General features: G+C 36.1%; 1 protein-coding gene across 2 annotated transcripts; it reads left to right on the forward strand.

The window, feature by feature from the left end:
• Positions 1 to 698: 698 nt before the first annotated feature.
• TBC1D19 (TBC1 domain family member 19) lies at positions 699 to 56499 on the forward strand. Of its 2 annotated transcripts, none has more exons than XM_075150539.1 (21): positions 699 to 860; positions 10951 to 11023; positions 11792 to 11837; positions 13648 to 13723; positions 21393 to 21467; positions 22448 to 22511; positions 23416 to 23462; positions 25500 to 25610; positions 26489 to 26561; positions 27292 to 27330; positions 29801 to 29913; positions 41091 to 41165; positions 41644 to 41706; positions 45633 to 45717; positions 48050 to 48094; positions 49295 to 49327; positions 51752 to 51861; positions 53084 to 53175; positions 53928 to 54043; positions 55032 to 55102; positions 56113 to 56499. In XM_075150539.1, the coding sequence occupies exons 1-21, from the start codon at positions 762 to 764 to the stop codon at positions 56185 to 56187; spliced, it is 1581 nt and encodes a 526-aa protein (XP_075006640.1). In that variant the 5' UTR covers positions 699 to 761; the 3' UTR covers positions 56188 to 56499. The 2 variants fall into 2 exon arrangements, with proteins under 2 accessions (XP_075006640.1, XP_075006641.1); XM_075150540.1 differs by lacking the exon at positions 699 to 860 and adding an exon at positions 10730 to 10851.
• The last annotated feature ends 289 nt before the right edge of the window (positions 56500 to 56788 follow it).

The following is a 56788-nucleotide window of genomic DNA, read 5'->3' on the forward strand; positions in this document are numbered from 1 at the left end:
TCGTTATTGAGACAGACCTGGAATGCTCATAGCCGGTTACAGCCCACCTGGCCTGGCAGGTGGCATCGAGCGAGTGACAGCAGCTACAACCGCCTTCCAAGGCCGCTGTCACGAACCCGCCCTGCGGGGCGAGCGGCTGGGCACGCCGCAGGGCTGCAGCAGGCCGCGGGGACGAGGGCACTGGTCTCTGCAAGCTCCGCAGAAGTGAAGGGCAGGGCGAGCAGGCCGGGCATATTTGGCAGCCTCCAGCGGCAGCGTGGCCAGGTGCTGGCACTCAGGCTGCGTGGGCAAAGCCCACCCGTAGGCTTTCCTCACGCTTACTCCCCACTCCCTTTCTAGCAAATAAACGTTTATTTAGGAAACAGAAGCAGCGCGTGAGATTTTCACCAGAGCTCTAGGCAACCGTTATCCAGCCCACGGCTGGAGGAAGCCTGCCACGTGCCCGGGGAGAGGCGGCAGCTGAAGGCACCACCGGGGCGGTCTCCCCGGCTCTGGGGACAGCGCGGGGCCTCCTGGGCTGAGCTCCGAGGAGGCCGCGGCGGCCTGCGCCACACCGGGCAGCGGAGGGCACGCTGTCCCGCTCAAGTCACGATCGGCGGTGGGGAACTTTTCTGTGAGGCGCAGCTTTCCACCCGGACGCCGCCTCTGAGGACCGTCCCCGCTCCCGCAGTTGCCTGGTAACGCTGGTTAACGAGGCGGGGTGCCGCGGCGAAAGCGGTCCGGTGCAGCAGCCCTCCCGCGGCCAGGGGCGCCGCGCCGCGATGCTGGACCCGGACAGCGGGCTCTCCCTCACCATAGCGCGGATCGTGCAGCGGCTGAAGGGCTCCAGCCTCCACTCCCAGCTGGAGCGACAGGCCCGGGTGAGCCCCCACCTGGCGCTGTGCCCACAGGCCCGCCTCCCTTTCCCGCTCCCCCTCCCCGGCGCTTTGTTCCCGGCCGTCGCCCCCGGCCCGGCCCGGCCCAGCCTGTGCGGCCTCCGCCGGGGCAGGGGGCCCGGGGCCTCCCCTCCCTCTCTCCTCGACGGAGCCGGAGAGCGGGCTGGTTGGTTTCTAGAGCTATATTTATAGTTTCGCCCGGGGGGACTGAACGATTTCGCAGTGAATATGAAGACTACCCTCTTGAAATCTCACTGCTTCAAGTAGTTCCTAAAATGAATCGCTTTGTCTTTTAATCTCTAATTTGGAAAGGATTAAATATCCCTCCCTCCCCCCTCCCGGCTTCCTCCTCCAGAATGCCCCGGAGAAAATGGGGATTTGGTGAAAGGAAGTGAAAATAAATGGAAAACGCACATGAAAGTACATTTTTGTAGCTGGGAAAAGAGTTGGTTTTTTTTATAGTGCGTAACTTACCTGCACTCGAAACCAGATTTTCATATTTCAGCTGACTTCATTTAGGATGTTTCAGATTAAAATTGTGTCAATGTTCATGACCATAATAACGTAGTAGTGGTGCTATAACAATTATTGTGCATTACTGAAATATTTTGGGTTGGGTTTTATAAAATCTTGGGCTTTTTTTTTTTTTTTTGCAAACAGTGCTTAACATTGTACAGATTTTTTTAGGATAGAATGTCCATTATCTGTCTTAGTTTTGTTAGGTTTTTAAACAAAACATGATTTTCTTCTCTGAATGTCTCTAAAGCTTTCCATAGCAAGTGACATCACTGCGTGCCTTTTCTGGTGTTTTGTTTTGGTTTATTTTTAAATTTGCTGATTTTGTCTCTAAATGCTTTTTTAAATGTCTGATTTGCTCCTGTTGACTGACTGCTCTCTAAATATGTGAGTAAGGAAATGTGCATGACTTGAGGGGGCTGGAATTATAAGAGAGTATAGACATTGGGTTTTCATAAGTGTTGGGGAATTCAGCATCACAAGTAGATAGCCTGAGATGGAATGTGGGGAGTCAAATTCAAGACCTGGTCCTCAGTAGAGGCAGTGATGGGATTTCAGAACAACTGTGTTGCTGATTATAATAAAACCTGTCTGTACTCACCTCTGCATTCATTCTTTTGTCTCTGTCTCCCGTGAGGCCTGATTTCACAGTCATTTGATGCTTTGCATGTTTGTTTTGAAATGCGAGGAAGCTTGGTGTTGTCAGGACTTGGTGGGGTGTTTAAATGCTGCTGGTGGATGGCTGTTTTGTACAGCCATTTTGTACAAGTGGACACTCAGAGAACCTTAGCAATGCCTTCCATGGTGGCGTTTGGTGTCTGAAAGGGTAGTTAATAGCTCTATAGCATATCAATTTACTCAATACAAGCAGAAACTCTGCATAATTAAAGCATAAAGGTAACCTATAAAGTAAATAAAACACAGTGTAATGACTGCAGCCAAATCTGACATGATTGCTTTGCAGAACTCTGTTTTACAGATTTCTTGGAGAAGAAAAAAAAGGTGTACATATAGGTCAGAAGATTACTCTAGTCATATGAAGCGCTAAGGGAAAAGAAAATAAACAGGGCAACAAATGCTCAGGTTGATTCTTAGAATAGGTGTTCCAAGAGTTTGTAATAGAAGATAAATCAGAGCTATAGTTCAGTGTAGTAATCTGAAAGACTGGAAAGTTTTTAGATACATCAACTAGAGGAGTTTTCAATGTAGAGAGTCATCTTTTGGAGCTTGTAATTTAAATGAATAGGGCCAGATGTACACCCTGTTTGTCAGGAATCTGTATGTTCTCCTTGATCTTGAATTTTTTTATTGACCTTGCATGCATTTATGTTCTTTCACGTACAGTATAGTCTTGTTTTATTTATAATGCTTGTATAGTCATATTATTGCTCTACTATGCAGTTGCAAAGGCCCTATCAGTGAGTTCCTTATCTTTGCTCCATCCCTTAGCAGCTGTACAGAACTCTGAAGGTTTCTGAATTTGCTACTCTCAGTATTGAATTAATGCGTGATTTCCCTCCCATTACATGAGGTATTTCTGTAGTTGCATTATCCAATATGAAATCTTTGCTATTGCTATGCATCACACCTGAACTCCAGTTTATTGTTAAGACATGGTGGGATTTTTGTCTGCTGGTTAAGAGTCAGTTTCTGAACAATGCTTAGACTGCACTCGTTGCAATATTGATCTATTGGTGGTCCCTTTTTATATGATTTTTAAGCTGTTTTTTGGGAAGCATACTGTATTTTGAGATATCTGTTGAGGCAATGCATCAGAATAAAACTTACTTATTGTTTTGGATATTTATACTACAGTTATATTTTACCTTTACAAAGATTGCTGTTTATCTGTCAGTGTGGAAACTGACATTGCTGATACTTCTTCCTCAAACATATTTACAGTCTCTGAAAACATGAGAGTCGGAATGGATATAAGGTCCACTATAATATTGCCTGAAATTTTTGAGAGGTCATGTAGTCTCACAAACAGTAAACAGTATTTTAACTATTAACAAAAACTGTGTTTTGTAAATTCATCTCTTCTTTTAATGTCTAGGAAGGAGAGTTCAAAATGAACAGTTTCTTTCACGAGCTAATAGAATTTTGGGAAAAACACAATATCCTGACATTATTTGTGAGAGTTGACAGAGTAGCCCTGTGGTTATGAACTGATCACAGCAGCACTGTGCTTGGCTGTCACTGAGAGCCTGAGCTAGTGTCAAGGACTGTGATACACAATCTCTTTGAAAAAAGTTTGGCATGGGCACCAAATGATTTGCTGTCACAGCTTTAGCTCTGTGGGTACCGAGATGATCACGTTTTTGTCCTGAGGACTGAAGTAGAGCTAGGGTCATATGCTTGTTAGTGACGATTTGGAAAATAAATGTTACATTGATTCTGTAGGTTGAGTTTTGGTATATTGATAATATGCCTGCAGTTAATACAAAGAGATTAATGCAGGAAAGAGTGTAAATGTGCCTGTCACTTGCTTTGGAATTTCTTCTGAGCGTATTTTGTAGTGTGTTTGAAAGGAAAGAGTAACAATTACGAAGACCCAAAATATTAGATAGTAGCTTTTTAGCAGGTAGAATTGCTGCTGGGGTTATTGGGGTATCGGAGGAGAAATCTCATCTCAGTTTCTCAGGCACAACTTTCACTGTGTGAGTTTGTAACCAAATTTGTTGGCTTTTGTCTTAATTTTTTTCTTCCCTTTCTGAAATGTAGATGTTTTTAAGGTAAAAATTAGAGGTTAGAAAAACTGAGACATGGACATCTTCAATCACAAAATACAGTTTGAAAACAAGTTTTTTTGTGAAATCTTACTAGAATTTTGTTTTAGGGAAAATCTTTGTCAGTGAGCTGACAATAAAAATGGAACAGTTCAGAGACATGAAAAAAGTGCTACCTTTTTAACACGTTTTCATTTGCAGCCAATTCAGAAACTTTGTTTTTCATCATGTTTGAAGGAAGCCAAGCTTTATTAATTAATTAAGATTAATCAATCTTACTTTTTGTCCTCTGCAAACCTCTAATAGAAATCAGTCTGACTCTGAGTTGCCTGGAGCCTCTAGTGGCCAGGGGCAAATAACAAGTAAGGTTAAAAAAAACCAACCAACCAACCAACCAACCAAAAGCTTCAGCAGTTTATTCCTGAAGAATTTTTCTAAAACAGGAGGTGAAAATAAAATGAAAGGTACAGGTTCTAAATTATGTTTTAAATTGAACAAGAAAGACTCACAATACAATGCCCTCCGGGCATTTTCTGTGTAGACATTCTCAGATTTGTTTCTTGTAGGTATGTCTGTAGTGGGACAACTTGAAGGAGAACTTGTAGAAAAACAGGGTAATGGCTGTCAAAGCAGGCTAAAAGTGGTAACTTGAGTGTAAGAATCAGCCCTGACACCTCACCCCACCCCACTCTGACAATTAAGTTTGGCAGTGAGAAAAGATTTTAGGAGGTACCTGAAGGTATGAACAAATTGTGGAGAGGAGATATGCTAGGATATGTCATGAGCAGAGTGATTGTCCAGAGGAGAGGATTCTGCCATCGCTCTTTGGACAGACCTGTGACTAGTACCAGAAAGGTTTAAAGGAAATATTAATCAAAGTGAGAGGTAAGAGTCTTCACAAGACTTCAAATGGGGCAAAGGAGGAGAGGAGCTTGCTTTGGGAGCGCTAGGAACATTGCAGCTGGGGTATTGCCCGACTGTGTGCTTCTAAAGTGAGTACAGATAAACATCTTGGAATAATTTATGTGGAGTAAATGGTCAGCAAAAAATCTGAGGATATTATTTTCATGACATTTTTCTCCAACAGTTAAAAAAAGACGTTTATACTGATCCCTACTTAAGTAAAAGATCACATTAAGAAGGAGAATGTTTCTGTGAAATGTAGCATTTATTTAATAAAACTTAGCAAATGAACATAGGCTCATGAGTCATCATAGATAATTAATGATTCCTTTTCATGCATTGTATTTAACAAAGGGCTTACTATCCCCTCCTGATGGAGCTTGTACTTTGGTTTAAATGGTTCAGTAGTAACATTTGCAGTGCAGTGAATTTTAAATTGAATGTAGTTGTTAATATGTTGAACAGATTATGGAGTTCAGAAGCAATGCAAGCTTGATTCATGTATCTTTTTTTTAGTAATGTAGATTATATGTTTTACCTTGTGTGTGTGTATTTTATTTGCAGCACTGATTTTATATTCAAATAAAACCTAGAAAATTTATTAAAACATCAAATTATATTATTAAAAATGTATCCTGCATATCTTGTGGGAGAACATAACATCTGAAGCTGTTTATTCCTGTTTGAGGCTAATTGAAGCTCTCTGTTTCAACTGCTAGGTTATTTTTACTTAGATAAGAAAGTTCATAATACTTTTTCCCTTAGTGTAATTACTGTAGAAATGTACAAGGGTTGGAAAATTGTCAGTAGTCAGGGTTTTATATTACTGAAATTTCTTTAATTATGCTCAGAATGATTCCTCTTTCTGTTACAGAAACGTATAAACCCAAACGAAAATCACTCTCTTAAATTTGTAGGATTTTAAGTATTTAGAGAGTGTGTACGTTGAAATTGTTGTGGTCGTACTTGAAGTGGTTTTTAACAAGTTGGCTTGATCCTGACAAAATCTAGTTATGGCAGAATGGAGTATGTGAGAAAAGGTGAATATTTATTAGCTTTCATTGAATTTACTTCTGCTAAAGTTGGACTATATTTGGGGTAGTGTGCTTTATTGTAATTTGGGAAAGAATAGAAATAAAAGCTAAAAACATTGTGCACTTGTGCAAAATCATAATGAACAGTAATAAATGCTCTGAGAGTGTACATACTTGTCTAAAACAAGGAGGCTTTGAAGAGAAATTATAGTGAGTAGCCTGTAAAATATTTAGATTGTGTAAAGTTATTTGCAGAACTGTTTGCAGCAGGATAAAAATATGTGTTCACCTGATGCAGTTCCACATTTCAGTGTAGTTGGATCACTTCTCTGCAGTGTTTATTCTTGTTGAGAAAAGAAATAGTTTAACACTGGAATTATGCTGGAACACTTTGTTCGGTCAAGCCTCTGCTTTGAGGTATGTTGCTGGTCCTCTAGGTATTTTCCTATACTACTTCCAGTGCTGTGCCTCGGTGGCTCATCTGTCCTCTTGCATGATCAATGTTGCTCCAGTCATGATGACTGAATGCCATTTCCAATTGAGATGCTAATTTGCAAATTGATATGTCTCTTTGTGTTCACTTGCTCTACGAATCAATTTACTACACCCACCAACTTTTTCCAACTAGCTCTGTGCTATCCTTTTGCTTGCTTTTGGCCAGATCGGTGTTGAGTGTCTGGATTTTCTTCTGTCTTGGCATCCAAATACAAAAAGTGTAATCCATTTAGAATATCAGTTATGATGATGAGTGCCCAGATCTCAGCAGGATACCTTACCAAAATCAAAGGCAAAGAAGATGTGCACGGAACATAAATACAAAGGATTGCTAGTGGTGCCTTAGCTGCCTTTCAGGAGGTTTGGCAAAATTTTGAAAGACCCCAAACTATCCTTTCTCTTCTGTACAGCTGAAGGACAAGGGGGTGTCAACAAATACTGTAATGAAAGCTTGTTTTATGAAGGAATGTCTAACAGCCTGTTGCTTCTTGATTTGCAAGAAGCTGACCGAGACTGTAGATAAATGCGGACACCCAATGCCTGAACCCTGGTGCCCTATCCATAAGAATATGCACAATGCCAGTTATACTGGAAAATAAACTGGTAGGCATTAACTTTTATTAAAAATCATTTGTTATTGCATGCTGAATTACGCTGCATTCATCCTTGTCTCCTTTCAGGACTCTGTCTTGACCTGACTGAGCCTCTGAATAGCGTGATTTCTTCCCTGGTCTGGCTGTCACTCTGCCTTCATGGGTTGTTCCCTTATATTGCTCACTCTCTTTTATCCTGCTTGTGATAGCCTCCTGATAGTAGCAGATCTTTTTTTAAAAAAAGGAAGATACTTGTTCATCAAGATGTGTGTATTGAAATTGGAGAGTCTGTAATTCTACCTGGGTATATGCTGCATTTTGATCATGCAGGAAATTAATTCGGTTCATCAGTACACATTTCATCAAGGTGGTTTTTTCCCCAATAAACCTTAGCCAGGCATTTTTATCAGTGTAAATCATAGTAATGCTTTTTATATAAGTAAAATTTTGTCAACATGTTTTTCATTCTACCAAAAAAACATAGTGGATGAAAATGCAAATGATACTTAGGCAGGACATTGTATCAAGCAGTTTACAACAAACAAACCCTACCAAAATACCTAAATGTTTTTTGCAACATAGTGCAACACAGAAATAAGTTAGACTAGTTTGTCCAAAGGGAAAATAAAAGTATGTGGGAGACTCGGTCTAGTAATTTTGGAACATCAGGTCTTCTAAGTCTCCTTGACCCCTCACTTTAGTACCCATAAACACCCGTGTAAATTCCAAAGAGGTACCATTCTGTTAAGTTACAGCAAAGCAATTCTGAAGGGATTTCCTTTCCCCTACCAAAATAAGTATTTTCTTCTTTGGTTATATTACACAGAGCTAGGGTATGTTGTTCTGTGTTAGAACTGGCTGCAGCCGCAGCTGCGCCATCTGCCAGATTCTCACCTTTCAGGTATCTAATTTCTGATTTGAAAACTGATCGGCAATGCAGTATGCAATGAGTCCGTAACAGTAACTACAGTTTCTGTGGCTCTGTAGGTCTGCATAGCACTGTAGGAATCTATTGATCATAATCCAGAAGTAAACAAAAGGAAGAGTGGAAATGGGAGGAGGCTTTGGCAATTGCATCCTGAAATGACAAGAGTGGGGACAGAAGTGCCCCCATAATTTGGCGGAGAATTTTCATGTTTCTTATATGAAAATTTGTCTCAGCAGGGCATTTTGCAGTCAAGAGAAGGAAAAGGACATAGGAAACAGGCTAAAAATAGAAGTTTTGATAAATTAAAGATTAGCATAGGAATACATGCTGCAGCTGCAGCAGGCTAGGAATAGTGAAATGGAATTTGACTGAATAAATGGGCATGAAGAGATGAAGGTAGAAATGATGCACTAGTGTAATCCTTGGAGAAAATTTTCCCCAGAGTGCTGTCCTGCTTTCTTTTGGACTGCCACCCTGCTGCAGACAAGAGGGTCACTGGTTTTTTGTTCTGCAGCTGGGGAACAGGCTGTGTTGGGAACAGCAGTTTCCAAGAAAGTCCTCTGTTGTATCTTTTGGGGTGACGGGGAAAATGGGAAGTCATCTGTGTGGACTGAACTCCTTTGTATCCTCTAATGCAATATGCCGCATCAATTTCCAGAATTTCCAGGAAACCACAAAAAAAAAAAAGGATTGTCAATATGAGCATCAGATCTTCCTTAATGAGCCAAAAGCTGACAAATTTTACAATGTGTGAACAGCAGAGAATTAAAATACCATTCTCCTTGTTGCACTTTTGTCACTTCTTGCACTGTTTACAGTGTCAAGACAATGAACCCACTTTTTAGTAGATTGTAAAGCTGCTTTTTTTTTTTTTTGTGATTCATCATCTGTCAATGAGTTGTATTTGTGAGGGTTTTTTTACATATCTAAAAAGGATTTTGAAGCATGTGTACCAGGCCCCACAGGTAAACACCCCGTGGACGTTGGGATTAAAATTGGCCATATTTAACTCAGAAGGCAAAGTTGAACATTTACAAAAGTGTGTGCAACAACTTTTGAGGAACAGTAAGGCACAATCTGCCCAGTTTTATGCATGTCACTTTATTTAAAATTCATACAGGAGAGGTACAAAACCACTGCGTTGCAGCAGAAAAAAATTAAACTGTGACATACGTCAGTCCAAAACGGACATAGGACTTTCCATCAAAGTAAGTTCAGAAGGAATCCTTCGTAAGCTACTCTTTGAGGCTGTTGCTTAAAGGGTATTTTGTGAGCTGCCCAAGAACTCCCATGAAAATCTTTCTTTGTTTCCCTGCCTTTAGCGATGATCCTTTGCCTGCCTTTACCATTGTGCTGAATGGAATATGTGTTTATCATTTGACATGAGAGTTGTGCAACTCACCACACCTTATGCTTTGTGCTTATGATCACCTTTCTTAGAAAGCATGCTTACAGTCTCTTTGCTATTGCAGTCGATAAACCAAATATAAAAGCCTTCCTTACCTGTAATTGCAAGGTGACTTAAAATAAGAGGAGAAATGCTGATGCTATCAGTCTCTGCATTATTGGCCATTCCCCTTTTCAGCTAGGGAAAATGGAAAGATTTTCTTAACATTCTGCATTGTGAATTCATCTAGACCAATTTTTCCAGCAAGCTGTGCAGCACAGCAAATACCCTTTTCTGTATATAAACTGTAAGGCAAATGATAGGATTGTGGAGTTTGTTAGTTTTGTGTGATGGACCTAAAGCATGCCATGCTGTCAACAGTGCTGTTAGGGCTGGCAAACTGCACAAGCTGGTGGAAGTTTATTTTTAATAGCAGCATAACTTACTGCAATAGAATCAGCAGCTGATAGGCCTACAACATATTGCTGAGTAGCTTTTGGTAAGAGATATCTCACATTTCTAGGTAGATGATGCGGCCATATGCTTCTAACATATGCCTTGAGCTGTCATGGCAGTGGAGTAAGTTGCACACAGATCTCCCAGTGTTATTTTCAAGTTAGCAGCCAGGGTTGCTATTCTTTTTGAAACCTTTAACTTTATCCTCTGGTGTTAATCAGCTGTTGCCACACTCCATGTTCAGGAAAATATATATCAGAAGTCACTTCACAGAAACTCCTGAGTTTCTGATTGTTGTCCTTTTGGACCTTTGTGGTCTGTTTGTTTTCTCCTCTTGGTCTAGCTATAGAAGAAGAAGGGGATGCTATAGCAGCTGCTCCTGCTGTTGCTGAAAAATCTGCAGCAACATCTGTGTGGTAGTGTCATGGTACGGTTGTAAAACTGATTGGTGCCTAATTGTCTGTGTCGAGTGCATTTCATTACAAGAGGCTGTATATACCTGGTAGTGCAGTGCAGCTGCAGCGGGGAATGTTTGGTCCACAGTTTTTATTTGAAGTTTGAAGGTGGCATTTCTTACCTGAAAGAGGTGAACTGTGGGAGGTTAAGTGAGAAGTTATGGAACATTTTCAGTTTGATTCTTTCATGTAGAATACAGTCAGTGGCTTCTAGTTATTTACTTGTGTAGCTTATGACCAATTTTTTAATGTGTAGAGTCTAGCATTTGTGCTAAGCATGTGGGATACTTGCTTAGAATATTAAGCATACATGTCACTGGATATTCCCCCTCCCTTTTCTCTCCTTCCCCACATACAGCTTTTAGCACTGATGTAAAAGCAAAGACATCGAGTGAGGAAAAAGTCGGCTGATTTTTTTGGCTGCAATTACCATTGTCAAGTTAGTAGGAAGCAGTTCGCTTTGTGTGTAACCTTAAGCATGTATGTTTCTTGTTTCATAACTTAAAATACACAATTCACATTCTTTTTAGTGCTTGCTTGATACTTATTTATTTATTCATTTTTTATTTTTCATATTAGGTTAGCCTACACAAACCAGAAATTAAACTGGAATCACTAAAAGAAGATATTAAAGATTTTCTGAAGACATCAGGTTTGTAATACTTCATTGACACATTTGTGGATAGTATAGATCTACATAAGAATATATGTGGCATACATGATGAAAATAGTAGTTTGTGCAGCTTGGTATCTTGTTGCTGACAGTAGCCAGAAGCAGGCATTCGGTGATTCCAGATTATTAAATGAGATAGAGAAAATTAAAAGGGAAAAAATTCTTGGATTCCGGCAGCATTTTGAAAAACATACTATGCAAAGAAGTGATTTTATCATTTTATAAGGTACTGGTAATTTTTTTGAAAGTTCTGAATGATACAAGAGTTCAGCCACTTCTGAAAACGGAAATTAGCATTCATGGAGGTACTCTTGAAAACTTTACCCGTAGTTAAATTTCCAATTTCCATTGGAAGTTGCAGGCTATGTAACTATAATGTGAAGCTTTGATGAAAAGTGATAGAAGTTTTATAATAATCATGAATGCTGTGTCTATTAATATTTATAGTTGTTTTAATAATAAGATGGTTTTGAAAAAATAGCATATAATTATTTAACCAAAACTGTGTTGTAATTATTTGAGCAGCAGTTGGAAATAAAGGATATTCAACCTTTATAGAGGTCTCAACTTGCGTTTTTTCCTACCTTAATTAGCTTAAGGTTTCTTCATCTCTTCCTGTCTATTTGGTAGGTAGACATGAATTGAGACAGGGCAGAAAACTATAGTGACTGTAAAGCAATCTCTGATTCATGTTCCATTGGTATTAATTCCTAAAGTTGTCTTCTGGATATTTTTTTATTTTAACAGGTTGGGAAAAGAAGCTTCAGAATGCTGTTTATAGTGAACTCAACGTGTGAGTTTATTTAATATTTTTATTTAAGAAGTTCTACTCACATGATTTACTTCGATTCATTTGTATATATAGGTGTAGGATGTGTTACTATCATCTGCAAGATCTGTCATACCAAGGGTGCCTGCTTAATTTCTGTTTCTAAAGTGCCATTGTTTCTTTTTCATCCTACTGAAAATACTGAACTCAAGTACATTTTAAAGAATGAGTGAAACAAGTACCACCACATTGTTTAGTTACTTTAGTAATTTCTTTGTTGTTTTACTTCCAAAGGTACCAACAGTCATAATATAATTCTTGTGTAGCTGAGGTAGTTGCTGCAAATGAATTTTAATTATTTTCAAATGTTTATGACAGCATTGCACGTTTGTTGTATTAATTATTAAAAAAAATGTTTAAGATATTGGATCTCTAGACTTACCAGATCAGTGCTCATTGTGCTTGGGATATGGTTATAAACACACTGAAATTTGTGAAATTCCCTTTTTATTATTGTTCAGCGAACTTTGGATTAGACTTATGGGAAGCATAAGTTGTCTTTACATTCTGGCAAGGTGGAATTTCGTAAGGTATAGCCATAGAAAGGTGAATTTCGTAACAGGTATAGCCATAAATGCAACTGTATAATAAGAAACATGTATGCAAATCGGTTTGTGTTAATTTAAATAAGCTTATTGGAGTTATCAGTTTTGAACAACATGTCTTAGTAGTATGAGGGACTCAATTCAGCAAAATGCTTGTAAATGTATCTGTTAGTAAGGATTCATCTCCATCATATATTTCAAGGGAAAAATATTTACCTGTCTCTTGGACTAATGCTTATGCTTTCTTTGAGTTCACGGAAATAACCTGCAAACAATAATGAAATTAGCCCTGGAAAATTGAAATTAGCTAAGAATACCATGATTTCATGAGCACTGTGGAAAAGCCAACAAACAGTATTGCTGAAATCTGTTAATATCGATTCCATTTTACACATAGGCACAGAATTGTCCAGAAGAAATTGAAGAATGACCTTACCAGTTAAAAATGGGAAGAAATTTGGGGAGGGTTTCCCAAAATCATATGATAAGAACTGATTGAATACATATAAACAAATGAAAATTCAGGCTAGCTATAAGAGAAGCTTTGTGTAAATTTTGTTTCCTGAAAGACATTTGAGAAAGTTAAAATTAAGTTGGATGATATGTTTGGCAATAACTCATTGGAAATAATCTGCATTAATGGAAGACAGTGTTTTGGTTTGATTTGGTTTTTTTAGTTTTGTTCCAGCTTTTATATTTCAGCATAATGCAGTTTATGAATGGATATTCAACTTTGCTTAGGTCAACACCACAAAGTTCTAATTGCTTAGGACATGTACATGTTCACTATTCATTTTTAAAAGGAAATCCTCCAAAAAATACATTGCCTCTTGAAAAAATGTAATATCCTGGCTAGTAAAAGTTCCAGGGAGTCATAAAGTTGACAGGATATGAAGAGGGTACACTTCTAAAAGACCTTATTTGTTCATAGAATTATTTGATTTTATTTTACAAATATGTGAAATTATGAGGAAGTATTATTTTTAATATAAGAAGAACTCATGTTGAAATGTTATTAATACTTACATATCTTTATATTGTTTGTGTCCATAGGAAAGGATGAGGAAGAAATACTTCTAAAAATAATCCTTATTTTTAGTTCTTGATCAACATACACAGTGGTTTTACTAATGCTGTCATGAAAGAAGTTATGTTTCGGTTTACAAATATAGGATTAATTAAGCAAAATAAAAATCTGAACATTTAAAATATACTATACTTTCTTTAAGGTTTCCTTCGCCCTGTCATCCTGCAGCACCACTTGAGCATATGAAAGAACCATTAGCTTATATGAGGAAAGCACAGGTTGGTTGTTACCAATTTTACCGTTCATATCAGACCTTTGATTAGTATTTGAGATTTACTCTCTATAATGTTATTGTACAATTTCTAGGTTTTTTACCTTAGGAAAAGCACAAATTTGTAATTGCATCAAAGTTAATAATAATGTTGTATATGTGACATTTTACATACATACAAAAAATGCTCAAGTAATTCTCCAACCACGAAAGAAGTAGGATATAGTGGCAGGTAGGTGAATATTGTAGAATAAAGACAATGTGAAATATGTCAAGGAGGAGAATTTGATTTTGTTGGGAAGAAGTAAAAGTGTAGCTATAGGTCATTTCACTTAGGGTTACAAAAATACTGTTATGAAGAGACACTGGCAGGCAGTTTGGCAATGAAAGACAACAGGCTGCAGAGATAGCGAGATCTTCAGGAAGAAGAGATATATTTAGTATTTAGAAATGTATGAAAAGTATAGAGCTAGGGAGCTTAAGGCATACGGAAGGAGAATAAGAGAAACTGGACTGTAAAAAATTAAATGAGGATTTTTGGTGTCAGGAAAAAAGATATTTTTGCTTCATTGTTTTTTCACCAATATATGCCATTTTAAATAAATGTTAAAAATCCACATAAAAATGTAAAAAAAAAAATGCTTCTAGAATATGATCTAACCAAAATATCTGAGGTAAGGATAAAATTGTATTTAACTCAACTGTGCCTAGAAATATATTGCAGTATTCTTTTACAAGGTATTCAACAAATTGTGTCACTTTTTCAATCATATTGTTGCGTATTTCTCTTATCTTGCTGTCGTGGGTTTCAGTCTTTAGCATTTGGGGACAAAGATCGTATTAAACAATTTTTCTTCTGTGATGTGAAATGTAATGCCACAATTTACTGCCTGAAAATAATCACTCTTATCAGTTTACTAATGCGAAAACCACAGATTGTATCTGTGTGTATGTTTGTCTAAACCAGTTTCGTTGGTTATTATTTTATAAAAGTGTATACAATACTTACGGTAACCAATATTTTTTAGGTCTATGTGGAAAGGACTGTTTTTCTAATAGTTTAGGAATGAGTAGGAGAAGTCCTATCTTTACTAGTTTCAAAATTTCATAGCCCTATTTCAAACAGTATTATGCATCCGTATCCTCTGGGGTGGGTTAACCCTGGTAGGCAGCTCAGCCGCTCGCTCGCTCCCCCCCCAGCAGAATGGGGGAGAGAATTGGAAGGGCAAGAGTGAGAAAACTTGGGATAAAGACTGTCTTTATAGGTTTAATAGGTAAAGCAAAGCTACGCATGCCAGCAAAGCAAAATAGGAATTCATTCGCTACTTCCCATCGGCAGGCAGGTGTTCAGCCATCTCCAGGAAAGCAGAACTTCATCACGCATGATGGTTACTTGGGCAGACAACACTGTAACTCCAAACGTCCCCCCTTCCTCCTTCTTTCTTCCAGCTTTTTTATTCAGAGCATGACATTATATGGCATGGAATATCCCTTTGCTCATTTGGGGTCAGCTGTTCTAGCTCTGTTCCCTCCTAACTTCTTGTGCACCCCCAACCTATTCGCTGGTGGGGCAGCATGAGAAACAGAAAAGGCCTTGACGCTATGTACAAACCGTTCAGCAATAGCTAAAACAACATTGGTATGTTATCAACACCATTTTGGTCACCAATCCAAAACACAGCACCATACCAGCTACTATGAAGAAAATTAACTCTATCCCAGCCAAAACCAGTAGATCCTCTTTCAAATCTTTTCTTGAAATACAACTCTTCAATAAAGGCATATGAATCCTTTTCATAGAGAAATATTGATAAATGCTGATAGTTGCAAAACAGTAATAAATACACGGTTAGGGATTTAACATTATATTTTCTAAAACCACTGAGGTATGTGTGAGCGTTTGATGTTCAAGATGCACACACATTTTTCACTGTAGGTAATAGGTCTATATGCAAACAATCATGATCAGATCAGTTGAATCACAACTAGGTTTTGTTTTGTTAGCTTCTTGATTAAAGAGCAATAATGTAAAAAGCTTGCAAAGTCAGTGTTTCCATGATTTTGTTTGTTTGTGTAAAATACTTGGAAATAGCTAAAATGCAAACATACATGTTGCTAATACCTTTTGGGAGAGAAATAAAAGTGGAAACTTACCAGTTTACTTCCATTAGGTATTGGAAATCTAATTAATGTTTTGAAGGTAGAAGACTCTCTTTGTTTCATTTGTAGGTAGATTTTTTCACCTTATTTGTCTTTTAGCATCACAACAGTTGGAAAAGAATATTTTGGTGCTATCAACAAGATTTGTCCTGGTAGAAAAATGTTTTCCATATAAATCATATTCTATTTTTATTATGCACAGCCACTGTTTAAGATGCTGTTTCCATTGTTATGAGCTCATTGACATTTTCTTTATCCTTTTCTATCTTAATTAATTTTGCTCTACTTCAGAATTCTGGAAAGAAGGGTAATACTCACTGAAAACCATCTTACTTTGATATCAGTTATTGGAATGACTTTGAATCAGTAATTAAAACTATATTAGTGTTTTTCTAGAGTAGATATTAAAACGTTCATAACTAACCCTTTTTCTGCTCAAATTGGTTCTGTTTTCTCATTCTTAGGTGGCAGACTGAAGTTTTTATACTGTATTCTCTTCACTACCTCAAAAGAAAAACAACTTTCTAGGAAAGGGTAGAGCATTAACGGCAATGAATAGTAATGCTGTAAATTATTCATGTACTTGTGGTATTGTCCAGTGTAGAAAAAGTACTGCCATTAATATTTACATATCTTTGAATATTAATGTAACATAATGTATATTTTCTAATCATGTGTGCTGGAGAGCTGGACCTGTGTTTGGGTCGAGATAGATCACTGGGTACAGCTGCTTGAGTCTGTCATTGTTTAGGTCTTTCCTAGACAGAGAAATACTAGGTCTTTGTTGTTGTTGTTGTTGTTTCCTGAAAAATGTCAGATATAATATTTAGGACCTTTCTTTAAAACATCAGGTTATTTCACATCTCTGGTGTTTTCTGAGCTGTTTGGTCTGGTTACAATTTTAGGGAGATAGCTCACCTCTTCCCACCTTGTTAAGCAGCAGAATTATTGCTTAAAACTTATGCATCTTAATGCAGACAAAGTGTTAGTGCTAGATTTAGGATTAAAAATTTGAAGTTTGCTAATTTGCTTTACCTGCCCAGCAGAGACTGATGTGAGTTGAAACATTCCTGAATCCATTGAACTGCTGTATTGACTATTTTCATATCTACATTTTGATGAGGTGAAATGATAGCAGACCTCTTCAGCTGTTTGTTTTGCTCCCAGAGTTCACTGAGAAAGCCTTTGCTAGATTTAGGACAAGTCTGCTGCAAACAGCAATGAAGAAATGAAATGGACAACATAAAAGTAAGAGCAAAAAGAGCCAAAGAGAAGCATAACAAGCTGAGTCCGGAGAAATGTTAGGAAGTGTTTCACAGTCTGATACCTCCCATGAAGCTGTCTTTTAATTGTGTCATATGTAGATTTTACAAAGTTCATGACAAACCAAACATTGTAAATCTCAACAGGAACTCTTATCATGATAGTCCCATAATATGTAATTCATAAATTTGCACTGCTATGTTTTAATTCATACAGGTCCTTTTTCCTGGTTTTGGCTGTAAGCTAGGAGCTTGTTTCAGGGTTTTGAGAGAAATGTTAAACAAGTAAACTTAAGGAGGAGATAGGTGGATAAGAAATGATGCCCCATCATCCAGTTACAAAGCATAAGGAGTAAGAAAATGGGAAAGGAACAGGCAATTCTATGTTGGAGTAGGTCTGCTTGGCTCCAGCAGCTGCTTTCCACAATAGGAGAGGGAAAGGTGTTGCTTTCCAGAGGGAGGCAACATTAAGTTAACTAGCTGTCTTCAAAGGAAGCTGAGATACTCTACTGGCTCTGGAGAACCCATGTTGTTTGAGTTAATAATACTTATTTTTGCTTGATCTTCTTTGAAGTTTTGTTCCATTATTTCTAAATTTGTCTCCAATGAAAAAAATGGTAGGTTTATCTGAAATTTGTGCATAACATAACTCTGTTATGTTGTATTTGTGCAGAAACATAACTCTGGGTGATCTTCTGCGATACAGTATACCTTCCTGAAGGTAGGGCAGTTCTTAAAACTAGGGTACTGGAGTGCATTCACAAAAATGAGAATTCTGATGTACTGCTTCAGGAAATCTTAAGGGTAATTCAGTGTGTTTTACTTGAGTAGCATCAGCTGGTTATCTAAAAATAAAGGGACCTGAAAAGATAAATTCTTCTCTGCTGGGCTGCACTTCAGAATTCTGGGAAGATAGAAGACCATAATTGTCTGTGTTTTAACCTGTTTGTCCCTTGCTTCATTAGATTCTTTACCTCCATCCTTCTAGCCAATTCTGTGAAGATCTTACTGAAGTGGAGCTTTGCTAAAGCAAATACTTTCCTCCCGGTACTTAAATTTTCCTATGGTCCTCTTTGTTCATTTTCAGATCTTGCATTTTGAAGAAAGTCCATACATAAACAACAGGCTTGATTAGAAAATTACCTTGAAGTACATTGCTATATTTGCTATTGATATTCTGGTAGGTTTTGCCCAGCTAAGACCAGATTCCCCATGTTGTACATGCTATACAGACACACAATCGAAAAAGCATTCTGACCTGTAGGTTTATAGTTATGAGCTAGAGCACTCCCCAGTCCTATTTAAACTAAGAGTAACATTACAGTTGATTTCAACAGGAGTGTGGGTACCTATCCATATCCTAATTTCTCCCAGAAGAGTTAAATAATCCCTAAAGAACAAAAACCAGATAAATTATTAATTTTCTTTCTTGAAACAGGCTGGTGGGCTCTGAAAAAATTATGACGACAATACTACATATTCTAATGCTGTGACTGCTGAAGATCTGCTTAAAACATCTTCCTTAAATAGTCAATTCACCTTTCCTAGTTTCTAAATCTCTTTGAAAAATTAGATTTGAGTGCTTGAATAGTTGGTAAAGAAAAATGGTGTTTTCTTTGAGAAGTATTAAAGTCAAAAGAAATTTGATAACACTTTTATTATTCCTAAAAGAATTTCTGTTTCTTGTTACACAAGTTGGAGTAGGGGATACTCAGATCTCTTTTAGATCATGTGTTGATTTGTTTTCTTGTGTCCTAAATTAAGTTATGCCTCTTTATCAGAGGCCAAACGGAAAGTTCATGAGCATCAGAACTAGCAGTACCAACATAGTTTCTGTATTTCTCTTCTTTTTGAAATTTACATGTTTTAATTAGAGAAAATGTACCAAATGAAATCTGTGTCCAGTCACCTTGAATTCTACCGGCAGAGTAGGTCTTATTAAGTACACTATGAAAGAATCACATTTCTGTCTAGTCTTCTAGAAGAAAGAATTTTAGGATTCACTATTGTGGAAAGAACTAACTAATCCTGGCTAGTTTATGCAGTTGTGACATATTTCTGTTCAGTTTATTTGTTGTCCACCCCGTTTCATTTAACTGCAGTGAAAGTTTATAAATGACTTTGCTACAGGATAAATCGGATTTGTAACAGACATGTTTGAAATTGTTACCAAGTTGCAGTACTGCCTTCCTCAGTTTCAACTATTTTACTGAAGGTCATCATTGTAACCATAGCAGTCCCAGCAACATGTTTTCTTAGTGTTAAATTTTTTTCATAAAATTAGAGGAATCATCTTGGAGAATTTATTGTTCCCATCAATGAAATGACTTTATGAACTCTGCCTCTGGCTTTTATTTCAGTCAAGGATACTGCGTTTCTGCTTACTGCAGGTAACTCCACTGTCCTGAGGAGAGGGGAGGGCGTCTTGCTTGGAGAGGCTGTGTAACTGTCGCTTTTGTTTTGACTTGGTTGCTTTTATTTGAACATCTTTTACTGGGCAGAGTCTTGAAGGCTGAATTATGGCACAGTTTATGAGTATCCAGAAGTTATTTATTACTAACGTGTTGCATCCGCAATGCAATAAACGGGTTAATGTCTGGTCTGGCAGTTGTCAGTCACACCGAGAGTATCGACCTTCGTCGCTCCTTGGAACGAGCTGGTTCTCAATCTTGCAAAGCTGCCATCTGCCTCCTCTGTGCTTCTTTTGTAGCTTTTGTATCTCGGAGCATATCCGTGCTCTTTTTTTTTCTCCTTCCCCCCCCCATTTTGATCTTGATGATTTCACTTTGGTTTTTAAACTGCTACTAAGACTTCTGTATTTTGTCTTTGTTTCTACTTTCTTATCCTATGTAGCTTAGTAGTCTTCATGCTCTCTCACTTGTCATTTCTTCCAGCAACAAAACCCCACTTCTCAGCAAAATAGGGTACTGTAAATGCTCTACACCACCCCTCCATGAGAGAATAACCAGTTTGTGGCATGGTGTTGTTTAACTGCAGCATTTGGAAGGCATTTGAATACAACCATACAGTTAAATAAAAATATTATACAGAATATTACAAAAAATACTGCAATTTGGAAAACATTCTTTACAGCTAATACTCAGATCTGTTTTGTTTATGCAAGAGAAGGTGAAGGGGGATGGCTTAATTGTGAGAAGAAATTTCTGGTGAAAGATAGCTATTTCGTTTGATGGAAGAACTCATGAGAGGCTCTTGTAAATGGAAGCTAAAAGGAAACAATTATGGACAAGATATAATTTTTATTTTTTAACAGAACATTTGAACATCTGCCCTTCCCTTCATTTGCTTCTTGTCTAATAAACTGCAGGCTCTTTTGGACAGAATTTTTAAGTTTGAGGAACATGTGGTTAGGCAGTAACTAATTGTTGTAGAATTTGTGTCTAGAGCAAATTACAAATAATAAATAGAGCTAAATGACATTAAGAGGAGTCTTTGCATTCATTCGATCGGGGCCTGACTCATCATCCACAGGAAACTAAATTAACTGTAAAACCCACCAGTGCTGCTGTAGTCACGGAAGCAAAATCCTAAGTCAGTTGACTAGGAAGTCAATACTAGTTGGCATTAACTTCAGAGGAATTATCCACGGATTAGGCACCATATGATAAGTTTGAAGTCTAATGCAATAGTCTGAAGAATCTGATTGCTTTTTAAGCTGTCCACTTGCTACTGAGGTATTGTCTACTTCTGGTTTTCTCTTTGATTAGAGAACTATTTCCTGAGCATTGTTTTAGAAGAACTGTTTTTTGAGCATTACAGAATACCAAATTTCTAACTTTTTTAACTTCAGAGAACATCTAAGATACCTTTTGTAGAGAAAGACTTGCACTCTCTTCAGGTCACAATGTGGAGAAGGCATTCTCTGTACACAGTTGATTGCCCTGCTTGTAATAATTTGAAAAATTTGTTAAATGTTGATATATAAGGAAGCTTGATCATTAGGCATACGTCAAAAATCAGTAATTGTGAAATACATGTTTTTTGGAGATCTGAAATGTGAACAACTCATTTTTCTGGTTCTTTATTTTGATGTAAATGATGAAATCTGTTTGCTGTATTGTTTCCATTTAAACAAGCATGTAACTATTCCCTTAGCGTTTTTGCAAGATGTCAGTCAGTGACTCTTGCTATCCTTTCTTATATATGACTTTAAAAAGCTGCTTGTTATTACATGATAAATGCAATTGGAGGAAAAAGAAATTCCATGTAATTTAATTTTTTTGTGTGTTTTAGGGAAGCTGGGAGAAGCGAATTCTAAAAAGTCTAAACAGCATGTGCACAGAACTCAGTATCCCACTAGCACAGAAGGTAATGTATTATTAACTTCCCGTTGCCAAACTGACATTTTTTTGGAAATGAAGCCTCGTCTCGCACACTTGTAATGTCGTGTTCACTTTACACATGGTTATCAAGAGCTGCAAGGCCGATATCCAAATAATTTTAATACAGAATAATTTTCAGAAATAGTGGCAAAGTATGCATCAGCTCAACTTGGGAAAAGGTGAAGTCTATAGGCAGATCTTCCTCTTTACTAAGTACTCCTGTTGCAGTACTTAGCCCCTGGAGGGAGCAGCATGTTGGAAAGCTAATTGCTATGTTCATTGCTCTTAATAGAGCATTTTCGTGTGCACACTAGCTGTGTAACTTCTAGCTGCAGAGCCTGTACCCAATATAGATATACTTTGTGTGCTGGAGAAAGCTATTGTTGAACCGGTACTTTAGGAGAGAGAGATACTGGTACATTGCTAATTTTGGTTGTCATTCATTCTGCTCTGTTTTGGTTTGGTTTGTTTTTTATTAATTTAGAGGCTTTAATTTTAAAGATCATGGAATTGGGAAATAATGATAGAATGTTTTGTTCTTTATCTTTCTCCTGTTGTATATCTATGATATGTAGCAGAACCTCTATGGTTCACCATATGAGATAAAGGATGCAGCTGTGTTTGCTTTTCATGACTGTGCTAGGGACGGGAATTTGATAACAAAGTCCAACAGCTCTATGGAATGAGCAGTAAATCTTCAGTAATATGAAACTGACTGCTAAATAGCCTAAAATTCATTAGTAAACACATGAAACTATTTAATGGGCTCCTTTTTCCCTTGAACTGGAACTTGGACTTTCTACAGTAGAATATACCTTCAGGCTGGGGATAATGTGTAAGCAAAATAAGTTTGTGTTGCTAGTGCAATCTATTTTTTGAAGTGTTACATTAATTTATGTATTTGAAATAGGCATGTTTTTACTGATTCTGTTAAAAAAAGAAGAGTTACTTTCTTGTGCCTTTCAGAGGCCTGTAAGTGAACAGAAAGAACTGCTTAATAAATGGAATGAAATGGGAACTGATGAGCCAGGTAAGATCAACTAAATTTATGTGCATTAAATTTTTGTACGCAGAAAAAATAGCATATATATCTTATTTATCAGTCAAACTTTAATGTGATCACTTCAAAGTAAACTAATTTCAATATTTTTTTCTCATTGGTAATATGTCATTATGCATAAATAAATATTCAATTCATTGTTATTTTGTTTCAAGTTGTTGTACTAACTTTGAATCATCACTGAGAGGTTATGGTATAATACTCCTCATTCCAGTGCTTTAGAGATTTATACAGCTAGGGCACTGCTCCTCTTAGTGTAAGCTCAGGCTTATAGAAAGAAAATGTTCAGAACTATCGATAATTAAGCTCAGACATTTTATTAACAAAAGATAAAAATAATACTTGCACAGAATAGTCAGTCATATTATCCTTTGGAAGAGCAAGGCTAAGTGCCTCGTTAGTTCATATCCGAGTTCCTTAAAAGAAATTATTTTGCAAAGGTACTAGTTTATATCACAGTACCACCTCTGTGATGGCAAATACTTTTCATGGATTGTTTATGACTAGTCCCTATTTTTTATTTGACAGCAGTATGTTTAATTCAACAATCTATGCTGTTAAAAAAAACCCCTCTTTTGAATATCATATCTCTCCCATGTCTAAGAATGGTTCAATCTAAAGACTTAGGTGGAATAAGTAAAAAGCTTCCTGGGACTACTGTTCATTTACTAGGGGTTTACAAAACTAAGGCACTAACAGTAGTGTAATCTTGGAGAATATGTGGTGGTTGTAGCCATGTTATCTATGATAATGTTATTTTAATGTTTGCTCTAATATGTTATTGAAATTGCTAGATTGTGTTACAGGTATGGGAAAATTGCATGGTTTTTTCATCTCTTGGTTTTAACATAGCATCACTGAAATCTTATTTCAGATCTAAGTCTCTTCCGTCCTGTTTATGCACCTAAAGATTTTCTTGAGGTAAGCATTTATGAAACAATGACTCAGCCATTGACTTGCATCCATTGTAGTCTTTTATGTGAAGTGGGAAAAATAATTGTTAAGTGTATTTCAGACAATTTGTCCTTTATAGCAAGTGAAATTTGGCATGTTTTTTATGACTCCATGTTTTGTTTCCAAAACAAAATGCTATTGTCTCTTTTTTTAAACTTCATTTTTACATTGTACTTGTGGTAAATACCCCTTTCTCCAAAGAACAAGCTCAGTTTGGAGCTAACTTTTTTCCTCTGAGAGCAATTCTCCAACTTTTTCATAAATCATTTTACATTTTAAATTGCAATACGTTAAGCTGATAAATTGCAATATATGAAGCAGATGGACTGTTTGGTGGTAGACAGTAGACCTGTATGCAGTTGAAATGGTAGGTCATCTGTGAAGACTGTGAAAAATCAAACATGAAACAGAACAGACAAAAGCCTCCAAATCAACCATTAAAAAAATGGTGACTGCTGAATTTTTAAAGTCAGAAATTACAGTATACTCATCATTTTGTATGGTTCAAGCACAGAACATCTTAGTAAAACAGAACTTGCTTTACCAGCTGTGCCTAGAATAGGCATGGACAATGGACAGTAAACATTGCTGATGACAGTGAACTTAATGGTGACACAGTAGGAGATTTTGGATTAAAATGTGATTGAAAATAAAAGTTTAAAAATCAGTATCTGTATATCCTGTGAGTTATACAGGAAACAAGTCGTGTAGAGCATGATGACAGTGTAGAATTATAGGGTTAAGATGGCCTTCTAATTTACAGAATAAAACTTAGAAGTCTAATACTGAATTATCAGTCAGAATTAATGTATTAATATTTTGATGGGATTCAGTGCAAGTTTAGTGGAATGTCTTTTGTAGTGGTAGAGGAGATTTATAGTATTTCTGACTTAAGTGTAAATTGTTTCATGGTTATGAATTGTGAATGCATCTCTGAATCCAACAATAAACTTTCTATCCATTTTATTACATTTCTAAAGAGCTCTTCTTGTTCAGTTAGTGATAATAATAATGCAAAATTTTAATTTATTCTGTTTTCCATCATTGTGCTAACAGCCAAGTTGTGTATTTAATCTTGAATCTGTAAACAAATCCATCGTCATTTTAGCCTTATCCAGTGACCCTCAAGGTCACTCTTTTTTCTTTTATACTGTTTTCTTTCCAGAGTTTGCAGTTTCTTACATTAATCTTTTAATTTACAAGTCTGACAATGAGTTTATATGGTATTAGAATACTTATAAGACTGAGAATTGTAGAGATAAGATGTTGTGGAAGAATTTCATAAGAGCTGGAAACTCATCTTAGAAAGAATCGTTGCCAGCTCAACATTATAATATCAAAATCTATACCCATGGAATAACAGTATGTAAGAGACTGTAAATTGCTTTATAGATCAGAGTTACTTATCTTGACATTGTGATTCCTTGTCTCTTAAATTTTATCCTTACTTTAGGTTTTCAATTCTGTAATTTTTTTTTTTCTTAAACGAAAGAAGATATTTTGATGTATCGTTATTTAGTAAGAAATTATTTTAGTAGCAAATTATGTAGCACTTTGATTGAAAGCTACATAGGATTGCCAGTGTAAGAATATGGATAAAAATTCTTTCAGAAAAACGCAATACTGAAGAATATCCTGGATATTGTAGCCATCAGAAATATACTCTTGGTGTTCGAATGACTTTGATGAGGAAGTGAATTTTAGTCAAGACATTACTATGTAACCAGCACTTAATCCCATATATCAAAAATGACTTCTGCTTTTTTATTTCATAATTTGAGCTTACTTTTCAAAGTAGAATATGTTTGCTTCCTTAAAAATTTGGCTCCTTTTTGATTTTGAAAATGTTGAGATATAATTTGATAATTTGGGCCTATATAGATGATAGTTGCAGGAAATAGTTTTATGCTGAACGTACTGTTTGTAGTACTGATGATGCTAAGAAGAGTTCTGAATGTAAATTTCTGAATATATGCAAGGAATGACAGAGCTACCATTTTTAAGGTACTGATGAATCTTCGAAACCCAAATTATGAAAATGGAGAACAACCTAGTTTCAGAAATCATCTGGGGTTAATTCAGGTTCCTCTAAAAGTTAAAGATATTCCAGAATTGGTAAGTATATTTTTTCTTACAAGAGGTTTCTGTAAGAATTATTTTGCCTATTTTGCCTGTTTTGCCTATTTAGAAAAAGATTCTAAACAATAAGGAAGAATATTAATATAATGATAAGTTTCTCCTTTTGAAAGTGAAAATCAATCTAAATGTGTAGTTAAAACACGTAGCATAAAAAAGTTTTATAAAAAGACATTTTTAAAGAAAAGTAAAACATAAACAGTAAATTATCTGCCAGTAAGGAAGTTTTCATTTTACACCACGCAGCTTTGATTTGTGCCAAAAATATACTTCTGTACATGTTATTCATGTACTCATTTTTTTCTGTACAAGAAAACATTAAATACGTAGTTTATCTTAATTCTACAGTTTTATTTGATGCTGTACAAGATCAGTAACGTGACAATCAGTTAGCTTCTAATTTTCTTCTCAAAGTAATTTTAAATCCTTTTATTGTCAGATTGTAAATGAAAGGAAATGCTTGGATATTAGTATTATAATTGGAAAATAGGAGAGCTCTTCTTAATGCTTCACCGATAAGTCTCTTGAGGATTTTATGCTAGTAGAAAAACTTGCGCCACGGTTGGGAAAGAGCTGGGAATTAGATATCCTTAACCTAATCTTTCATTCATTGCTTTATTACATCCAGGTGTAGCTCATAGTTGACATGAAAACTGGGGTCTGTAACTAAAAGTAGAATAAGAATTGATGTGAGATTCTTCTCTTTAAAAACCTGAGCTTATATTTCATATATATGCATTTAAAAGAACTATGTTTGGTTTAGAAAATATTCGCATTAAGCCTTTCAGAAGAAATGTCTAATGATTTAGAGAATTAAACATTGTTAATTACTGTTTTATGGTTTTGCTTCTTTTCAGAAAGAAGACTTCAGTGAACTAGGCTTAAATATAGGACAACTGGGTATTGATGATTCAGCACAAGTGCCTCCTGGTTAGCTGTGCTTCAGTCACTTAAATAGAACACTAATGAGTAGAATACTTTGCAATTACCAAGTAATTTGTGTATTTTTTCCATAATAAACCATAACTATTTGTTCTGTAACTATGATTGTAGTGACTTCCTTAGTAAAATATAGCTAATAATAGAAAACATTGCAAATATTGAGATTTAAAATCATCACCTTAACTTGAAAATATGTTAATTTTAGTGTGTTTGAACGCTTCAGGATCTAGAGAACAAAATTGCATATCTTTTAAATAACTATTTTTAAGAAAAGATTACAGAAAATAGCCATATATCAGTACTACTATTTAATCAGTAGCTTAAATACTGCATAATTTCTGTTGTTTTTCCGTGTATGCATTTATTCCTGTAGAAACAGGTTTTAAAATGGTCTTTCCATATAAAAGTGGAAAACATTGTAGTATCAAGTGATTTTTCTTTTTAAATGGAAGTTCACCTAATTGAAAGTCTAGGTTCATACAGTATAGTGCTACTTTGGTATTTGTGTCCTTCAGACAAGAAAAAATTCTGTAGTATTATTTCTTCTTAGTTTTTGAAAAAGAACATTAATGCTGATGCAGGTTAATTTTTAGTGACATTGGCAAGAAAAATCAGCTGATTGTAGTGGTGTGTAGTAAAAATATAAAATACATTACTAGCCAAAGTATCTTTTTTTTTTTTAATTTTTGCCATTCTTTTCTATTTCTTTATTTTCCAGAGTTCTTTGAAAATGAATATGTACGTGTTGGACAGAAAGGTAGGATCTGTTTTCATCTGTAATAAACTGTGAGTAGTTAGGAATACATTTAGTAAATTTCTCTCTCAATTACATATACCTTTTAGAATTTTAATAATTTAGACAGACTAACACCATTGCAATTTAAACAGAGACAGTCAGTAATACCATTGTAATTTAGACAGAGACAGAAAAGCAAGCATTTGCAGTCTACCAGTAGCTACCAGATAAATAGCTCCACAGATATTTCATTAAAAACGAAATAGGAAGCATAGAGACATAACTTTTTGGTGATAACTTAACTTACGCCACTACTTAATTTCATTTTAAAATCAAAAGACTGGAGTCCCTTCTCTGCATGCACAGTTCTCATTAGTGTAATGGGGTTTATGCCTGTGTGTCAGAACAGAGTCTTTTTAATTGTTATTTGCAATTGCAGAACTTGCTAAGTATTGCAATACTTAGCCACCATGGAAAATTCACTCATTTGTGTCTGTATACTGCTTTTTCTGAAGAAGTTCCGGGTTTTTTTGTAGTGAAGAAATAAAAAAGGAAAGGGAAGATAAAAGAAGTAATCTTTATTAGCTCAAGTTTGCTTGTAGAAGAAACATACAAGGAATGTTTGAAATCCATCAATATCTGCTCCTTACTGTCTCTTGTGGTTCCTGCTAAACATTATCACCATCAAAGAAAAAAATAGAGTGGATACCATCCCCAAAGTCCTCCGTCCCTTTTTTTTTGTTCCAGTAACAAAACAATGACCTTTCGTTCTTACTTCTCCTTTTGTGGTCCTCCTTCTATCCCTCATCGTCTGTTTTCTCATCCAAGAGCAACTCCTTAGGGTACTGTCCATCTCTCTGTTCTTTTCCTGTTCTTCCAGATAAATTCCCCATCCAGACTTCCTGAGCCAGTCATTCAACTCCACAATGTAATTCTTACACCTCGTCTCTTGTCTGTGTAGAGGAGCCTCTATTACAGAGATTGTCTTAGCTTTTCCTATATGCAAAGACACAAAATTTTGTAAAAATGTAAGTTAAGAGTCTTGACCATGAACTGAAACCTTAGTTCATTCAGTGGGAATCCTACTGCATGCTCTATTGGGTGTTGGTTATGACTTTGGTTGCCTCTGATGTATTGATTTTGCTTTTATATTAGATGTATTGCCAAGTCTGAGGAATTTTCTTTATTATATTTAGTAAAACCCATCTTGTATATAGCAAAATTACTTTTTAATATTTTGTGTCTCAGTAAGAAACAATAAGGTAAACACTCATGGACACTGAGATGAATCACAATCTTTTCTAAAGTTTTGTGGGGAATGCAGGAATGTTTTTTCTTTTTGCCCTCTTCCTTTGGGAAAAAAGGATCACATACCATCTGTGTTAGAGCTCTGCAGATTAAACAGAAAATTGGCAGGCTGGTCTATTCAGTACTTAAGAAGAGAGGGAAGGAGAAAGGAATCAATTAATTAGATTTATAATTCCAAACTTCATCCTTCTAAGTCATGTCAGGGCAGATATCGTGAATATCAAATTTAGTGAAGTTTAGAAAAGCAATTTGTTTCTGAGAGACTTCAGAAAAATCAGAGGGTATGGATTTGGATACTTCTGAGTACCAGCACAACACTTATCTAATGTCTAGATAATCTCACAGAAATATTCTCCCAACTCTGTCTTTGTTGTGAAAGACATTTCAGGTATGAGGGTACAGTTAATCACATAACCTCAATGGGAAACAACATTTCTACCACTTTAGGATAGCTAAAGATCATTGTCTTTCAAGTTTATAGATTCAAATAAGGAATGAGATCATCTTCTCTAAGGTATGTACAGTAGTGTATTCAGGATGAGGCCCTTGTGACAGAGTAGCCTAAAGCTTCACAACAATGACCCATTTAGGCAAACCTGTCAACAGTAGACTTACATCAATATGAAGGAAAACCAAAATCTTTTGAAAAAGAAAGTCTTTATCCTCCAGAGTACGTATACCAATAATGAGAGAACATGACAGTACACTCTGAAATGGAAAATTCTTGCCCCACAGTTATCTGTGAAGGTGTTCGTATATAAATATAAAAATAGATGAGAGAAAAAAACCAGAATGAGTGGCAATCTCCTATTTGAACTGAGATACCGCTCACAGTTAAACAGGAGTATTTTGTGGCTATATACAGCTGCTTGTTCCGCTTAATGCCAGCCTACTAGCTGCAACTAGCCTTGATATAGATACATACTAAGAGAATACATACTAAGTGCTATTTTATGATGGAAGGTAGTACAGCCTTGCTTATTAATATCAATTGCCCTGTTTCACAGGGAACTACTTCAAAATTGTGTGGTGGAAACCAGACCTTTTAGATATTTTCCCATTAGCTAATGCTTACAGCATGGTAAGCCAGTTTGTAAAGTTAAAAATTAAAGTACTTGATAATTTGATAAACTTTGGAAGTCTTAAATGACATCAATTCATTACCTGCTTTGTTTCTTAACAGTTTTAGCAGAGCAAGATAGTGCTGCAGCTCAGCAATATGTTCGTCAGGGATGTCCAACAGCACTCCGAGCTGATCTGTGGGCCCTCATTCTCAATATTTCTAATCAGCCAGAGGTAAGGAGCAAAGTGAGAGTAAAATATGAAGACTAGGTGAAAACACAAACGTGCAAGCACATATCTTCTAGTGATCTTTTTCCAAAATAGAAATGCTCTACTGAGTTGTCACAGAAACTGATAAACATTTTATGAGAAATACGCACATGCCTGTAAAAAACTCCGTGCTGTGGTGGTGTCTTTTAGGCTCTTCCATAATTTTTTAACAGATATATGAGCAAAACACTGTAGAACAAGCTATTCAATTGATGGCTAGCTCCTGAGGTTTTCCTATATGGTGCTGACTTTTTCAGAAGGGGACAAGAAAAAAGTCCTGGAAAGAAGACTGAACCTCTCTTATCTTTGCTAAGTTTTATAAAAAGAAGATGTGCTATACCTTTTTCCTGGCTATTTGAACCTGTCATCATATTCGTGTACATATCTTGTAAATTGCTTTATATATTATTGCATATACTCTACATAGTACGATCAAAAAGATATAAAGAGGAACTAGTAAGATGTAGATTGTTTTCATACTCCCTTGTACAGCAGCAGTTTTTCATAGCGCCTTATATTTGACTCAAGTCCTCAACAATGAAATCTTTTGCAGTATCCAAAGACATGCTATAGTCAATATATCTAATATACCATAAAAAGTTAAATCCCTATTTAACTCTTGGCAGAATTGTGAATACTTTGATGCAAGGCTTTTATTGCAATAAAAAATAACATGTACACATGTAAATTTGCTCATAAATGTGAGAATTGTACACTATCTTATGTCCCTTGAGGATGTAGCCATTTTCTTGTAATACTGGGGCATTTATTGGTAACTACATAGTACAATTGTAAGATCTTGACCTTAAAAACAAATGTAAATCTCGTTCATTGACAGCTTACCTAAGGAGTTGAAGTTATTTGGTCTGGTATTAGAATTACTTAGTTTATTCCATTTTGAAAAAATAAAATAGGCTTTTGTTTCTAGTAAATAAAAGATTGAATTTTCTGTAGAAGAAAGACCTGTTGAAATAATAATGAAATATTATACATCTTACTTAAGATGCTCAGCACTAGATTTAAGTTATCTTAAATTATCAGAACAGCTTGAATTTTAGAAGTCTTTATGAGAGCAGGAATATTAGAGGTGTGAAATTAATGTTGTTGGTTACATTGCATCTGTTTATATTCTGTTACATGCTGCATCCTCTAAGATAATTTTTATCTTAATGTGGAAAATTAAATAATTGAATAAAAAAGCCAAGTATTCTGTTTTGATGACTGAAAGTCAAGATAATAATCAGAAAAATGATAAAATATTTCATTTTATGTTCATGCAAAGCATGAGTTGTTACGGAAATAGATTTATTAAAATCCGTTTCTTGAAATTCATATGGACAATTTTCAACAGTTACCTTTTTTAAAGAGGAACAAGCTCTGTCTGTCTATTAATATACTTGTCAGCCACACTGTTAGGTCCTTTAAAAGTCAACTCTAGTTTATAGTTGTTTTTAATATGTGTTTATACTATGCATGAAGTGTGAATATTTTAGACCTTCTCAAAAGGTTAGTCTCTGCTGTGAGGGTATTAACTCAATTTACTCTTAGGTAAGCTACAGAATAGTACATTAGCTGTTTGATCACTAGTGCTCATGTGTGTGCCCTCACTGTGTAGTAAATGGTAATTCAGCTCCAACTTATTGCAAGGATGCATGTGGACTCTTATGTCAGGGCAGCTAATATGTTCTCATTGACATAATATTTTACCTTGACATAACTTTCTATGCACTTAGCAAATGATGCTCATCAACTATAGATGAAGAAGAAAAATAAACTACATAGGCTTACAGTATTCTGAGATTCAGTGCAGTAGACATTCGCCTTTAGGAGGCATTCTACGAGTTCCAGAGCCTTGAGACTGAACTGAGTAGACTGTGTGCAGGGAATTGTTGGTGAGACAATATTTTGTGATGATACTAAAAGAACTCAAGAAAGATGATGATAAGTGGCTGGAAAATGGTAACGATAACATCAGGAAAAAGAGGTAAGGACAGATGAAGTGATGCAGACTGAGAATTTGTCACTACTTTGAGATTGCTGAAATAAAAGATTGGAAAACAGTAAAATACAAAATCCACCCTCCCTCCCCACAAAGAACAGAAATTATCAAGTCTGTGGACAAGATATACTACGTTGGAGAAAATCATCTAAGTTGGTGATGTAAGTGCATATGAATGTTTTTCTGTCATGCTAAACTGAAACTGTATCTTCTAATGTAGCAGCTATCAGAGCCTTTTATCTTATTTTCCAAGACTATTTTTGCGTAGCATAGTATAGTATTTGTTATCCTGGGCTCTAAGTTACAGTTATTTTATGGACTTTGAGTACTAAAAATATAAATGCACTAAAGGGATAGGCTTTCTGACTGAGACCTGCCAGACTGCCCATAGGTCAGGTAGGATATCACATGGGTTACTATAGCTATGTTATAAGCTGAATGTCCATAGTTCGTTTTAAGGATTGGGTTTACTAGCGTTTCACAGAAGTAAGGCTGTAACTATTGCCAGAATGCTAACACCCTGGGAAGTTCTTCTTGCATATACTGAATATACTGCTTTATTTTTTGTAAAGAATAGCAAAGCAGTTTTCAGATGCATGTAGCTGTTTTATGATCATCTGTGTTTCATATAGACTTTATTAGTTTATAGAATCATAGAATCATTAAGGTTGGAAAAGACCTCTAAGATCATTGAGTCCAACCGTCAACCCAACACCACCATGCCCACTACACCATGTCCCTAAGCGCCTCATCTACACGTCTTCTAAATACTTCCAGGGATGGTGACTCAACCCCTTCCCTGGGCAGCCTGTTCCAAGGCCTGACCACTCTTTCAGTAAAGAAATTTCTCCTAATGTTCAATCTAAACCTCCCTTGGTGCAACTTGAGGCCATTTCCTCTTGTCCTATCGCTGGTTACTTGGCAGAAGAGACCAACACCCACCTCACTACAACCTCCTCTCAGGTAGTTGTAGAGCGCGATGAGGTCTCCCCTCAGCCTCCTCTTCTCCAGGCTAAACAACCCCAGTTCCCTCAGCCGCTCCTCACAAGACTTGTGCTCCAGGCCTTTCACCAGCTTCATTGCCCTTCTCTGGACACGCTCCAGCACCTCCATGTCCTTCTTGTAGTGAGGGGCCCAGAACTGAACACAGTATTCGAGGTGTGGCCTCACCAGTGCCGAGTACAGGGGCACGATCACCTCCCTGCTCCTGCTGGCCACACTATTTCTGATACAGGCCAGGATGCCGTTGGCCTTCTTGGCCACCTGAGCACACTGCCGGCTCATGTTCAGCCGGCTGTCAGCCAGCACCCCCAGGTCCTTTTCCTCCGGGCAGCTTTCCAGCCACTCTTCCCCAAGCCTGTAGCGTTGCCTGGGGTTGTTGTGGCCGAAGTGCAGGACTCGGCACTTGGCCTTGTTGAACCTCATACAGTTGGCCTTGGCCCATCGATCCAGCCTGTCCAGGTCCCTCTGCAGAGCCTTCCTACCCTCCAGCAGATCAACACTCCCGCCCAGCTTGGTGTCGTCTGCAAACTTACTGAGGGAGCACTCGATCCCCTCATCCAGATCATTGATAAAGATATTGAACAGGACCGGCCCCAGTACTGAGCCCTGGGGAACACGGCTCGTGACCGGCTGCCAACTGGATTTAACTCCGTTCACCACAACTCTCTGGGCTCGGCCGTCCAGCCAGTTTTTTACCCAGCGAAGAGTGCACCTGTCTAGGCCATGAGCCGCCAGCTTCTCTAGGAGAATGCTGTGGGAGACAGTGTCAAGGCTTTACTGAAGTCCAGGTAGACCACATCCACAGCCTTTCCCTCATCCACTAGGCGGGTCACCTGCTCATAGAAGGAGATCAGGTTGGTCAAGCAGGACCTGCCTTCCATGAACCCGTGCTGGCGGGGCCTGATCCCCTGGTTGTCCTGGACATGGCTCGTGAGCGCCCTCAAAACGAACCGCTCCATGATCTTCCCTGGCACCGAGGTCAGGCTGACCGGCCTGTAGTTCCCCGGATCCTCCTTCCGGCCCTTCCTGTAGATGGGTGTCACATTGGCGAGCCTCCAGTCATCCGGCACCTCCCCAGTTAACCAGGACTGCTGGTAAATGATGGAGAGTGGCTTGGCAAACTCCTCCGCCAGCTCCCTCAGTACCCTCAGGTGGATCCCATCCAGCCCCATAGACTTGTGAACGTCCAGGTGGCGTAGCAGGTCATTAACTTCTTCCTCTTGGATTATGGGGGATTTATCCTGCTCGCCGTCCCTGTCTTCCAGCTCAGGGGGCTGAGTACCCTGAGGATAACTGCTCTGACTATTAAAGACTGAGGCAAAGAAGGCGTTGAGTACCTCAGCCTTATCCTCGTCCTTGGTGGCAATGTCCCCCCCCCCCGCATCCAATAGAGGATGGAGATTCTCCTTGGCTCTCCTTTTGTCATTAATATACTTGTAAAAGCATTTTTTTGTTGTCTCTCACGACAGTGGCCAGGTTGAGTTCTAGCTGGGCTTTTGCCTTCCTAATTTCCACTCTGCACGACCTAACGCGATCCCTGTACTCTTCTTGAGTTGCCTGACCCTTCCTCCAAAGGTGATAAACTCTCCTTTTTTTCCTGAGTCCCAGCCAGAGCTCCCTGTTCAGCCAGGCGGGTCGCCTTCCCTGCCCGTTCTTCTTGTGGCACGTGGGGACAGCCCGCTCCTGCGCCTTTAAGACTTCCTTCTTGAAGAACGACCAGCCTTCCTGGACCCCTTTGCCCTTCAGGACTGTCTCCCAAGGGACCCTCTCGACCGGTGTCCTGAGCAGGCCAAAGTCCGCCTTCTGGAAGTCCATGGTAGCGGTTTTGCTGGCCCCCCTCCTTACTTCACGAATATTGAGTATTCTATCATTTCATGGTCGCTAAGCCCAAGCCGGCCTCCGACCACCACATCTCCCACCAGTCCTTCTCTGTTCGTGAACAGCAGGTCAAGCGAGGCATCTCCCCTGGTGGGCTCGCTTACCAGCTGCGTCAGGAAGTTATCCTCCACACACTCCAGGAACCTCCTCGACTGTTTCCTCTCTGCCGTGTGGTATTTCCAGCAGACGTCCGGAAAGTTGAAGTCCCCCACGAGAACAAGGGCTAGCGACTGGGAGACTTCTGCCAGCCTCTTGTAGAATATTTCGTCTGCCTCCTCGTCCTGGCTAGGTGGTCTATAACAGACTCCCAGCAGGATATCTGCCTTGTTGGCCTTCCCCCTCATCCTTACCCACAAGCACTCGACCTCGTCATCACTACCATTGAGCTCTAGACAGTCGAAGCACTCCCTAACATACAGGGCTACCCCACCGGCTCTCCTTCCTCGCCTGTCCCTTCTGAAGAGCTTATAGCCATCCATTGCAGCTCTCCAATCTGAGACTAACACTTCTTTTCTCTACTTCTTATGTACTGTTTCTCTGCTGAAGTTGAGCTGTGTGGTTGCAGAAATTTCTTGCTGTAATATTTCTGATTTGCAGTTTAGGCTCTATTACATCTATAGCTGTATGAATCTAACTCATAAGGACTGTGAATTTCCTTTCTTTAATGTAAAACATTATTGAGGGTTTGGTATGGGCAGCATTGTGTGTGTTAGCATCCAATATTGTTGTTTGGAAAATTTTATTCAGTGAAGCTCAGCCTTTGTGTAAAGCTAATATACAGACAAGCAAGGGATGATACTAGCAATCTAGCATTGTAATCGTGAAAATGATAAACTGTAAGCTCTATATGCAGGATTATTTAGAAATGCGTAAACACATTTCCTGGCAATGGATTGTTTATTAGTTTTCATTTGTAATGGTACATTTTAGAGAAGCTGTGTTAAAAGAGCATTTTTAAGGTTGCAGCGTCAAACATTTAAAAGCTAACAGTGTCACAGTTAATATTGTCTGTGCACAGTCCAATTTGCTGTATATATATATTTTATCGTATACTTTTGAATCACAGAATCAGTTTTTCCTGTGGGATATCTGCTTCATTGATTGCACAGAATGGATGGCACACACTTACTGAGAATCTTTTTTGGGGCTTTTTCCGTTCTGTTCGGTGTGTTACCCTATGTTTATTCACTGCATGCTATTCAAGCAGTGCTTAAAAAACAAAATTGTTCATTATCTTACAGGCCTTTTTCCTCTAATTTTTTAAGTTAATGGGTTGAAAATCAATTTTAATTCTGAAAATTCCAGCATGCAGAAATTAGTAATGCTTTGCTTTACTACAGCTTTTAATGAATGTAATTTCCTAAGTTTAAAAACTTAATAAATAGGTGAGGTGGTAAGTTCATAATGGAGCACGATATAACTCTGTGCCTTATCAGTAGGGTTATTTAGATTAGGATCAGTAGCTGAAGGTACCCACTGCACCATTCAGACAGCTGAGAAGCCAGTAGCAGTAATGGGCTGTCATCATCTTTGACTGGAGAATTATGTACTTTTACAAGTGGATTTCATAGGTGTTTGGTAAAAGGAGAATAAGTTTTGGATCGTCTTCCAGGATTTGCCAGGAGGGACTTTCTTTAGCTTTTTTGTCCATTATCTCTTTAGGTAATCTGTTTAGTTTTCTGTTTTGTACTTGTTTCTGGTACTTCTGTTCCAAAATCTACAGCTCACCTAATTAATGCTGGTTGCCATTCTTTAGGCTTCATCCAATTCCCACAAATCTTTGTGTTTGCTTTCTAGACTCCTCAGTGTCAGTCTTCCTTCATATTCCTGGTTCTATGCTTCACCCACCTATTTCTTGTATTAGATTTGAGAGGCAAGTATAGACAGTGCAATCAAATGATGAGAGTAACCTAAAAATGAATCATGAGGTGCCTACAGTTCAGCAGTGAGAGTGCAGCTCCTGTGCCAGGGATTTCATGACAGGCCGCAGGTGGACTGTGCCTGCACAGAGGCTGCTGAGTAATCCAAACCTTGATTTCAAAGAAGGTGAATCACCAGGTTCTGCTTAAACTAGTTTTGCTGAATACTGCTGAAAGATACTGTTCTCTCTTGCCTGTAAGCTGCTTTCAGAGCTCCCTTTTCCTTATGCTCTCAGGTGGATACAGTATGAGTTTTTTGGGTGGAAATTTTGGTATGTGGCTTTGTAAGGTCAAGAGGGCTGGGCACTGCAATCCTGAAATGTACTATGTTTCAACTTGGAAAGATGAGTATGTTTCAAGGTGCAGTATAAAAAAATATATATATTATTTTGAGAAAAGCTATGGTCTATATAAAAATGCAACACATTTTTAAAAAGTAAAAAGTTTACAAATTAAGGTTACATTAAGATTTGGCAGACAGAGAAGAAAGGTTGAATCAGATGAAAATGGTAAGATTTTGGTTTTATAAATGAAAACATTTTAGGCTAAGAAACCTACCACACTTTTGGACATTCCTGAAACTTAATAGTAGTCAGTTGTCTCATCTGGAGGAAGAAATGCAACCAATAAAATAGTAAAACGGGACTTGAATCTTTTTTAAAGCCTGAGTGAGGCTCTTAAAAACATTTCTCACTGTATAAGTGAGGAAAAACTGATCACCGAGCAAAAGGGTCATGTGGCTTGAAAGCAAATCTGTGACCAATCTTGTTTATGATTCAGATATAAGGAATAAATTTATTAATACAGCATGAATCACAAGCCTCTTGCCTTACTAAGAGGCATGGGTAAGATCTATTTGTGGTCAAGTTGCATCTAAAAAACTGGTATGATTCCTAAGCCCTGTTTTCATTTTGCATCACAATAATCACAAGTTAAGAGAAAATGAATGACAAATAATGAATTAAAACCATTATTCCTAGAATGGTTATGATTGGTTTTGCATTGCAAGTCCCTCTTTAACAATTTATTATTTGTTTACCAAACTTTTTCTCACGAGTTCTAGTTCAGGTGGACAGCTTGGCCTTCTGGTCTTTTTACTAAATTATTTAACTGTTAAAATATTTAAGTACTGTTTTATTCTGCTAATATATGCAATGTAAATTTGCTATTCATTTATTCAGGGTAGAGTTTTGAGTTGTGTTTGAAATTTTAGTTCATGCTGAAATTGTAACGGCGACAGCAAACAGTGTTTTTATTTTCTGAGAAATGACCAAGTTGGCCTAGTGGGTTTTTGTAAGAGCAAAGAAGAAACTATTATTTATGAAAAAAGAAAAGGTGATAAACTGTTTACCCTTTTTATTTAACATCATACTGAAGAAAGTATTCAACTGAATTGTAAAGAACTTCCATTCAGTTCCTGCAAGTTGCTGAAGAATCTGTGCGCAGTTGTTCTCTCTTTTAAGACAGTGCCCTAAACATCAGGTTACTTATTCTTACCAGTTTTTTAACTGCTTGAAATATTTACACCAATTAAAACAAATTAAGGAGGAGAATTGGGAAGGATATATATTTCAGAAATTGTACATCCTGTTGGTTAAGGCTAAGTGATTCAAATTTCTATTCTAACTCAGGCAATATTTGCTCTATATTCTAATAGGTATATTGTTTTTTAAAATCGGTACACAAATCTGAAAGGTAAGAAATGGAAAGTTTCTACACTTCAGCCTTATTGATTCCTTTGCTAAAACAAAAAGAAATTTTACAAAATGTTTTAAATACATGTGTCATTCTGGATTAACAAATAGCAAATACTCTGTTCTGATTAAACCTATTCCATTTAAATTTCTTTCAGTGGTTTTCTGCTTTTCTTTTGTGGAAGATACGTTCACTGGCTATAATAAACTGTAATTTATACATAATTGCAATTAACATGATTCTTTACACTTCAATTAATAATGTGGTTGAATTAAGGCATAGGAAGCTAGTAAATATTTTAGAGATTAATAATATAACAGTCATAGTTCAGTATGATGCCAGAAACAAAACTGCACTGAAACTAACACTCTAAACTCTTGATGTCAGTACAGAAGGGCATCATTTATGAATATTTTTTTCTTGTACAGAAATCTGTTCTTCATACATTCAGTGAAGTCATTCCTTGCATGCCAAATCACTAAGTCTATTCTAAGTGTGAATAAAACAGCTGCAATTCAACTTAATACCAAGTTATTCTGACTGTTAAGATGAATGGACCATGTACTTAAGTGATTATTTTTTAGTTGTAGTTTTACAAGAATTTTAGTAATAACAGGAAAATGGACTCCTGTAAGCAAATGTAAAACATAATTGAATGGCTTCCTAATTCAGGAAGGAAAAGATTAGTACAAAATACTGGATTAGTGATAATGTTAACTTGTAGCTTGAAGCCACTGTGTGACCTCAGGTGAAAGTATTTTAAGAAGAAAACTTGTTTTTGCGTATAAATTTAAAGTGTGCTTTATACGTGTGTAGCAAAAGATTACTCTCTTCCTTCATACCACTTTCTTCTCCCACTTCTAAACAGCCTTTAGCAATTCTTCAAGGCAGTTATAGAGAACTAAAAACTAGGAAATGATAACAGGAAACCATGAGGTTATTAGAATCTCTTTCCCAAGTTACAATAAAGTAGTAGTTGCATTATCTAGTACCTTTGTAGCCATGAATTTCATTACCATTTCTTATGCAGGAGTACTTCCATGTACGACTGTCCTGGTTTCGGCTGGTTAAACCTGCCTGCCAGGTTAAACCTGCCTGCCAGGTTAAACCACGACAACGACAGAAAGAGTTAATCATGCAATCTGCTTAGCATGAAAAAGAAGAGGGTTTTTGTAATTAGTTCCTTCTGTTCTGATATATACAGTCATTTGAGATGGCAAAAAAGACTTTAGACGTTATTTATTTGGCAGTGTTACACTTAATTAGACTACAGTATTGATGCTTTAAAATTGTGAATATTAGAGTAGTTCTCTGTAGCTCTTAAGAGCAGAGTGATACATTAATATTACAATTACTTTACATTTAGTAAATATTTGTGTCTGATCCTTCGTAAAGAAATAGTGTACAATTTATATTTCCCCTTTTTATTTGTCAGAAAGAAAAATGTAAATATTTTCCCTGTGGTAGTTATCAGTACTTAAGAAATACGGCTTTTGTCCTCATTTCAACTTAACAGTCTAATAATGTATTAATTCTAATAATTTCTAAGTGTATAATATTCACCACTTTGCAGTTTTGTATTAATAAAAAGAACAGTTACAATGTTCCCTAGCCCTCTTCTCACTTTTTTTCCATTCTCTCCCTCTCAAAATTTCATCTTACTTCCCATTTGTTCTTTAGATCCTTACTCCAGACTTACCTATTTTTGTAAAGAAATCAGCAGTAAATATCATGTAAAACTTGGAATATACAAGCATTTGTGTGGTGGCTGTAGAGACACATTGAAATCAAAATAATTTCGTGAAGTGGAAAGGAGCTTTGGGACTGCTGATTTAGTTTATAAATTTATTCCAAATCCATTTGAAACTGTGGTATTCAATCTGAAACTGTTAGTCGATTGTATGCATAATGACAGAGAGGTATTTAAGAATTTAGGAATTACATGATTATAGTGCGATATTTAATTTTTTATTTCCTTTGCAAGCTCTTTCTAAGAAGAAAGTGATAGAATAAGCAAAAGCAGAGATGTGTATGTTCTGATAATTCTCCATCGTTTCACCCTTACGTATGTTCTGTAGACATCCAGGAAATAATTGGAGTTTAAAAAAAGTCTGAGTTCTTTGTATTCTTCACAAGATTTTTTAAATATATTTATCATTTCATCTTTTCACAAATTTATACTATTTAGAGATTCATATTAGATTAATATAAAATATTTGCAGCAACTCACTAATGCTAGAAGATATGACAGAACATATTAATGGAGAGGTGTATGAAAACAGAGGGTAACAAAGAAAAAACCATAATAATTTTGGACATTGAAAAGGTTTTAGCTGTAGAGACCCAAAGGTTGGAAGATATGGATCTTTGGTTTGAATTAGTTCCTTCATTCTCGTTTTATTAATTATCTAAAGGGGAGGTCATTTTATAAAGTCTCAGATATCTGCCTCATTTCTTAGGGCTTAAGCTAGAATAAACGGTGATAGAATGCTTCATAAATTATGCAGTGTGTTTTCCAGCTGAATACATGCTTATGATTTTTCTTGATTTTTTTTTTTTTTTTTAAATTGTTAAAAATTGGCTTCGTTAGTTTAAATATAAATGAAAGTTGTGTGTCAGACTGATGATGATAATATTTTTAATTTTAGGATATCTTGTATTATGAACAGCTTAAATCAAATGTGATTCAGCACGACCTTTTAGTGGACAGCCTGATTTACAAAGTAAGTGATTCACATCACAGTGATTAAGTGATTTATACACTCATCACACCAGTATCTTGGTGTTTTAACAAAGAAAATGTTAGATGGTTTGGTTTTAAGGAGTGTAAGAATAATTAGTGTGAATTTATTATTAGAAACTCTCTCCTTGTGCCTGTGTTGTCTCTTGCGTAAGACATTTGTTTGAGTTGAGCCATGAAGTCGTAACGAAACGGTAAATTCGTTTGAAGGAATAACTGGTTTTGCGAGGAAGAAAGCACTGGAGTCTGAGCACTTCCATTTCAAGTTTCAATTCTGAATATTTTAATCATCAAGTTAATATAGCATTTTTTAATTTTAAAATGTGGAGTATATGCTTAACCACAGCTCTTTCATGATTCAATGGTGAAACAGTGTCTTTTACCACTGTGTTAAGTTTAGCTTCTATGGGAGTGTGAAAAGATGTCTTTTGGCTTCAAACTGCTGTATTTTTTGATTACAGGATGTAAAGCTGACAGCAAGCAACGATGACTACTATTTTGTATTTGAGGATTATTTATATCAGGTATGTAACTATTTTTTTCTTAAAAAAGCTAGAAAGTATACTCCTGTAGGATTGTATAATCTTTGGAGTAAGGACTGCCTTTGTGTTTCATGTGTAGGCAGAGTACAGTGGAACCCTAGACAGCATCTGTTCGCTGCATTACATATACTTTCCCTTCTGAATAACAATACCGTAAATCAATCTTGTACACTTAAACAGATTAAGCAGGACAGGTTTCTAAAACTCCTACTCTGAAGGACCTTACACAATGTCTTTCTGATGCAGTAAGCCAGAAAATACGCAGTCAGCCATATTCTTCCCCTTTCCAGCTTTGCAATAATAAACTGATTAACAGCTGTGGCATACAGAGAAATTAAGACTTGAGAAGTATATTCAGGGTTCCAGTTTAAAAAAAAAAAATTGCTTTACAATGACCTACTGCAATAATCATAAAAGATATTGTATTGACATATTTTTGAATTGAAGACATTGATTCTGAATAAGGTAGTGATATGTATGGTTACTTTCCGGATTGCTCCCATTCCAAAGCTGCTTCTAGCAATGGGGAACCCAGCTAATTTATAAAGAATTATCTTTGTTGCTGCCTGTCAAATGCCCTTAAATAGAAGGACATTACATTTATGAATTTCCTAATGTGTAGTTGATTGCAGTGTCAACATAAATGTCATGCAGCAAACTTAGCATTTCCACAGTGCTTTCAATTTCATTAGTCACATCTGTTAGGTTAGACTTGCTTAATTTTTTGTTTTAGAGCTATGTGAAACTAAACGATTTCTTCTGTGATGGTAATATGTAAAACTGCAAGTAATTTAACAAAGCAAGAAACTGTCCTTAATACTGCTTAGTCCATATAGGTATAAAAATATGTGTTACTATTTAAGCATACTATGCAATCATGTATACATATAATATTTTAGCATAATAAGCATTTAAACATTAATACTTAATATTATAACCTCATGAAATTATAGCTATTCTACTTAAAATACTTCCAATATTAAGATCTGTATCTGAATTTGTATCTGAATTAAAATTCGAAAAGTGACTACATAAGGACAACTCAAACATTGATATTTATTCACTAAAATATTTACATGTAGAAGTTTTTCTTGATTTAAGGGTCAAAGATGATCTTCATTATTGTAACATTATTTCTTCATCATGGGATATGAAAATCTCATTCTTATTTCTGCATCATTCATTATATAGACTACTAAGGCTTATTAATTAGTCATTAACTGACAGTTTCAGTGGACACAGGATTATAATCTATGAAGGAACATGAACTAGTATACAGTATAATCTTTTGGTTTAAGACCATCAGAAATAGATTTTGTTCATCATTCTCAATATATAGCCCAGTTGAATATTTTAATTTTTTATATATCTCTATTAACTAAAAGAATGATCACAGAGTGAAAATCATAAAAAGGACTAAACTAGCCTTAGTAATTTGAAGGAGAGTCACCAAAAATCTTTGAAAAATGAAGTGTCTAGTTTTATTGCAAGGCTTTGAGGCAAAGAATATCTCAAACTTTTAATTATTAGTTGCTCTAGTTTTGTTTGGTACTTTGTGGTATTCTTCAGACTCTTTTTCTAGAAGAAAGTTATCCATTTTCCTTGATAATTTTCTCGTCCAACCTAATTTGCAAATGCATTGCTGCCAAATGATTTTGTTCTGTCGCCTCTGGAAAAATTTTGCAATATGAGTCACTCTGATATGGAATATTATTTATTGATTTCATATGATAACTGGAATTAAACATTGGCTAAATAAAATAGGTAACGAAAATGTTAGCTTAAACCAGACAAATTATTTCTGGGTTTGTGATTTTTTTCATGACTAGTTACTGCCTCTAAGTTTTCCAAGATATTTGATCAGAGAGTAGCATTTGTCTGTGTATTACTTAACAGATAAAGCATCCATCAAAACCAGAAAATTTGGGCCTAAAATAACAATGAGGATATTTGATTGGATTATTGGTACCTCTTTAAGCAGCATGCAATCCTTTTCGGGAAGAACACTGTGAAATGATGTAATTTATCTCCTTTAATATCTTTGCTTTCTTCATCTCAAAGTTTACATGTTTTTGTTACTTCTTTTTAACTATTGAAATAGAATACAGTTACTTTTAATACAGTAATTTCTTTTTGATAAAAGCTTTGGCTTTGCTTTTTTTCTTTTTCTCGGTCCTTTGAAGTCAGTGGTTTTCTTTTCAGTTTTGGTTATAAATATCCAATAGTTTGCCAAACATTTCTGTACTTAAAAAAGGGTTTGTGCCATTGTTTTCTTTAGCATTATCATTTTTGTGAATGAGAAAAGTGATACATAAATTATTAAATTTGTGAATTCATTATTTCAGGCCAGAGGTTCAATTCGAATACTTTAGTCTTACACCCTGCATAATGAATATATGCAAAGAACCTCACCCAACAGTTTTTAGGTATAGTCATAACTTAAGTTTGAGCTACAGTCTATCTTTTATAAAGATGCATAGTCTTAATTTAAAGACTTCCAGATACTGGTACTGGACACTGTATTCCTAAAAAAGGGCGCCTCAAATAAAGGTTACATTCTTTCCCCTATGACAGAACGTAATTTATGTCCTTTTTAGATTAGTTTCTTCTTCTTTCACCTCAGTTAACATATGCAGAGAATTACATTTGCCTGTATATTGTTATTGTCAGCTGTATTTTGGCAACTATGAAAATGATTGTGTATTGTGCAAAAATAATTTTTAGCTTAAACTGTTCAAGATAAAGAAACTATTTATTTTTTAGAAGGTATTTGTATCAGAGAAATAGTTTTGAGGTTCAAAAGAGGAAAAAGTCTCAAAACATGACCTGCTTTCCATAAAAAATAAAAAAAAAGCAATGATGTTCAGATGTCACAGTGTTTTGGTTTTGCATGTTTCCTTTTGAGAAATGCTGGTATCTGGAAAATGTTTGTAATAATTAGTTGAAGGAAAAATCCATTCATTTTTATTCACAATAAACTATGTAATGAAACACCATCTAAAACATTTCCACCTTTACACCTTGGCTACATTTAAAACAAACAAACAAACAAACTCTTAAAACCTACAAGAGCAGAGAGGTTTTAATCTATGCAAAAAAGTCAGCAGCAAGTTGAAGTCTGTCTTACTTCTGCCCTCTTGTGTACATTCTTGATAGTGCAGTCTTTCATTGCATGAAAATTTTCAAGTACAATACTAATTTTTACATTTTTTACAACTGAATATAGGATGAGATTCTTTATTGTTAATATTTTTTTTAAGAATGCTTTTAGTATTTAATTATATACGCAATTTCTGTGAATACTAGATCCTTCATTTATGTAAACAATAAAAAATACAAATATATTTTACAAAATACCCTGTGCATTTCAGAACTTATGGGTACAAAGTGAACATTATAATCTGTGCTTTTTGAAAGAACTGAATATTGTGCAAGCATTCTGTAAAGCTCCTGGGAATGAAAGCAAATGTAAGAATCAGTCTTCTGGAACTGCATGCATGCGAAAATGTAAATGTTTCATTTGCGTATTCACTTACTAGGACTTCCCCAGGTCATAGTAACTGAATAGAAAAATAACCTAATAGACATCAAAGCAGTCAGTTGCATGCACAGTCACTAATGATGTGACAGAAGGAGACAAAGCCATGCTGAGAGGCAAAGAGGAGGGTTGGAGAATGAGGATATTTTACTGGCAACAAATGACTGTGAAGGTAAAATCATAGCAAGTTCAAAGGGAGCCTGGAAATTTGAACGGGAAAGTAAATTAAGTTGGTCAAGAGCTTTCAACCATACTAGCTCTCTTCAATAGCATCTAATAGGTGCTAATTAAGGCAGGTCCTTAAATCTGTTTGACATTGCTTTGTTGATCCAGTAAGTCAGCTGATTTTTATATGCTGTCTTTTCTACAGGTATTACTCTGTTTTTCCCGAGATACATCTGTATTGGAGCACTTTACTTACAGTAGTGCCACCCCACCCAAATCATATATACGAGGTAAAAGGAATTGTTTTATAAAAGATTGTATAGATTTTTGTTGACTGCTGCAGTAATACAGTATGTGAGTTTCCTTTATGTTCATTACACCTAGTAGACTACATTTAAAAGAATCTTAATAAAAACTTCATGTATCCAGTTGACATCTGCACAGATTCTATTATGACAGTTTAGAAGCTGATCACATGAAGGCCAGATTGCAATGTTGTTCTTTTACTGTTGGTTTCTGTGTATAATTCTCCAGTGTTTTACCAAAATAAATTAATCACACAGCTACGACAATATGATAAAATCTTGACAACATCTATCTTCAGCAGAGCTAGAAATTTAAACCCACAATGTTGTCCTCTGCAACTTCAACAAATTTAGCAACTGGAAGTGGTGGTAGGATGTTATCTTCCCAAAGCAGTGAGTTTTGCAAATATTTGTAGACAGGAGCAGAAGATGTTGCTGAAGAACTGTGGACTCTGTTCGAAGGTCTGGGAGAATAGAGCTCTACCAAGCAGACTTATACTGATTTTTTTCAAAGCATGGCATCTTCCAGAGTGTTAGCTTACTTTTGGATGTTCTTTGGCTTAAGTTCTCATGTGAGTCTTATTTTTCTTAACAATCTTAAATTTATTGGTTCAGTCCACTTGCCTTCTCTGCCAACTTCTAATGCCATACCTCTGGGCTCTGTTTCCTTGCTTCTTAGATCCTCACCTCCCTTGGCTTTACCCAGAGGTTCCTAATTTTGTCTTCCTTCTTGAATCATTCAGCCATCCAATCACTTTTTTTTTCCATGTACCTTTACCTTCTGCATTCCCATTTTCTTCCTTGGTACCTCGTGCCAGTGTATTTAGCCAAATGTGATCCCCATTCCAAGTACTTTTTTCAAACAGGACCTCTGCTGACAGTTTTCCTCTTGCTGCTTCTTATGTCATGTTTTTTCTTCCTCCTTTATTGCTTTGTAGGCCTTTTCTCTCTCTTTAACTGAATTAGGGAGTTTTCTTTACCTACTTCTTGAAACAAGCAAAGGGCTCACCTGAGAGCAGAACAGCAGTGGGACTCCAGGTCTCACTTCTGGCACAGAGCCGTGGCAGCCCAGAAACACGATGGGAAATACCCTACTTATTCCTAGACAAACCTGGGGAAAGAAGTTGCTGAAATCTAAATCTCTGCTGAACCTGTGCAGTGTAAATCCAAGAGGCTTGTAGGTCCTATTTGTGGCTAATTTTCCAAGAGATGTGCTTTATGCTAAAAATACTCTCCTTCCAGATTACAACTTCCAGCTGCACAGCAAGCAAACTATTGGAAGGAAGAGTAAAAAGTATTTTTTAGTTTAATGAAACAACTGATTTCTGTAATTGGAAAATACTGGATTTTATTTTCATGGGGTAATAGGCAAGAACTTTGCAGGTTGATTTTGAATTTAATTCAGTCAATTCATGCAACAAGAAAATATCTAAGTCCAGATTCCACTGAACCTGACAAATGTTCCCTGTGTTAAATTCTTCTGTGTAGAGGGAACAAAATACACGGAGATCTAAAAGATCTCTGAATCTTCTATAAATTTTCATAAAAGTAGTTACAGTTTCCAGTTGAATTTTCTCATTTCAACACTAAAATAATTACATCTTTTAATTACTTGTAATTAAACTTAAAAACACTTTTATATTTCTAAATAAATTGTTAATTTTTTAATAGTGGATTTCAAATTATTAGGTCCTATAGTTAAAATATGGTTAACTAATATAACATGTTCATTTTGCAAGGAAGAGAAAAAGTTATATCGTCAGTCTATATTATCAGTGATTGTCTTAATTAATATTTTGTATCCAACAGATTACTTAAATTTTTTTTGGTTATCTCAAAACTATACCATCCATCTTCCTCTCTGTTGCAGGCTTAATGAAACCTTGAATATTTTTTATCTGTTCTTGTATCTTTTTAAATGCCTTTCCTGTCCCTAGGTCAGCCTGCCATAGCATGGCAGACTTATCCGCGTAACCTTATCCCCTCATAGAGCTTTACTGTCTTCAAGGTCTGCAGCAAACACCTCTAGAGCCCCTAAGACACACCCAAATAAAATCTCTATGGAGTAGCATTGCTGAAATCTTCCTCCTCTTTTTTGCTGTTTGTCATCCTCCCTTATTGGTGCTCCATTTTAGTTTTATATCTGACACTGTACCTGTCCTATTGCATTACTTGCTTGTTTTAGACAATATCAAGTCGTCAATAACATAATTAGTTATGATTTTTATAAATGTAACTTAGAATCTACCTTTTTGATTTAAATCTTTACACATTTTAACAGTTTAATCACATTTTAATTGTGGTTTGATGATCACAGGAAAACTTGGAATAGAAGAGTATGCTGTTTTCTATCCTCCAAATGGTAAGAATTATACTATTGCCTCCTCTAGTGGTAGTTTGTATTTTTCTCAAATACGTGATAACTTCTTTTTCTATTACTGTTTTTTTGCTGTTATTCTGTGAAGTTCATTAATTTAAAGGAGTAAGCTGGACTGAAGCTACTCCAAAACCACATTCAGCCTGGTGTTAGTAGTCACATACGGAGTTTGTCTACGCGTGTGGGAAGGAGAAGGAAAACAACTTCTGGTGCAGCAGCTTGTATTCCAGTCTTGTATCACCACTTAGAGGGTCTGAATGATACATGCTGAAACTGTCTGACCCCCAGCTTTTCAGTACTCAACAAACCACACCTTAAAGTCTTTTCCTTTCAAAATTTGTGTTCATTTTAAAAATTCAGACATAACTAATCTATATAATTTTAAGTTAATATCATTGCTGTTGTTGCTGCTTCAATTATTAAAATTCTTTTTTTCAGCTCTTATTTTGACCATTTCAATCCCTGTCTATTGAATCCTTTCCCTGTTTTTGCACTGCATTTGTATTTTAAGTTCAAGCTCTTTGCTTTTGCTTTCAGGGCCTTACATCACCAAATCTGTGTCTCTGGCCTCATCTTCTATGTCTTCTGTGTTCCAGTGGTGTCAGTTGTAGCACGTACTTTTGTTCCCCCTTCTTCCATTTTTGCCTCTGCAGTTCTTTGCAGCTTTGTAGCCATGAAGCATTGTCCTTATGACCTTTTGTCAAAGCAGCTCCCTCTTACTGGTACTATATGAAAATGAGTGAATGGGAGCTAAGATCAGCTGGAAAGGAGGAGAGAACTGTCATGATACAACTGCCAAGTCCTTTAAATGTTTTATCTGAGTACTACCTGAATTACTGGAGGTCTTGGCCTCCTTTTTTCCTGCTCTCTCCTTGTCAGTGCATGACATTTACAGGTTGTCATTTATTTGAAATTAGGTTCTGATTTCAGCAAAGCTTATACATAATAACTTCATGGAAACAGAGCTTTACTTGGCTTTCTAGGCATGTGTTTAAGCACATAGTTGGTTGTACTGAAGTAAGTGATACAATTCCTGTACTTAAATATTTACAAGGATGAGATCCAAGACTGCAGGCGCCATAACAAGGAAATATTTTATTCCTATGGTAGGCAGGATGCAATTTAGAAATTTGGGGAAAAATAAATTTTTTTACATGGATAAAAAGAAATATTTTTGTTTTATAGGTGTAATTCCTTTTCATGGCTTTTCTATGTATGGTAAGTGTGACTCTCATAAACTCTTAAAATCTCAGGATTGCTTTTTATCATATTGCAGTTTAAAGCTGTATGTACTTCTCTGCAACTTTTAAAATGTGTGTATTCTGTTTCTTTGTGTATGACAACTGTGGTATATAATTTTAAAAATTCCAGGCTGTTTCTATTGACTTATATTACACCCTCTACCATGTGGGAGTTCCTTCTTTGTAAGCTAATAGCTGAGCTATATGTCTTAATGTACATGAATAGAGGGACAAATTTTGTTGACAGACTGCTCTTTTCTTTTGTTTCACTCCTGAGTGGACCAAGTTACCTGTGAAGACAGTTCTTAAAAACGTGAATTATGTGAAAAGCCTGTTGCTGTATCCATTTGCCTAGAACAGGTGTTAAAGGAGCATTAAATAATAGAATGGTTGCTACTTTACTGCACAGAGGAAAGCTCAAATATCAACAAGATTTCTAGGAAAAGAGCAGAAAAATCTCAGGTCTCAGATGTAACAAGGCAGCTAGTGCAGAGAGACTCCAACAATATGAGGCTCTTGTTACAGCTTTCCAGTTTTTTCCTTTGATTAATGAAAGGTGTTTGTAGCATCACAGGGCAAGCAGATTTTAAGATTATACTTACAATGCTATGTTTTGCTAATAAGAAAGTTTAATGATCACATGATCATTAAAATCAGGCGATTTAAATATGAAATGCAAATTTGAACCTGAGTAGGGAATCTAAGTCTTTGAAGTAATTAACAGCTTAGTTACAAACTCTTCTTTAGGTACTCACTAGGAGGCTTTCACTTTTTCTCTGTGAAACCGCTTTTCAAAATGTTTGTATGTGACGCCCTTGAGAACAGTGTCTCTCAAACTGGGTGTGAGTTTCTTCTCTCCCTCCTGTCCTCTCCCTTTGCAAGGGCTCAGAATATGCTGGTTGTGAGAAGGAGGGAGGCTGAAAAGCAAGGCAGCAGAAACACTAATGTAACTCCAGGCTGTGGGTAAGGTAGCTGGGACCAAGGAGAGCATCCTGTGTATTCCATGCTGTGCTGCTCTCGGAGGAAGTATCTCGGGTCCTTATGTAAATCCTGTACACTTTTGCATGTTTGCGTGCATACGCTCGTACAGTGCCAACTGTCAGACACTGTTCTGTTATCCTCCTGGCCTTTATGTACATATGCATGCTGCCAACTCTTCCACCTCCATCTTCAATCCTTATAAACATATACACTAGTAACACCCTCTGCTTTTCTTAACCCTACGTAAATACACATTTCTGTGAACATCTCGCCCTACCTTAGCACCCCACCTCTCATACACATACGCCATTATTTTCTATTAAGCCACCTTCTCTGATATATATATATATATGAAAACGAATTCACACATGCATACACCCATATATATATATAAAGAAATGTACATATATCTACGTGCATATGTATACATATGTATGCAGACAAATGTATCCATATCCCTATCTTTGTGTAAATAAAACTGTAAGGGAAGGTGAATGTAGAGACAGACTATGTGTGTGTTAAAATGTAAGCTGTCATCCAGAATGAATGCACCTGTAAAATGAAGCAGTAGATGTGGTGAGTGAGTGGACAGATGAAAAGGCTGTTTACAGAAATTTATATAGAACAACTGTCTGTGAAACACGCATTGAATGAATGGAGTAGAAATCGGGGGGAACTGATTACGTTTGTACAGCATACAAATAGATTTATCTATATGCTAGACTTTTACAAAAAGAAAAAAGGGACTGATTGAAAAAAAGTTTGAGAACCACTGCTTTACAAATGTAGCCAACTGTTATTTTGAATCAGGTATATTAAAAGACTTCTAAACAGTAAAGTACCAAATGTCCATGTTTTTCAGATCTTACAAGAAATAACAGGTCTCTATCAATCAGTCATACTTATGTGATGTTATTGTGGCAACCAAAAGCTATTTTTTTAGTATTTTCGTTTTTGCAACACCCGTCTTCAAGCAGTAAACTTATTCCAGTCTTAGAAATGAGGAACCAATTCGGAGATGGTCACTAGCCCAAGAGCGCATTGGAAGTTATAGATGGTTGAATCAAAAACTTGCACTGTTCAACATATCGTTGCCCTGCAACTCAGAGAAGCTATCCTTAAAGTGTATTTCTTATGCTTAGGAAGCCAGCACTGTAGTAAGCAGGTTCTAATTAGTTTAGATTCTTGAAATATATAGAACTATTACCTAGAAGGTATTGTACTCCCTTTCTTAATGTTTTATGTCAAATGTTAGACTCTATTATAAAATATCTCTTTCTAAATAATCGGTTTAGTAATGTTTTTGTAAACTGTACTACTACAAATTACTTGGGTTTTGCTCATACTTCATGCACTTAATCATTGAACTCTTTTAGCAGTTTACAGTGTTGAGTCAATTATAATTTTTTTACCCTTTCAGTTGCTCCACTTTGTTTTCTCTACCATGAACCTTCCAAATTGTATCAGATATTCCGTGAGATGTATGTGCGTTTTTTCTTCAGACTCCATTCCATCTCTTCTCATCCCTCTGTAAGTTCATTAGGAATTAAACCCCACTATTATTCTGTTTGCTATGGAACAGTAATATACAGTGGTGTGATTTTCTATGCAATTGAAATATATATATACTTCAGGCAAGCTTGTAAAGAATATTAGGTAACTCCAGTTTGGATATTTTTGTTTTCTACATCAATATTAGTCTTTGCTATAGAATATCATGTACTTTAAAATAGTACAGCTCTCATTTTATGAGGGGTTTTTTTTTGAGAGTCAAGTCTTTTATGTAATAGGTTTCTCAGTTCAAAAAGTCACATAAATGCATACTTGCTTTCGTTTTAATCAATAACATGTAAGCGCACAACTTTAGTGTTTTCTGGGGTAGAGGAACTAAAATATAGTCGTATATATACAGGTATTGTTTCAGTGATATCACGTTAATGTCTATTTCTTTAACTCAAGTATCTTTGTGTGACAGCACATGCTTTTTAGCACTACTAGATGAATTTTAAATAATTTGGTTATGTTTATGACCAGGACCAGTTGTCTTGAATGTAAGACAATAGTTGAAATTTGCTTATGTTCTATTTTTGAAGAATAAAACATAGTAATTTTTTTTTCTCCTTCACAAAGTGCTGAATCGTTTCATTACTTTTTGAAAACAATTCCTGGTTAAAAGAAAATCCTTTTCTTGATATACCATTTCAAGGCTGTGCATTGTGCTTTCAGTCATTAATAGCAGGGAAACTGGTCAGACAGGAATCTTTTAATTTTCATGGTAATTTTTAAAAGAAATTTTAAAATGTGTTTACATTTAACTTTTTGTAATTATCCCCATTGCTGTTTGTTTCTAGTTATCAGAGATACATTATTTCTCACATCCTCTGTTTTTTAGTGTATATATAGTCTAACTGAGTTCTAGTTCATCAAAGTGGAAATATTTCAAGTAGGTCATATTATAATAACCCACTAAGTACTTAGACCCTGACATACAAATACCATAAGTAACTTACAGCTGAAAGGAACTATCAAAATATATTATGTTGCTAATACATACATGGAATTTTAGGAGCAAGGCTTTAGTGACTGAAGGCATTAGAGCTACTTGTGTCCTGCTTATGTGAGCTATATATTATATCATTAACAGTGTTTTATTGCTTGAATTAAAACTTCATGCATACTTACATGCTGATACTGTTTTCTTAGATTTGACAGGATGAGTGTTAGTATTCAGGATATGATCTTGTTTCATTAGGGCATTGTGTCATTGTGTTTGCTGTTTGAGACTCTTCTACAAACCCATCTGCCCCAGCTCTTTTATCACCTTCGAGAAATTGGGGCTCAGCCGTAAGTACTTCTTTCTGGCTTGCTACAAATGTTGCAGATTCATTGTTCTGAAAATGCTGTTCTGTAGTATTTTAATTTAAAAGCTATGGGAAATTATTCAAAAGTGCAAACACCAATATGCCATTTTTCCTTGAAAGTCAGTTGGAGTCCTTTGTCTAACCTGCATATATGTGCTTTGTGCATTTCTTCTGTATGCTCTGTGAAGAAGAGAGGAGAATTGCTCTATGAGAAACGCTGCATTATTGTTCAGCTAAGTTTCAGTTATTCATGTCAGATCTGATGGAACTAGGTGATTTATTTCCTAGGGGACAGAAGACACAGCAGATATGTTAGTTACAGCAGAAGCTACTAGAAAGGGAGAGGGAGCAAGAGGCTGTCATTCTATAGGGTACTCATGGCACCAAGTGCAATAGAACCTGAAAATCTTACTGCTATAATTGGTATCCATCATAATAGCATAACATCAGAAAGGATGAAACATTGGGGGTAATAATAGCTGAGGATCCCTCTAATGTGTGTGTTTGGTCAGAATATTTTAATGATATTAGTACTTTGTCAAATGAGATCCTAAATAGTTTTCTGATGGCTGTTGCAAAGGAAAATATTGATTATTAATGCAACAAGAGAAAATGGCTGTTCTTCGTGGAAGAGAAATGCAGAAGAATAATAAAATATTTTCAATTTATAGAGAATCTGTCTGATCATTATGTGAGACAGAAATATAATAACTACTGTTTATCACTTGTTTGCAGGCTACGAATTTCATTTAAATGGATGGTACGGGCATTTTCTGGTTATTTAGCTACAGATCAGCTCTTGCTTCTGTGGGACAGAATCCTGGGATACAACTCTCTAGAAATTCTTGCTGGTAATAGAATTATTTTTACAAAATGTGTTAAGTCCAGGTGGATGTAAGGCAAATACATGTTAGCTTCAATGTGTTTTGTGACAAGAAGAAAATAGTTGCCCTTTGAATGCTGAAAGCAGATTACATACATGTCAAAGAGTATAACCTTTAGAAAATCAGATTTGCATAAATACTGTAAAAATATGAGGTAATTTTTTTTTATGACAGCACTCCAAAAATGCTAAGCGCTGCGTGAACAGAACATAGGATGTTCTCTCAGCTTCAGTGGTAACAATAAACAATAAAGTTTATCACCTTCCACAAAATATAAGATTCATGTTACTCATTTATGGCGAGTACTTCTTCAGTACTTGCAGCAACTGAGAATTCCCCGGGTTTTGCTGGATTTCTTCTTTCGAAGCCCCATCTTTTAAGAGACTTTGAAAGTTTTGTACTTATTTTTTGTAAAGGAAATTCTGTCCTAAGTTTTGTGCAAGGTTTTAGATGGGGGTTCTAAGGAAGACATGTATCTTCAGTTGGGTCAGATTTGAAATACAAAGTAGGTGAATAGAAGAGAAGAGAAAAGGTTTTGGTTCTATTTGCACATGTAAGACAGCTATGTAGGAAGATACAATTATATAAGATAGTACAAAATAAATGAACTTTTTTTTTTCATGTTATATAATACAACTGAAATATTGCTATTTAAATAAATTAAAATTATTGGCTTAGAAATTAACTAATTGCAAATCACCTTGTCCTTTTTAATTAAAAGCTAGTCACCTTAAACTCAAGCATTTTCACTCAGACTTTTCTGAAAGAATGTTGTGTTTTTCTTATCCATTTTAAAGAATGGCCGAAGAAACTCAAACACAGCCGTCCATTGTATATTATTCTTCAGAATCAAAATAATTACTCTAAGGGAGTGAGAATTGGTATTTTACATGAAGATTAATTCTAACCACTAATTAACAGGTCAGCAACTTAAATATTGGGCATTTTCTTTCAGTCCTGGCAGCTGCTGTGTTTGCTTTCCGAGCAGTCAACCTGATGGAGGTGACATCACTGGCTGCAGCTGAAGTAAGGATAAGTTTCAGTTAGAGGAGATCGAAATAGTTTCTGATGCTTTGCCAACAAGAGTAACTTAAGCTTCACATGGCACGTGGTACATAGTGCGAATCTTTCTGCCTAAATTCTTACCTTAGATTAAAAAAAAAAAGGAAATTGTGAACATGCAGTACATGTTACTGCTTTTCTGGAGTAAAAAGAAATAAAAGAGTATATTTGCTACAAAAATGCAATGTTATCAAATTATTTCGTACAGTCAGGGTTTTTTTCTGTTTTAATATAAAATTTATGTTTGTGGGATATATTATTTCCAAAATACTGTGGAGGTTTGTACCTTTTTTCTCTGTGCATTTTAATGTAGTTGCTTCTGTGCTTTTTGATATTATAAAAATTTTACAAGATTATTTTTGTTAATATTGAATCTGACATTTCACTGTGAGTACTGTCATTTTACAGATGGGAAATGAAGAAAATTAAGTCATTATGATGAAGATTACTATTGTTTCTCTCTAATAATTCGTTAAAATATATTTTTTCCAAAAAATCTGGTGATGTATTTTCTTCAAACTTTGAGAGCTTGTGATGACTCTTTCTTTTTTTTTTTTTTAACATACTTTCATGAGAAGACATTGACTATTTGAGTCATTACATTGGACTTACTTCACAAGTACTAGCCAAGCCACAGGATAAGGATTCTTAATTCCCAATTATTTTTAGAAGCAAGTTGAAATGTTAGACCCCTTATTCACCCATGATGCCATGTATATTTGAAGTAAGGCTAAAGACTAAAATAAAGTTACTTGGTTTATATACGTAAACATATGCTTTTTCTTTGACATGTTAGAATGAAAAATAATACAATAAGGCACTAACATAAAACAGCATAATTTGTTTCTAGCCAGGCCTGAATCTAATTATTGTTAGTATTGTAGTATTTGAATCTTTTTCTGACTTCTTGACTTGCTTTAAAGAAATTTGATTCAAATGTCAAGTTTAACAAGCCTTTTCGGTTTTTATCCTAGGCTGTACTTGCTGACCTTTCAACCCTGAAAGTTATGCCTCTTCTTCAAATCTTCTTGTTTGCTACTGTCACTTGATCTGCTTCAACGATACTGGTACCACAATTCCAGTCTTTCTTGAGAAGCTAATCATCAACTATGCAATATCTGCATAAAACCAAAATTAAGCTGTATGTATAATATTAATTTAGAAATCATGACCTTAAAATTTTCTAACTAAAACCAATAACTTTGCACACAAGTGTGTGCAGTGCATGCTACTGAATTTCACTGTAACAGTAATGGTTATTACTTGTACATTAAGAATTACTATTTGTGCAAATAAACACTATGAATCAGTGTCTAAAATGCATGTAATATTAAATTAAATAAAGTAAATGTAATTCGTGATCTGAGTGTTGTGATGTTAATGTTGGAGTTGTAAAAGCTTTTTTTTTTAATATGAAATGACTTTTTCAAGCTCACAGCTTAGAGGGTATCAGCTTAAATACTGTCAACTGAGAATATAAAGATACTTTAACTTTCAATAATTTTGTCTCATTTTCTAAGAAAAAGATAGGATTATACACCAGTTCTGCTATCTCTATCTTATTTATTCTCTTTACAGAAATTTTCTCCGTGTTCTTTCTCATGTTAGCTTCTTCCATTTATTCTTTTCACATACAGAGATGTAGTCACG

Source organism: Calonectris borealis, chromosome 4 (assembly GCF_964195595.1).
Source record: "Calonectris borealis chromosome 4, bCalBor7.hap1.2, whole genome shotgun sequence".
Lineage (NCBI taxonomy): Eukaryota > Metazoa > Chordata > Aves > Procellariiformes > Procellariidae > Calonectris > Calonectris borealis.

Excerpts from the sequence above, each read along its gene's own strand:
- TBC1D19 (XM_075150539.1), top strand. The coding sequence starts at position 762 with ATGCTGGACCCGGACAGCGGGCTCTCCCTCACCATAGCGCGGATCGTG. Across the intron at positions 23,463-25,499 it reads CACCTAAAGATTTTCTTGAG|GTACTGATGAATCTTCGAAA; the intron begins GTAAGCATTTAT and ends ACCATTTTTAAG. Across the intron at positions 26,562-27,291 it reads TTCAGCACAAGTGCCTCCTG|AGTTCTTTGAAAATGAATAT; the intron begins GTTAGCTGTGCT and ends TTTATTTTCCAG.